At 40.8% G+C, this 59,122-nt stretch overlaps 1 protein-coding gene across 1 annotated transcript; it reads right to left on the minus strand.

Annotated features, from left to right (window-relative positions):
* Positions 1–619: 619 nt before the first annotated feature.
* Positions 620–58,396, minus strand: TNFAIP8L3 (TNF alpha induced protein 8 like 3). Its single transcript, XM_038420491.2, has 2 exons — positions 58,117–58,396; positions 620–2,708 (listed from the first exon to the last, which is right to left on the minus strand). Exons 1-2 carry the CDS (start codon positions 58,346–58,348, stop codon positions 2,146–2,148), a joined length of 795 nt encoding a protein of 264 aa, XP_038276419.1. The 5' UTR covers positions 58,349–58,396; the 3' UTR covers positions 620–2,145.
* Between the last annotated feature and the right edge of the window lie 726 nt (positions 58,397–59,122).

The raw sequence follows: 59,122 nt of genomic DNA on the forward strand, positions 1-59,122 counted from the left end.
TGGTAGCTATCCCAGCATGCAAGTGGCTGCATTGTGCTTCCCAGGTGGGGTGGAGTGTGACAGGGAGTGTGTTGTGTGTATGTGGGGGGGGGAAGAGTGCGTTTTTGGGGGGCTGATAGCATGTCAGCATGCTGTCTTGTAAGTTCAGACAGCAGCAGATTCCTCTCCCCTTGCCACCCCCTCCCCCCCACAGCAAGCAACATTCCACACTAATGGTTGCTTTGTCCTGGAGCAGATAAGCAGCCAGCTTTGAAAGGGCATATCCGCATTCCTGCAGCTGATTCCAAAACTATGACAAGAGTGGCCACTTGACTTAAGGGGATTATGGGACATTTCCGGAGGCTGATCAGAGCGCAGTAATGCAACACCTCATTCACATTGATGCTGGGGCATTTCAGCCGAGGCGCAGCACGTGTTATGCTTCTCGTGGAGGTGGATTACCAGGAGCGCTCCAGCTGTAGAGTCCAGGTGCTCTAAGTGCCTTGACAGTGTGGACGGGTCATGAGTTAGGGCGCCTGGGGCTGCTTTAATGCGCTCTAACTTGCAAGTGTATCCAAGCCCTTAGTTTCCTAATAGCAAGGCTAAACTCTTATATAGTGGGTTTTTTTTAATCCAATAATTTCAGAGCAATTTATAAAGGGGAAATTTTACGGGTTGTGATACAGAGAAGCTAAGTGACATGTCAAAGATTAGACATCAGTGGCAGAGCTTGAGTTGGTAGTTTTAAGCACTAGACCGTGCTGTTTTCTTTTGTGATCCTCTGGACTGGGGATTATAAAATTTGGATATTTGCCAGGACAGTTGTGCTGTTGCAACCACTGTAATTTTTCTGCAAGTTCTTTAGTTCATCCTTGTTCTGTAATAGGTGTTGGTATGTTTGTTCGGGTGTTTTTTTTGTTTTTTTTTTAATGTGTATCAGCTTAAGATGCAATAGGTCCTTGGTGTTGCTCATAACTTTCCCATGTTAACAAGCCCTAGTTATAGAGCTGTGGATGTTCTATACTTAGATGGCACTGTGAAAATACCAGCTTGGTCCCCCCTGTTTGCCACACTTCACTATTTGACTGTAAACACAGTTAATTACGATGGACATACGCTAAGCCAAGGCTGAAAAGTTGTTCCAAACATTGAATATTGTCTTTTGAGGGCTTTTGCTATTTTCAGATGGAAATGGTGTTTCAGTGAAGAAGGAAGAGACAGATGATGGCTTCATTGATCCAATAATATCGCTATTCCTTTCTGATATTCAGCTCTTGTATCATAGTGTTCTTCAGCAGGAAATCTATGCTCTGGCACTGAAAACAGTAATTGCAGAGGAAGTAGCATGGCCCTCTAATCTAAGCCTATTTGATGTCATGGTGTGGGACCCATGTTATTACTGAAGCCAATGTTGTACTTCATTATTTAGTTTCTTCATTATGTTTGACTTTAGAGTCACTGAGCTGTTTTTCAGAATCAAAATAAAAGTTTCTCACTTATAGTCTCAGATGCAAAGCAAAAATCTCCAGTGGGAACATGCTTCTTAAAGAAGCTTCTCTACTCGTTTCACTTCTCCCCCTTTTCTAAATTTCTGCTCTCCAGTATGGTCTTAATCACCTGCAAAATTGGAGGTGTGCTCTCGTATCGGTTCCTGACACTATTGAAAGGAGAGAACTTGTGCCCATCAGAATCGCATTTTCCATCCCTAAGCCTTGGAGATCTTTTTTAGGAATAATAAAAACATATACAAGAACAGTTTGGGGGTCAATTCCATGCAACACCCTTTCTGCCTTTTCCCTTCTATCTTTGATGCTGCCATGTGTCTTGAGTTTAGGTTCATTTTCACACAACAAGACCCCAACACAGATACTGAGGTTAGGATGTGCTGTGATCTTGTTCTGAATAATAAGCATCAGCAGCCCCATTGACTCCCCTCCTTTGAAAAGGCTGAAATCCCTGTGAACTGCGAATTACAATTTGTAGCTTTCTGGTTTTGTTTTGTTTTTTCTTCATAATAAGCCAAGTGAGCACATGCTGGTTTCTGATTAAGTCCATGTAATAGGAGGATGGTAGGAAGGAAGCTCACAAGCTTTGCCACAACTCACGAAGTATGGCCAGTTTGCTGCAGCTCTAGGAATGAGTTTTTGTTTTGTAAAAGGCAAAGTTTCAAAGGACTTTCTCATCAAGTAGTTTGTTGATTCCATCGCAGATCTTTTTGAGGTATGGTCGGCAATCCCCATCAAGGCTATATAGGGCAGTGAGGAATTCCACATCTGCAAAGTGATTGAAGACATGGTTGATACGCCCGTGGGACCTGGGCGTCAGATGTCGCTCTACCAGTTCATGCACCAGGTCTTTACATTCATTCAGAAGTTCTGAAAGAACATTTCTATCAAAGGTGTATTCTACCTCGTAAAAACTGACAATTGTCATGGCTGTCTGATTCAGCTTCTTTCTGAATTTGTCTACGATTTCCAGCTCTTCTTGGTTGAATTGATTGTTTCGGTAGAGGATCCCAATTTTTATTGCCACTTTAATCAAGTCCTTCATAATTTTGTGAGCTTCCTTCTTGTTCCTTGTATGTTCTCTAGTTACTTTATATAACTCATCAAATATTTCGCTGCTTGTGTCGTCGATGAGCATGTTAGCCATAGTTTTGGTAGCCATTTTACTTAGGAGCTTTTTCTGTGCTTGCAGTGCAAGGTTCTTTGAACTGAAACAATCGAGACCTATTGCAGAGGAGAAAAAAAAAAAGCAAAAGTTGATTGCACTTCGGAAATACTTTGCATATAGTGGCAAATTAACAACATTTAATACAGCCTGTTGTTTGTTAGCCACACTTATAAGATGCCTATGGTTGATATGTTCAGTGAATACTTCAGAGATAGGTGCATTAGATATGCAAGCATAGATCATGTCTTCAATATTGTTTTTCCATCAGTCCTCAAAGCCTCAGCAGCTTAAGTGTCAATATCCCAGTTTTTGATTCCTAAAATCTGGGGCGGGGGAGGGAGGGAGGGGGGCGGTTGTAGATGGTAGGAATTGAATATTCAAGATATACATTTACTTTATTATTTTGTCCTTTGCAAACACTAAAACTCGATGCATATTCTTGGTTTTAAAATAGACAAAGCTTTAAAATTAAAGCTTTCTCGGCTGAAAGCTTTTGTTGAGACAATGTGCACAGAAATGTAAATTACCTGTCAAAGACACTCTAAGATTAAATGAGTACTTGTGGCACCTTAGAGACTAACAAATTTATTAGAGCCTTTTCTTTTTGCGAATACAGACTAACACGGCTGCTACTCTGAAATCTAAGATTAAATGTGGTTGAGAAATATAAGGTCCATGAAGAATTACAGATCCGGTCACTGGGTGTCACTATTGCTCCATGCTTAAAATGATTAGGCAGCATCTTTAGAAGAACTGACTGCACGTATCCATAAACATACATTTATATGTCTTTAATCTATAATAATGGTGCCTTTTTGGCTTTCATTGCCAATGTGCCTAATTTGAGAAACTGACTTTTACAGAGTAATTTGTATTTGAGCTTCTGTAGGAATTTCTCCTGCAGAACAAAAATATCTGAGCAGTTTTTTACATAACAACCATCATCATCAAACCTGGGTATCTTGGATTTTACAGTAGCTTGTAGAGGCTCAATGGAGATTGGAGTCCCATTCTGCTAGGCACTGCGCCAACACATAGAAACTGTCCCCATCCCCAAGAGTGTAAATTCTAAATGAATAAGATAGGCCAAAAGTGAGGGGAGTGAAGATACAATGAACTGCTAGCCTGAAGCAGGAATAGGGGAGTAACACAGAAAACTGGACAGCTAATGTTTCTCTCTCTAGCTGCATCCCTGGAGTCCATAGGATTCTGAGACTCCAGTAGAATAGTACCTGTGGAACAGCTCCATGGCCACGGAAGAGGGATTCCTTCCACACCAGCTGGATCCTCACTTATCTGAACTTTGGATGTCGCCAAGGACAGGATTTGACTCTAAATTAACAGACTAACTTTTCACAAGTGGAATGCTATTGTCACTGGTGCAAAAACAAAGCTCTAATGTGACTCTTGGTCGCTTTGTGGAGTGGAAAGGATAAATTAGCTCCCTCTAACGAAGATGAGAAATCAAGCAAAACCTGGTAATACATTTTTTTTAAAAGGGAAACAATGGTGAAATGGGGTTTCTTTTTCATCTCTCTCACAAGTCAGTAACTCAGCAGTCAAGGTATTATTGCAACATTCATCGTGGTGTGCGGTACATTGGAAGGTGCTGCTTTGAGAGATTGGGACTAAGTACTTTGTTTCTGGTAGCACCTACCATGTGCTAAATGCTGAACAAACTCAAATGAAGGCCTAGTCCTCGCCCTGGAGAATCTACAGAGAAACAGCTTTCATTTGCTGAGACTAGTCTTGAATCTATGTACATTTGCAGCAATACCTACAAAGTGAATACCCAGACCTCTTCCCCTTGTGCCCCACCTTGGGGTCATTCACTTTCCTGCTCCAGCAAATGTAAGGCAGGTAGTGCCCCATAAACCCCAATGCACAAGCTGTAGTGTTTCCAACAAATGGTTGGTAGGGAACTTTATTGGAGCACTATCTGCCTTGAGTCAATAACAGTATCTAGCAGTTGTCACTGGATAGATTCTCAGAGGCTGCTGCCCTTTAGGGAGACTAGGCTGACCCCTGAAGACCTATTCCAGTACTGAAGAAATTCCCCTCCTTTGGGCCTAACCATAGAATTTCTCCAATAATGGGACTGAAGGCCGTTCTAAATTACATTATCTGTCAATAGTTCCCAGGGTAACTCGAGCCATAGAAGCTGGTAAAGGAGCTGCTACAAGTAGTGCCAATAAAGGAGAGCTGGCTGGTGGGGGTTGTGCTTGCTCAAAGTCCTAGAGTTCTGTGGAGCTGGGGGACTATGGCCTGACCGCTTTTGAACAGTGGCCCCAGACTAAATCAGTGTGATGGCTGCTGCTGGAATGGTCTGGAGCATTGCTCTGGCTGTGTGGTCCCAACATCACTGACATGAGACCTGGCCACCCCTTTGTATGGCTGGAAAGACAGCTCAGCCAAATTTCAGTGAGTGGGATTGTGATCTGGTGCACAGCGTTGCAACACTGCTCAAATTTGGCCTGACCACCCACCTGTCCCTATAAAAGGTCAGCTGGGTCAAATACTGCTGTGATCTGGTGCACAGGGAGTGTGGGGAGTTCTTTCAGAACTCTATTCCTGGCAGCACCTGCTCATGTGCTGTGTGGGTAAGAGAGGAGGGGGGGACTCCTTAGCTGAAAGAGCCCTGGGGTTCCTGTGAGAGGAGACAAGTGGGAATTGGAATTTGCTCCTCCCCATCTCTAAGAAGTATCTGAATTGGCACAGCTGGCTGCTACATCAGCACTACAGTGCTAGAGGCTTCCTTTTGCACTGGAATGATCCTCCTGAGAATGGCTATCCCAGTTTTGGGGTGCTCGCATGGAGTGAGTGATGTAAAGCTGCTGAATGCCGCTGAAGATTGGCACTTTCATGTCTCAGATATTTTGAGTCTCATTATTTTGGATTCTTACTAAAATACAGTGAGAACATGATTCTGAGATTACAGTGAATTAGAACAAGTTATTTTCTAGAAGAACTGTTTCACTACCCCATATATCTGATACCAAAACATATGAAATACTTTTCTGACTATTCCAAAATTGGCTGTTCAGTTACTTTTGCTCTTTTTTTACTAGTTTAAAAAATAGAAGATGTTGAAGCTTTGAATGTTCAAGCATTATATTTCTTTGCTGGTTGCCTAATAGAGCTGTGTAATTAACCAGAGCTTGGTGTATGTGTGTGCAGGGTGTGTGTTTCAAAATGCAAATTGAGTGACTAATTTTGAATTAAATGTGACATGAATTAGTGCAAACAGCTCTTAATCTGATAACTACTGAATTAAGGGTGGTATTTTAAAAAGGATTATTCCACACAGCTATTGCTAAAATTCCTAGTCTTAAACAGCCTCTTTTTACCATTTTAGAAACATTTTAGAAAGGAATAATAGGAAACAATGGTTAGCACTGGTAAAATGTACATTTGTTGTTCAGATTACTTCATCCATGATGAAGTGTTCTGATAGCCTTTCTGCACCGTATCTAAACATACAAGCCCATCATCTTAGATCTGGCCTTCATTGGGACTCAATCCAATTAGTTTTAAAGGTAACGGGAATTGGACTGGGTGGGCCCTCATGTGCAAAGAATCAGTTTTGCAATGTGGGTGCACCCCGTTTTGTGCACACAAGCGTGCGTGTGTGTGTAAATTAGGGTTTTAGGGAGTCTGCTTCATGATGGGTACATATATACACAAGCTGCACATAACGTCTGTAGCTGCAGTCAATTGCACACATTAAAACAAGCGTTCAATATTGGAGGCTAGATGAAGGCTGGCTGAAAAATTAGTTTGATATTGCATATTAATGACAAAACGGAAGTAATAAAATTAAGATTTTTATATTTCAATGTAAATATTGTTTTCTAATTAAACATTTTTCTTAAAAGAAAATGTCTTTGAAGTCTCTCTTTTATCAGGGCAGTTTTTTTCTTATACTGACTTGATAACTTTGGGAGTTTATAAAATAAGAAACAAGCCAGTAGGCTTTAAACATAACATTTTATGTCACCACTATGGCAATTTGATAAGATTTACATCTCAGAGTACAGTATTGGGTCATGAAAGTACAGTACAGCTTGCAGCGATTCCAGGGAGATTGTTTTGTCTGAACAATGTACATTTTATTGAATGTGAGCTCTTTTCACAGGGGGCCACAGTTTCCTCGCAGATGGGTCTCCGCTTTGATAGGCTACTTTGATTCTTGCTTTTGTCTCCTTTGGGCAAGAGCCAATTGTAACTCATTCTGTCTAAAGGCCATCCACAGTTATCACAAGGCTGTGACGTTTCCTGCAGGCTTGACAATGCTGGCTAAGAAGGACACAGCACCTGTCTGCTCTGTGAACTCCATTGGTTCTGTACCTCCCAACAACTTTCAAAGGCCTGCTCCTAGTCTACGAAGCTGTGAACCTAATGTGACTTGGTTACTTCAGAAATGGCCTTGTCCTCCATGACATTCCAAAGCCATGTGCTTGGATGCTAGGGGCATAGTTGCCATATAAAAATTAGGGCTGTCAAACGATTAAAAAAAAGTAATCAATTTAAAAAATTAATCCCATTGTTAAACAATAATAGAATGCAATTTATTTAAATATTTTTGATGTTGATTTCAATTACAACACAATAAATGTACAATACTCACTTTATATTTTTGATTACAAGAATTTGTACTGTAAAAAACAAAAGAAATAGCATTTTTCAATTCACCTAATACAAGCACTGTAGTGCAATCTCTTTATTATGAAAGTTGAACTTACAAATGTAGAATTATGCACAAAAATATGCATTAAAAATAAGTGTAAAATTTTTGAGCCTAGAAGTCCACTCAATCCTACTTCTTATTCAGCCAATCGCTAAGACAAATGAGTTTGTTTACATTAGCAGGAGATAATGCTGCCCACTTCTTGTTTACAGTGTCAACTGAAAGTGATAACAGGTGTTTGCATGGCACTGTTGTAGCTGGCATCGCAAGATATTTACGTGCTAGATGAGCTAAAGGTTCATATGTCCCTTCATGCTTCATCCACCATTCCAGAGGACATGAGTCCATGCTGATGATGGATTCTGCTCAATAACAATCCAATGCATGTTCATTGTCATCATTGAGTCAGATCCCATGTGCAGATGTGGATTTTATTTTCTGGTGGTTCAAGTTCCGTAGTTTTTGCATTGGAGTGTTGCTCTTTTAAGACTTCTGAAAGCGGGTTCCACACCTCATGCCTCTCAGATTTTGGAAGGTAATTCAGATTCTTAAACCTTGGGTTGGTTAGAAATCTCACACTGGTTCCTTCTTTGTGTTTTGTGAAGTCTACAGTGAAAGTGTTCTTAAAATGAACATGTGTTGGGTCATCATCCAACATGAAATATATGGCTGAATGCAGGTAAAACAGAGCAGGGGACATACAACTTTCCCCCAAGGAGTTCAGTCACAAATTTAACACATTTTTTTTAACGACTGTCGTCGGCACTCGTTGGCAGCATGTCCTCTGGAATGGTGGCCGAAGCATGAAGGAGCATACGAATGTTTATCATATGTGGCACGTAAATACCTTGCAATGCCAGCTATAAAAGTGCCATACAAATGCCTGTTCTCACTTTCTTGTGATATTGTAAATAAGAGGGCAGTATTACCTCCTGTAAATGTAAACAAACTTTTTGTCTTAGCGATTGGCTGAACAAGAAATAGGACTGAGTGGACTTGTAGGTTCTGAAGTTTTACACTGTTTTGTTTTTGAGTGCAGTTATGTGTTTAAAAAAAAAAAACCTTACATTTGTAAGTTGCACTTTCATGACAAAGATTCACACAAGTATTGTAGTGCAGGTGAATCGAAAAATACTATTTCTTTTGTTTATCATTTTTACAGTGCAAATATTTGTAGTCAAAATAATATACACTTTGATTTCAATTACAACACTGAATACAATGTATATGAAAATGTAGAGAAGCATCCAAAATATTAAATTTTTAATTGGTATTCTATTTAACTGTGCAATTAAAACTATGATTAATCGCAATTAATTTTTTGAGTTAATCACATGAGTTAACTGTGATTAATCGACAGCCCTAATATAAATTAAAATATAGATAAGGTACACTCCATAGGGCTAGCGCTGCTGGAGCGAACCAGATTTAGTCTAATTGAGTGCGAGGGCCACAATATTTGCAGTGGTAGGATCTCAGCTGTAGAACTCTTTGTCTGAAGAAATCAAGACTGAGCCTTTTTATTCAGATGAGTGTGTAAAGTCTGGTGTGGGTGGGTGGGTGGATTTTTAAAATCTTTTTAAAATATCAGGAGTGATGCTATAAGTAACATAGGCAGGGAGCAAACCCCAGACCACTAGATGTAAAAGCCTGAGCTGCTACGGGTAGAGTTAAAAGACCAAGTAGGAGGCAGTAGCAGACTCATAAACCCTGTTGAATAGCCACTACAGGAGGGACAAAGAGCCAACTTCAGATTTTTTAAAATATTTGAACATATAAACGTTTGAGAGAGAGCTGTTTGTTTTGGGTTCCTGCTTCCAAGTATTAATCAGAGCTCAGATACCAAGCCAATGATTGCCTTTCAAAGATCACAGACAGCTAGCCACACTGATTAGATTTCAGACATTAATGAGGTCTGGGGAACAAAGTTTTACTCTAGAAGTCCTATCTTGCTGCCTTAAGCTGTGCTTTCTTCAAAAATATAACTCCTTTGCTTGCCACATAGATTATTTCTATCTCCTACTTTCCCTTGAGTAACAGAACAGAGTACAAACAATTCTATAAATGCTGTTAACCTTTTAGGACCCTTAATAACTGAACCTACAGAAAACCGCTTGTAGCTGGGTAATGATTAGATTGCATTAGGAATTTTGACATTTCAGCATCTATTGAAATGCGACTACTTCTGACTTCAGATCTGCACTGCAGATCCCTAAAACTTCAGATGACTTGTATATCAGAAATATTTTGTGAGAAACCTTCATACTAAACTGTTGTTCTCTAGTAATCTGCCATCCTCCAGAAAGTGTGGCTTTCCAGATTTGCATCTCTGCAGCTGTGATAAATTAATCAAAAATACAAAGACCTGGTTTAAGCAAAGAGGGCAGAATTTAAGGCAGAACTTGCTTTATACTGATAGCAGAAGCCAGTTTATTAAGTGTAAATAACTGACTTTCACTGGAACTGTAAATGTTCTTTGGCATCCTCATATGCGCAGCCAATACAGAGCTGTCTAGCTTATATTTCTTATAGAAATCAGCTATCCAAAGCCAAAACGTCCCCCCTCTGGGACATAGAGTGGAATTGGCCCTGAAAGATTTTTGATCTACCAACCAATTAATGAATTGTATTTACCTATCTGCATTTTTCCATCTGTGACAGATACAGCCAGCTAAATTTTCTGCTCATGTAAATGCACAGAACTCAACTGCTTGCCCAGTGTATGGGTAACTTCCTTCACTTCTTGTCTCAACACCCATTGATGAAGGCAAATAATGGCATATATAAAAATATAACAATGAGACATTCAGTTGTTTGGCTATATGTATTTTGTGATCATAACAGCTAGGAGAGGATAAACTGGTTGCCAATTGCTGGCCATACAGATGTTGAACAAGGCATTTACCAACATCCATTTTGGCCATTTATCATTCTTTGTAGACACAAATGACACTGTATATCTACAGAAGATATTGACAGGAAGTCTGCTCTGCATTAGTCATCCAGAATGAGGTCCTTGATAGAATACAATTAATGATTAAAAAACTAGTCACATTTAGAAGTAGGAAATAGTCTGAAAAGGGAGGAGTGCGGCTACATCACCCAGGAACTGAAGCTGAAGTGGCTTCCTTAAGAGCTGCAACCAAAGTTTAGAGCTGAAAAATCTTCAGGTTAGGGTAGCACCAGTAAAGCTTCCTGCTCTTTCTAGGAGTGAGTGCCCACTTGGTGATGAAAAGGGCATGTAAGCACATGTATATCTACTATGGCGAATCAAACCCAAAAGATCCAAAAGCACATATTAGAGATGCTGAAAAAGTTTGGTAATTGTAGAGACAAGACTGGCTATAAAGAGTCTTTATATTTGTTTTAAGAGATTTTGAAACTAAAATAAAGACCATCTGTAATATTCTCAAAATATTTTGATTCCAGATGGCTGAATAGAGTACAAAATGTTTAGGACTAAGTGCTCAGCTATATTATTTGCATGTAAATATGCATTTACTTATTATATACACATTGTATGGATTACCAGAAATGGTGCACACTCCCAGAAACACAATTCACAGAGCAGATTCTGCATGACTATTAATGGAAACAGACTCAGACCCAGTCCACGTGAAATATAAAGCCATGTTACCAGCAATTGTGTTCAAGCATAGTTTGTTGCTGGTACAATAACTGAGAGGTCTGGATGGGTTTTTTTTTTTCTTCCCTGAGAAACTGCTAAAGAATGATAACAAGAGGTAGGGATAAGGCTAATACAATGCACAGACAAAAATCCCTCTCCGTGCTAGACAGGGAATCTGTGCTAGCCGGTCCCCTGTTTACTGTAGCGTGGACCTGGCGAGGAGTGACTCGTGTTTGGGTTTGCTATAACTGCATTGGCATCCTCCTATTATGTGAGGATGGATAAAAAAGAATTTTCTTGCTTTGCCTTACAATTGATCCAATGTGCCTGGTCAGAGCCTTTTTGCATGTCTGATACTGAGAACTGTGAAATAGGCAATTTAGGTAACTTAATCAACAATCATAGGGGCCTACACTGCTTTCTTCCCTCTAGCTCTGTGGTTCTCAACCGGGGGGCCTGGGGCCACCTGGGGACCAGAGCAGGTTTCAGGGGGGCCGCCAAGCAGGGCCAGTGTTGGATTCATTGGGGCCCATGGCGGAAAGCTGAAGCCCTGCTGTGTGGGGCTGAAGCTCTGGGCTCTGAGCCCTATTACCTGGGGCTGAAGCTAAAGCCTGAGCATCCTAGCTTTTTGGGGACCCCTGTGGTATGGGGCCTCAGGCAGTTGCGCTGCTTGCTAACCCCTAATGCTGGCCCTAGCTTTTATATGCAGGAAAAGAAGTTCTGGTGGAGCTTTTATAGCATGCTGGGGCAGGGCCTCTGAAAGAAAAAGGTTGAGAACCCCTGATCTAGCTGATCACAATGGGAGTTGTGGCTGTTAGCGCCCATCTAGGCGGTCAATCTAACCATGTTAGGAGACCCTTTTACAACAAAGATGTCTCCCAGGGTGGACACTACACATTGTGTTTCCAAACAATTCTAGACCTGTAAAAGCCCAAGGCTGAAGCAGGGGTTCTGGCCATGGTTAAAATGTAGTGTGATCTCATGCACACTGCAAGACCAATTCATGTTTTAAATGTCATGAGACTATCTGGTTGTACCCAGATCCCCCAACATGGTGCTAGTTACAAAGGGGAAGCTTGCACTGCCATGGTCTGTGTTTGTGTCTATAGCGTAATAAGCACAGGTCTTCAGCTCTCAGTTGACCTCAAGCTAAAGGTAAAAAGGGCACATGAGCGTGTAGAGGTAATTACCAAGGACCAGATTTTTAAAGGTAGTTTGGTGCCTAACTCTCATTGATTTTAATGAGAGTTATTTGCAAATACCCTTGAGGAACTGGACCATAGTGTCTCATTAAAAACCATTTCCTACCTAAATTGTTTGTTTAAAAAGATATTCATGAATATGTAAAGGCTTCAATTAAAAAAAAAACATATTTAATATATAAGGAACAGAATGGAGTTAACAATAGTGCAGCTAGTGAAAAAGTGGGCATTCCATCAAATTTCCAGCAGTAACTTATGCCTGCTAGAAGTGGATTTGATTATAATAAATGTTAGGTACATTTGTTAATTTGAATGTAATGGAAAAGAAATAGGTTACACTTTATATTAAGGGCACATTAAACCTTTGACTAAAATTATCAACATCACATTTCCAAATATACAAAGTAAATATCTTTAAATCAAACTCTAAAGCTCTCAAGCATAATTTTTCTTACGTTGCTTATCGGTAAATGTCTATTATTGATGTAAATATTTTTATTGGTTTCTCTGTGTATGAAGAACTTGATATTTACCAATAAAAATCTAATCCTTCCAAGCCTATTTATAACTGTGGCTCATCCCTATCTGTAACATCTATTCATGTTTTAACCATTTGTAAACTGTTGTACTAAATGTACTCAATATTAAGTGTGAGCAAGAAATTGTACTGAGCTGCTTGGTAGAATCATGACTGTACAACAAAAAATAGCTAGCATGGATTTAGAAAGGAGAGGCTGTGTAAATGACTTCCATGGCTTTATTTCTAGGAGTTCTAGATAAGGTAGTTAGTGGTAGTGCACTGCAAATTAATTTATTTCCATTATCAGCTCCAGTAAAGTTGTGCGTGACCTTTATCTTAGTTAAGATTAAGGTTGTAGAAATGAGCAGTAGGACACAGGATCTGGTAGAAAAAGGAGCAGTTAAAGTATTCAAAATGTGATTGTAGGACAACACTACAACCAGCCTGTTTGCTCTTAGTGTGCATGTTACTGTGGTGTAACTGCAGGATCTGCACAGCAGAAATATTCCATGTGTCTGACAACTTCAAACCAACAAATCCTATGGACCAGATGGAATTTATCAGTAATTTTTAAAGAAGGACAGTTAAACATGTGCAAGTCTATAGGGCCCCATGCTCAAACTTCTAAAGCTTTTAAATTGCTATTATGAATATGTTCCCATGAAATCAAACTGTCTTTTTACACATAGCAACCTGGGACTGACAAGACACAACTACGGTACATAACTAACCAGAGGAGAGCTTAGCAGTGTCCAAATATGGGGACACTAACGCCATTAATCTTATGTACCCACTGATTTGGTCACTTGGAAAATAGCAGCACTACTATAAGCGGGGAAATAGCAAAATTAAAAATTGGCTGCTTTCTCTTCAATCCTTTCTAATACCCACAATCACTATAAAAAAGCACTTCGTGGCCAACTAGTGAATGGGGTTAGCTAGCACAATAGATTAGTGGAATAATTTATGTCTTGAGATAGGAGTTGAAATTCAGACTTGATCTGCAAGTGGAAATGAACTGGGTTGTGTCTTCCTATATTTTGTGTATGTTACAAAACCAGCTCACCATCTGGCATCATCTCTTCAAGAGAGGCCCAGGCATGGACTAACTAAGGGTGCTGGGAGAAGAGGGTCAGGAATGAGGTAGTCTGATAAAGCCATGTGAGAGAATTTGCACAGCATCTTGCTTTAGACAGCTCTTCTCCCTCATGAGCCCATAATCAATACTTGAATAAATACGGGGAACAGAGAGTGGGAGAATAGATCTGTCCATTCTAAGTGTGCATGCAGCATAGCTGTGTCGGTCTGAGGATATTAAATAGACAAGGTTGGGGAAGTAATATCTTTTATGAATCCAACTTCTGTTGGTGAGGGAGAAAAATTTTCAGGCTGACAGACCCGAAGAAGAACTCTGTTGGTTGGAAAGCTTGGCTCTTCCACCAACAGAAGTTGGTTCAATAAAAGATGATAGCTCGCCCCACCTTGTCATGCGGCGTGTGTACATTTCAGCAGTTAAAATATTCAAGGGATCTAGATGCTATTTCATTTGAATGGGAATTGGATGTCCAAATCATTTAGATGGCTTTGAAAACGTCAGCCCTATGGTTAACTTTAAAATGATTGGTCCAGATTCATCTCTTATAGAGCTCCCTTGGTGTGAATGGAGTTCTACCAAAGATGAAACTGACCCACAGTGTGAGCTTCATAAGAATCTATTTAATTGAATCCACTTAAAAACTGACACAATTTGGCAATTATGTACCACCGTTATTTGACATTGCAGGCAAGAGTCTTATGTGCAGGACTTGAGCTAGGAAATAACTCCGACAAAGGAAGGTTTAACTGCGAGGTTTGTCATCGTACACTATTAGCCCAGCTCCATTGTACCAGAAATGGAAGTATTAAACATCAAATGCTTCATAAGTGATACAGCTGTGGTGTTTTGGATATTACGTAAATGTGGCTCAAGCAAGCAAAAGCAATGAAGTTATTTGTGAAAGTTGCAAAACCTTGTAAGGTAAGAACCTCCACGCATTAAAAACTAAAATGGTGGTTTTATGGTACACAACTAAGCGGAGGAGAGCTTAGCAGCATCCAAATATGGGCACACTAACACCATTAATCGTATGTACCCACTGATTTGGGCATTTGGAAAATAGCAACACTACCATAAGCAGGGAAATAGCAAAATTAAAAATTGGCTACTTTTCCCTTCAATCCTTTCTAATACCCACAATCACTATAAAAAAGCATTATTTAATCACAAAGTAGGAAATAGCCTCTGTGAAACCTGACTTTCAAGTGAACCCTATTTTGACTTTGTATGTGTATGACATAAGGAAAGGTATGGTGTTCCCTGTATCAGCCAAAGAAGCAAAACACCTATTGGTTAAAGTTTGGTGGTTGATAACTAAACACGTGGAAGTGTTTGTTTATACACCAAGATAAACACACACCAAAAACAAGCCATGCTTGTTTCCTTAATTGGAAAAGCCCAGTAGCTGTAAGAAGGAGTGGGTACAGCTGGCTAGTGTGGCAATAAATTCCAATCTATTGTTTACTATAAGTTTAAAAAAATGCTTCTAGATATACTGAACCCTGCACTTTATAAAAATATTTAAATACTTTCAGTGTTACTGGAAGATTATTTTGATACCAAGTGCAAACAAATGTCAAAAAGAAAAATGTCCCTAATGAGCAGAGAACACTCACTTTAACAGGAGTAAATACACAAAGAACATGAACTTGCACATCAAAGGCAAGAATTAGAACAGGGAGAAGTTTGCAATAAGTCGAGCAGTAATAGACTAAACAACACATGCTTGCCAAAGCCTAGTTTCTCTGAACTCTCCAGCTTAGTTTTCCCCCAATATGCCACAACACCAAGCCAGAAAGGGGTCACTTCATGGTATATTGTAGTTATGCTGTAGCTATAGCCAAAAAACCCACAAATCAAAACAACAGTCTACCTCCCTGGAGTAGTCAGGACAGATTAGGGTTGCTCCAGTAGAGGTTCATTGCAGGGAGCAGGAGATGTGAAAGGAAGCCATAATTCATGTGCTTTGCATTCTTTAAACAGGGAAGGAAGCCATCAGCATGGCAATGGCCAGGTTTGACCCCCTGTGATGGGGTGTCCACCCCACACAAGACTTGAAGGAGTTAAGGTAGTCAGGTAGGCCAGTTAACTCCCCAGGTTGCACCTTAGGAAGGAGCCAGAGAGCAGATATTGATTAAATGGGACAGGACAGGACAGGAACAGGAGGGGCCTGGATTACATCCAGGAGCTGAGACCAGAAAGGGGCAGCAGGGAAGTAGGCTGCAGTCTCTCACAAGGAGAAGTGAGATGTGTTTAGGGCTAGAGGAGGGCATTTAGGCTAGCAAACCCAGGGAAGGGAGAGAGCTGGAAAGGTAGGAAAGGCTCAGGAGAAAAGCAGTAAGGGATAGAATAGGGCAGACCTTTGCTGCTTATGAGGTCCCTGAGCTGGAATTCAGAGTAGAGGGCAGGCCTGGGTTCCCCTACCAGCCACTGGGGAAGTGGTGCACACCAGACAATGGAGAGTGGACTGTCTGGGGCAGTTTGCCTTGGAAAAGTTTGATATTCTGAAAGGGGAGGACCACAGTGACCTGGCTGAAGAGCCAACTCACGAAGAGGAAACTGCAGCTCCTGAAGTGAAAGAGGCTGCAGGGCGAGACAGGATGGGTGAAGAAACCATGAGAGGAGGGTGCAGCACCTGGAAAGAGCTAATCTCCTGAGGAGGAGTCACTAACACAGTGAGCACCCCATGACCTATCCCCTTTCCTTCTATGCAGGCAGACAGGGCTGTATACATGAGATTTAGCTCCCCATATTGCACGTATAGCAATACAATGTGCTTCTATCACCCAGATGGTCTCTAGGTATTGCTACACCGTGTTGTCTGAGATATTATAGCATTTCTCTGTACTTTGAGATAGGGAATGACTGTGATATCTCAGCAACATGTGGTAAATACTGACTTTTTAGGGTGACCACTGTGGTGAAATGTGTTAACTACTATAGCAAATTGTCTGATGTACATGTGTGACTCACGGACACCACTGTGTCGAACTTTTAAAGAGATAAGGTGGGTGAAGTGATAAAAGATAATATCCTGGGACCAATACAGCTACAACACTTCATAGAGGTTTTAAAACCTTAGTAGACGCCATGAATTGGGTAGGCCTCTCAATAACTGACAGTGATATTTCAGGCTATGCTCTACTATATTTACCATAGTAAATTCTGGGCGTTAAGCTGTGAATGCTTCAATTGAATCTTTTGAAAATATTTTGGTTTTTGGTTTTTTTTCTCCTCCCATCATGATATTTCTTAGACACCTGCTTTCTTTCAAGAAATACATTTATCTTGTGATGTAATGTGCACTTAGAAGTTATTGTGCTGTGTAACAGACACCTAATTATAAGGATAATTATCTTCTTTAAAGAAAAATTATACTTGTTGCTGTAATGTCCTGTTGTGAAAATTATATGACTGGACAATAACAAACTCCTAATAGTCATGACAGAAGTATTTATTCTTCAATAAAGACATGTCCTGAGTTCTGTGGAAATCTCAGGGATGTAATGAACACTAGGCCAACTGTCACGATGAAGGAAACCTCTCATGGATCTTTCTAAAAGAAGAATAGGTAATGATCTCCCCTACCTCTTCCCCCAAAGGTGGTAATTATCAAGAGTAGAAATGATCTTCCTGCCAAAGGGTAATTTGCCACTGAGAATATTAAGCAATGATAAATCCTTTACAATCTTGTGACTAATACTGCTTTTCAAATAAAACACATTATTCATTGTAGTACCTCTTCTTTCTGATAATGATAATTTTCATAAACATTAAATAAGTTACTTTGCTATTTAGTGCTAATCCTAATAGATGTTTATGACCAGACTTTCCGAAGAGCTAGACAGGCTGAGTGCTGAGCTCTCTAGAAAATTTGGCCCTTATAGTTAAGGCAGTGACCACATAGTTAACCTTCCTGGAACCAACAGACTGGAGTAACATGTATGAAAGCTGCTTTGACCTATGGTACCAAACTTTTTTCTCCTAGCTTCCATTAATGGATATTGTTGCTCCTTGCTCAAGGAATGTAACAGAAGATGTTTGTCTTTCAACGAATCACATGTTAAAGGCACACTCTCAAGGTTTATAAGCGTAAAACCCATCCCCTCAGAATAATATTCTGAACTTTACTTTACAATGTCCCATGATGATGGATTTTTAAATTCTCCCAATGTAAGAGTTAAGTGTGTGAAAATCTTTGCTCCTAAAGCAGGCTAAACCCAATGTAGGCATTGTGTGGATGTGCATGTTGCACTGTCACTCTGCTGCCCTTGCTGATTTTATTGTAATGAGCTGACAGGGGACTGAAGTTTGTGAGACTCTCCTGCCCTGAGAGGTTCACAGGGCATGAACTTGTCTCACTCTGTTTTGTTCTATCATAATTGTAGATCTCGCAGAGGACTGGAGACAACAGCAAGACTTTAGGTTATTTTATCTGATGCAAATCGTTGTAATTCACAGTAACAATTTCCAGTCCAAGTGTAAATTGAGCAGCATAAAGTGTGTGTGTGGGGAGTCACAGCTCATGGGCTTAGATAGCAAGGAGTTCACCAAGCCTCACAGAGTATCTAAGGGAGCTCTAAAGCACTGGGAAAGTGTGCAGGAGTTACTGCAGCTAGTGTAGCTTTTCAGGGGATGCCAGCTACAGGTCTACCCAAACCACACACCTCTCACCAAATGAGCAGCAACTCTCCCCCAGCCACAGAGTGTCCCCTGATTCCCTTATGATTGACTGCAGGACAGCAATTATATCATCTTTTGTAATTTTGCCTTAGTTAACCCAGATTAATTTTCCTGTATGTCCCCATGTAGACAAGTCCTTACATTCTAAAATAACTGTTTTGTTTCACTTACAACATATAGTAAATGGACCTAACATGGTTCAGGGATATTGGTCCAGGCTCTAACCTTGGGACTGGACATACTTAGGGGTGAGATTTTCATTGTCATTTAAAGCAGACAGTTGTATTTCTCTGGATTCTGATTAGCTGATGTTCCTCTAATTTATAACACAGATTGTAAATCAGATCTGAAGATCTCTGTGTAAGAATCTAGCAGCCTTGAAGATCTCTTCCCTCTTTGATCCAATGAGACTATTGATATCGGCATTGACCATTGCTAGCTTTGTGTGCTAGCTCATCACTCGCTTAAATGTAAAAATGTTTTATTCTAACAGAAATTTTGAGATCCCTTTAGATGCTTACAGCAGACAATTTCATCATAGCCTTGTCTAAACACGAGAGTTGTATGGCCTTGACTGTGCTGGTATAGCATGGATGCAGCTATAAATGGGCTTATGCAGTATACGTTATTTCTCTGTGGGAAAGGAAACAAGCTATATCAGTACACTAATACCAGTATAACTGTGTCCTTGTTAGGGGGTGTATTGGTTAAAATAAAATCACACTCCTAACTGAAATGGTCATACCAATACAAAATCTCTGTAGACTAAGTCTAAGTGTCTGCATGCTTCTGTAGTGCTCAACGAGAAATCTAAACTCAATTTGTCAGCGCTGTGTAATGCAGTGGCAATTCAAACTTCAATCAATCCTTTGTTTTCAGACTAGGAGTACTAGAATCAGAAAAGGCAGCAGGCAAGAGTGTGCAAAGAGAAGTAGTAAATACAGGGATATTGCTTTTGGGCCTGCCCACAAGACTTTTTCTAAATATCAGCAAAGGAGCAAAACACATTACTTTAAAAGGTATTAAAATGGAGTACGTACATCCATCCATCCATCCATCCATCCATACTGTTTAAACGGATGCTCTACTGGCTTTCTGAATTAAAAAAAAATAGTCAATTAGAGTGTGCAGTTGTACATAAATCTTGTTCTGACAAAGATGAGTTACAAGGGAGATAGTCAATCCAGTCAATTCCAGTCTCTTATTCCCCAAAAATGGGAAAGCTCCCAGTTTGAATAATCATCTCTGATTCTGGATGAAGGCTGCTTCTGGATTCATCATACTGTCCATGCTCAGAACAGTTAGCTCATATGATTGAGGATTCATTAGTAGAAGGAGAACCTTCTTCACCCTAGCAGATTCATGGCATACAATCCCAATTTTTCTCTAAACCACCATAGTCAATCAGATTTGGAGCCTAGTGACTGCTATAGAAAATCTCAGGGTGTAGTTCTGCCATCCTTGCTTGGACAAAGCTCCCACTGAGTTGGTTGGGAGTTCTATGTTACTGAGGGTGGGAGGATCTTCTTATTAATCATTCTCTCTTCTAACAGGGCATGGGAAAATTGTCAGCTGAGTCCAGCCCTCTGTCTCTCTGTTAGGTTTCCCCTATGGAGGGTGAGTGCCAATGTTAATTCCCAGCTCGGAGATGGGGCTTTAACCATTGCCCTGCTAGACACCTCATGGGAACTGTGCATCCTTTCACAGATGGTTTTTTGAAAATCAAGGACCAGATCAATCTGGTCTCAATTCTGCCAATCTGTTTGTTTGAGTCTCTCAACTTGCAGCTCCATCCATGTAAAATATTTATCAACGGAAATAAAACTATCATCATCAGATGCATTGTGGGCAGTGGAAAGTGGATTGTCTGAAAAGCTGAAACTAAATGTATTTGTGTTATCGTATCATCTAAGCCCCCATGCAGGGACCAGGACACTACTATGCCAGATGCTGTACAAACACTGAACTAAAAGATGGTCCTGGTCTCAAACAGTTTACAATCTAAGTAGATTCTGTTATGGTATGCTTAGAAAGGAATAAGTATACCTGTCATGAGTCAATGTTCCTCCACATTCCAGAAATAAGCTTGAGTACTTCCTGAGAATTTGCACACAACACTTGGAAAATAATGGCCTAAGGTTTAGGTAACAGATATAAAGATCAGTGCATGTGTTTTATTGCTATATAAGGTATAATCTGTTAGGGTCGTGTTTAAATAAACTCTGCCAGCTAATAAACTAGCTGAATGTTCTTAAACCTCACTAAATGATTTCATGTTTGCTAACGATCATCATTCAGTGAAGGAAACTTCCCGACACTACTTAGGCAATAACAGAAAATCTGCAGTCTGCCTACAGTGACATAGCACAACTAAAATATTTAACAAGAAAGGTTAATGAACCATATTCATGTCTGGAGAAGGAGGTCTCTGTTTATCCTTCTTTCTGGTTTTATTTATCACTAATTTGAGTAGCTAATTTTCTGCCATTGAGTCCTACACTGTATTGCATTTGAAGCTTCACTTGATGAAGAGCTGGGAAGAACTTAAACCAAGCTGACCTGATCTTAATGGAGTTATACTTGTTGCCAAATTCAAGTGCTGGCCAGCTTTATTTTCCCCCAAGTCTATTCAGATACTTTCTTTATAAGTGATCTGTTTCCCTTCCTCTGAGCCGAACACTGCAGAATGCTGAGGGCCTCCTTGGAGATGCTGCCTGTTCCGGGCTTTCATTCCTATTGGGGTGAACTTGGGGTTCCTAGAACATCCTCAGCATTTTGCAGCATAGAGTCCTTCGTGGTTGCTTGTCTGTCTCTTTCAAAATTTATTTTAGAAATAACATCTTCCCATCAGCCAGCTGCCTGTCTGTACTCCTTTTGAGTTCAAAGCCTGAAGACAATTTACTATTAACTACTTTTCAATGACCTTCCCCCACGCTTTCAATACTGTAGTGCTTGCTGTGAAAACAAATGTCCGAGCCTTCCAAGCTGCTTGATCCTTCTAGCATACTTAATAGCTATGATGCTTCCTATGTGAGAGATACTAATGCTAAAGCCATTTCTTTTCTTACAGAAAAGTCTTAGAGCAGCTTCATACTACACCTAATAAACTGCTGTGACACTGGGGCAGCTGCGCTGCAGTAGCACTTTAGTGAGGATGCTACTTCGCCAATGGGAGAGTGTCTCCAGTCAGAGTAGCTGATTCACCTCCGCATCACTCGGGTGTGGATTTTTCAACTTGGATATACCGATGTTAGTTTATAGTGTGCAGACCTGGCCGTTGGGCAGCCCACTGAAGCTAGCATAGTATTACATCAGTTGGCACTTATTTGACTATAATATACAAGCAATAACTTGTGAAGAGCCTGTGACAGAGTGCTACAGGCTAACAAGTGACCCAGCCCTCTAATTTATGTCGCTCCAAAGTGCGAAAAAGACTTGCCGTGAGTGATGCCAGTAACACCGACCTAAGCGATGTCCTCACTGGTGCTATGCCAATGGAAGGGTGCTCTCTCAATGGCATGGAGCATCTTCACCAGATACGCTACAGTGGTGCAGCTGCACCCATGTAGCGCTTCTAGAGTAGACCTGCCCTGAGATGCCAATTAGTTCCCCAGAGAAAGCTGATGGAGGTAGATAATCAATCTGGCTGGCTGAGTGGGATAAAATGTCAATGACCCCAGGTCTGATAGAGAGGTACAGTAAAGAATTGCTGGCGAGAGAGACTGGGAGGGGAACAGGGCTAGCTGAGCCCGGTCCCATGGAGGCCTCAGAGAAGGGAACCCTCTGTTCCCCTGAGGCCCCGAGGAGTGGGCCAAAAACACTGTAGATAATGTAAATAGATTGTTCCATGGGGATTGTTGTGGTAGTGGTGGAGGAACTTAAAATTAAAGGATGCTGTGAATGCACAATCAGTGGAGTCTGCACAGTTTCTGTGAAGAAGTCAGGAATGAAGGGCTGCATCACACAAGGACATGAGATCAGAGAATGGCAAAAACCTCTCTCCCTTTTCTATGTCAAGAGGATGCCTGGAAATCAGAGCAGCACTTTAGGACTTGTCGTTTTCATTTTAAAAAACTCAGAGCTTAACTAATGGCCACTGAGGTCAAAAGGATAATTAATGAGCTAGCCTTCCCAAGGCTCCATTCCAACATCCATGCCTGGAGCTGATTATGCTAAAGCCACTCTGCTGTGGCTTTCCCCCCAGCCCCGCTCCCATCTCAGGGCTCAGTAAATTATACACAGTGTCTAAATCAATTTTAAATTAATCTCTCAAGATCATCTGCTAGCTTCTTCTGTAACTGGCAACATTAATGCTAGAAACACAAAACTGTAAATAGTGATTCAGAGAGCGGAATACAGGAATTTATACTGGGCAATGCTGAACTTTCCCCCTTTTTTAATCCAGGCAGCTACAATAATTATGAATTTTGTTATACTTTAGTCAAAGATGAACTGAGAAATCTGATTACCTATGTAATGGATTTGGGCTAGGAAATACTGTTGCTCAGTGCTATATTGTGAGGACAGAATAAACCCTGGGAAGACAATATGCTACACTTTACCATTCAATATCTAGTCACCACTTCTATCAAATAAAAAAGGTATGCCTCTGACTGTGTCCTGGGAAACACTGGATAGAATTGTAACTATACTGTCCAATGCTGTTTAATCATGTGTTTATTACTTGTTTTGTTTTTACATATGAATGATCTTAGTTGTATTGCTTGCTTTTTTATCTGTGCAAAAATAAAATAATCAATGAAAATATACATTGAGAGAGAGTTCCCATCTTTGCCCTCTAAACCTCATTGTTCTAAAAAAGTCATTTTACAAGCATTTATAACAAGCTCTTATTGCAATGTCCTGGGCATTTGCTCAGAGAAACTAAAGCATTAAATGATGAAGGAAAAAGGTTTTGTCTCTGATTTTATGTATGAGGTTCATTGTATCTCCAAGCACTAGCCTTTCCTGCCAGAGAAACTGCATCTAAAGTAGTAAAGCAGTTTAATATTAAGTAGGGTCAAAGGAATTTAGGACATGATCCTACTCCAGTAAAAGGTAATGGGAGCCTTTTTTGACTTCAGTTTTTCACAGAGGGATAAATTTTTCAGTGTTAGTAAAGGCAGTAGAATCTGGCCCTATACAATTGTGATGTTATGCATGACAATAACATATGACAGAATATGCTCCCCTTGCCTCCCACTCGTCCTTTTGGTTTGATCCCAAGAGTTTCTCAAATGAGACTGAATTAACCTCTACCAGATGCTCTTCCATAATTCTTCTAGATGGATTGTTATTTAAAGGGGATTGTAATCTGAGTGTAATCTACTATACATTTTAAGAGAGACAAGTTACACTGTCATTCTTTTCTCAGACTATATGGTCATTGAGTATGATGTTTGGCCTTAATTTTCCAATTTCTCACAAGCTACTATCCTTAAGCACGCACAGTCCAGGGGACACTGACTGAAGTAATGGCTTGAATTCAGGAAGGATGTCTTTGTGGTATTCTGGCTCTAATCTTCAAGGCTAGGGACTGGATCAGCAAGTGCAAAGGGGGAATGATTCTACTAACTGTTCTTTAGATGTGCTTACATGTTACTATAGTGAATTCTCCAGCAAAGAGATCACTGAAGTCTTATTGTGTCTGCTCTTGCCTCCTTCCTCCTCCTCGTTTCCGTCATGAGATGATAATATGACTTGTTTGGAGTAATGGAATGTAAATTACTAATGTCAGAATGTGTGTATTATGACTGACTTCTTAAAGAAAGCAATATCCTTGCTTAGTTTTAAAAGTGAATGGATAGAAAGGCTAGACCAGCCGAACAGTAAATAGAAGACCAGGTTCAGGAGTAGCACAAGGTAAGGATGGAGAGATTTGGATGTACCCATGCATTAGATGCTAAAGAACCAGATAACCCTGCGATAGCATTAGCTCATTCCACTAAGGTGTGCTGTCATGGTTTATGAAGTCTTCAGAACCCATAGATTCAATGTAGTTGCTTGGCTATCATTCTTTTCAGACAGATCAGCTACTGTATGTTAAGTGCAGTTGGCTCTAGAACTGTACACTGTATTTCTCTGCATAGTGCTTCCATAAAACTGTATTTTCCCTGTCCAGAAAACGAACACAGGAAACATTTCCTTCTCTGCATCTCTCATTAGAATAGCAGGAACGTTTAAACCATTACTCTCTGACGTTCATCATTATTTAGCCAATGATGAAATTTGCCTTCATTTATTCTCCTAGGTGATTGTAGTAGTCTGACCACATAGTCACTCATTAGAACTGGAAAACCTACATCTGAAATAGGGCTGTACTGTTGGGTAGTGGGGTTAGGAAATGATCGCCAGCAGGCAGTGATTGACATGACATCTGTTGACTTGTTCTTCCTTTGCTATTTTATAGGCAGTTGGCATTCCAACAGTAGAGGTATTTCCTCTTTAAGTGCTCTGTAAAGGGAATGAACAAATTTAATAATTTCCCCCTAGCTACAAAGATGCAAGAAAACAAGGCAGAACACTCCACATATTCCCCCTCCAAAAAATAATCTTTGCAATTCTCTTCATATCTCCCATCACATGGCCATATAAGTACTTCTGCCTTCAATGTTTCAACAACTGCTGCTTCTCTTTTCCCTGTCAGGGCACTGGTAGCAGTGACGCAATGTTAAAATCTTAGTCCCATTTCTAGTGGACAATCCACATCTCTACAACTGGAACTCTTCTTGGCACCGGATTGAATGGTATATTCTCTTACTCCTAGAGACCAAGGACAAGGCCATGGCAAAGTTCGCTCTACCACTGTTCAGACTATCCCTGTTTTGTGGAAAAGCATGGGGCAATACCAAGTTTATCAATAAAGTACCTTTCATGAGCACTGAATTCACTGAAAAGAGTAGAAAAGACCTGGTCCCTTCTAATCACCCACCCCTCTGCTCCCTTCAGACAAAACACAGCAATGGCATAAATACAATTTATGGGGTCTCTGGTCCCTTCCTTCACTCTGGTGCCTCAAGAGTTAACATATTAAAATAAATGGCATATTATGCTAAGTTATCAGTACACAATGTGTACAGTGGTATACAGCAGATTTATAGATGCAACATGCACCCTGGGGATGACAAGGAAGTAAGACAAAAATACAGAACTGTTGTCACTCCCCTTCACAATCACATCTTTCCCATGTGATATACAGGCAATGCTGTGCAGTAACTATCAAGAAAGCTGTTTTGTAATCACAGGCATTCCCCAAAGGATCTATACGCACTAATCACTGTTCTGCAGGGTGGTAGTGGTTGTTTGTTTTTTTTTTATCCACAGCTTAAGTTGGTCCCTGTTGAATAGTTTAGGCTTAATGTTTAGGTTTGGTCAGGGGAGGGGAAATGCTTAGCAAAACTTTATGGTACTAGAAATGTTTGTGTGGAATCATGAGAATATTCAGTGGAAAAAGTTTGGTTTGTTTTAAACATTTCCTTGCAGAATTTGCAACATTGCAACATTGTGTTAATGCATGAAATCCAGAAAGTAAAATGAACTAGTCTGTTGTCTGACAGAGAGACGTGCCAAAAGTGAATTAAGCAGTGTGAGTGGTGAAGAGGATTAAGTATTAATGTCTCTAAAGTGCTAATAAGTGCTAGGTGTTAGTAACACAGACGACAGCACCTGCATTTAAAAAAATTTCCCCTTCAACAGCTACCATTAGGGATCTATTCTGCTCTGTCACTCCTGTCCAACCCCACTGAGTTAGAGAGAGAATGAATGAACAGCCATTTTCTTTTCCAGTGCCAGAGAATAGTTCTCTACACAGTGCTTTCAGTTGTACCCTGATTAGAATGGCTGGTGGCTCCAGAGACTCACAGTTGCCAGCTCTGGTATCTGGCTCATTTTCAGCAGCATTTCTTTATTTCCTGTTTACTTTTAGCTGCCTCTCACTCCTAATCAAAATTCACTTCTTTAATAACTAAGGGCTTCAGAGCTAAATCCTGCTTAGCTTACTCATGTGGATAGCCTTACATGATACTACTGATGTGAGTAAAATTAGCAGGATTTGGTTGGAACATGAACAAAAAGAATTCCAGGCGTTTTTCTTCCCATACATCTTCCAACGCTTGTCCTAAGTCTTTGTCTGCATTAAAGCAACTATTATTTCCATGCAAACCTACTATAAAATATTTATATTGCAATAGCAGCTAAAGGCCCAAAATGGGTCAGAGCATCATTACGCTAAGCACTATGCCAGCTTAATGAAAACATAGTCCCTGGCCCAAAAGTTGTAATTTTTCCCATCTTCTTTACCCCACAATTCTGATCCATATTAATAGACTTTAAAAAAATATCTTTGGGAACTACGGGGCCAGATCTTCATCTGATGTAAACTGGAATAAAGCTTATACCAGGAGAGGATCTGTTCCATGCTGGGAACCAATTATAACAATGCAATCTCTTTTTAAATGGACTGAAGGAGAGCAATTGACACTGCAGACATAAAAGAATTGCTTGTACTACTGAGCATATATCATGGTCATATTTTCTTGTTTTCAGATTCTATCTTGGAAGATGTATATTCATGATTTACAGCTATGGTTTGCCCCCATTTTTATGCAGATCTCCCCACTGATTTCAACTATGAGTTCTATCTAAAATTAATGGCATGATATGGCCCATAGTGACTGTTGCTTCAGGGCAGCATTAGTCTCCAAGACGTATTTTGTTAATGACTTTAGTGGAATACAAAATATTTCTAAGTCACAAAAGGATACATTACTGTCATCGTAATATGGGTTAAATCCAGCCTGCTCTGAGGAGGAAATGCTATTTGCCACCAACTCAGCAGGATTATTTTACATGATTGAGAGAAATTTCTGCTTTTGAGAAAAACTATGGATTGAACAAGACTCTTCCTAAATATATAAAGATTTGGAATGACTTCAGCTAATTATTGAAGAAGCTAGCCAAGTGATAATGTTCATTGACATTACAGGCTGGCATTACCTCTAACTTCTCTGTATGGCTGTGTTCTATATGCCTTTCATACCGTCTCTATGACTGAAGTTGATAGTTTATTAATGTTTTACAACAAAAGCCTAGCACTTTTCTTTTGTATCCTTTCATGTTATTGGAGTTAATAGGAGTCTTCATGTAGCTATTCACTATGTGAAGTGGTTCCCACTTTCTTTTTAGTTGTATTGATCTATAAAATTTAGGATTCAAAGTTGCTCACTTATGTTTTTTGTCTGTTTGATGAAAATGTACAAGAAACTTATCTTAAAGGCTACCTCAATGTTCTTGGTAAAATCTGGAATGAGACCAGCATTCCACTGGCGGTGGAGCTAAGATGATAGCTTAACCAAAACTCCATACTGTATTGCATACATTGGGTGAAATTCACACCTGTACAGAACCCCAACACAATACCTATGCACACTGCTTGTGTGATACAAAGGCCTGTGCTGGCTTTGTGCACAGAGAGGAATTTCACCCCTTCACCACAGTTATTAGCTCTGTTACCTAGGTATAACATTAGGGAAATATTGGATCTAGGTTTACAAAGTACCAGCCTTGGGGGATACGGTCACAGCATGATGGGAATGTGTAATAATGGATCTGTGCACATCTGGAGTAACACCATAGAAGTAAATGGATTTACTTTGGATAGACACTGGCATCACAGAGCAGAACTTTGCCCATTGTCTGGCTGGCTGTGGGGGAGAAGAATGAGGTTTAAAAAAAAAGTGGAAAGAAAGTGGTGAATAACTGACTAGACTGTTGGATGATGAGTTCTGTATCTCTCCAGGTATTGCCCTTCCATCATCTGGCACAGTAAATTGCTCAATGTTACTGCAGAGTTCCCTTTGTTCTCTACTTAAAGGCACATAACATTGTTGTGACAAGGAAAGGCAATTTCCCTTATACAGTGTACACAGGTTTCAGAGTAGCAGCCGTGTTACTCTGTATTCGCAAAAAGAAAAGGAGTACTTGTGGCACCTTAGAGACTAACAAATTTATTAGAGCATAAGCTTTCGTGAGCTACAGCTCACTTCATCAGATGCATCTGATGCATCTGATGAAGTGAGCTGTAGCTCACGAAAGCTTATGCTCTAATAAATTTGTTAGTCTCTAAGGTGCCACAAGTACTCCTTTTCTTTTTACAGTGTACACAAGCTCTCTATGTTGCAGGAATCAGTCGTTTTAAAGGGATTGCCACAGGACTAACCACTGCTTTCTGGCACTCCAAAGCAGACACTTAATAGGCTCATTTGGGCTTTGTCTAGATTATTTATTGGCTACATTACTGTTGTTCATCTGGTTACTGAGGAACATTTACAAGCCTTAAATAGAGGTTTCTCATGTGTCAAGGCTAGCAAACTGAAATCGGATTGTGTTACTTGGAAAAATGATTTACAAAGATGGAAATTATTCTGGTCCAAGGAGTACAGAAATAGATCAGCACAAGCGCACTCCATAGCTGCCAGCTGAAATAGGAGCCTGTCTTGTACTGTGTATGTTGCGGATTCCTTTCTTGGTTTGCTTTCTGTGAGTTCAAAAGAAAAATCTTGTTCAACTAAGTTTTCAGCTGCAGGGTTTCCTTTCATGTTGGAAGGGATACACTTTGGGTGCATAGTCCATGGTACTGTCCCTCAAGTTCCCTTTGAAAGCTAAAGTACTACAGCACTTAAAAGAGATAAGATATCTGTAGGAGAATTCCACTGGGACTGAGGGACTGCAATCCTTCTATGCTGTCTGAAGGCCTGGCCCAGCGCCCCCACCACTGCTGCCCTGGCCCATATGCTGTAATAGTGGCTGTCACTGCTCTTTCTCCATGTGAGAGTTTTGGAACTTGTAGGAAGCCTGGTAGTCAAACACATTAGTCCTGTTTCCCCATCTCCCTGAAACCTCTGTGAAACTATGTGCCCTGCTCCTCAGTACTCAAAGCATGCAATCATCCTGCATAGCTTTTTCATTCACTGGCTACTGCGTGGACTTGCATCATTGTGCTGGGTTAGGGCCTTTTCTGCAGAGTATATATTCAGGATTTGGTATTTAGAGATCAAAATACGGTGCTGGTTTTTATGAAGCTTACCTTACATAAGGTTCAGTACTGGAAGCATTCTGGGCATAATACTCCCACTGGAGTCAACAGGCTTGCAGGACCTTATGTGATTATGTAGGAAATACTGGACAGGTGGGTACTGCAGGGACTGGATTAAATTAACGACTGAGAATGATGGAGATGATAAGTGCTCAGAGTGGTAGATTACAGAACACCTCTACAATTCTCTGACACCTTGAATGCATAGATAAAAGCTGTGGCTACTCCTAGTGAGTGTGGGGAGTACAGACTACATGTCTGTAGCAGTTGACCCAAGCCATGGTATGGTAAGAGAGGTCTTCTAATAAAGAGGAGAAGGGGTGAGTGTGTCAGTGCTACAGTATAACAATCCTGGCCCCTAAATAAGACTGACAGTTAATCTAATGAAAGACATTGGTGAGCCACAGCCTATGGCTTAACTTATGTTGTTCACTAACTCCAATATCAGTCCTTGAAACCACAAACTCAAAATATACTAGAAGGAATTAAATCCTCATAGTGAAATGCTGCATCATCTTTGAAGATTAGCAGCAAGAATGCACGAGCCTCACAGAATGCTACAATGCCTCATTGCACTCCTGTGACAGATCAAAGGGCAACAGCACATTAAAACACACCTTTTTGTATTCATAAAGCATTCGTCATTAAAAAAACCAAAACTGCACAAATTGACTCAGTGCCATGCTTCCTACAACTCTCTCTTCACTGCAAGGGGCCAGGAAGGCTTCAAAGAACTCTCACTACCAACGGAGAAAAGTGGGGAATAGTCATTTAAAGCCAGAATATAAAATCTTTATGATTTAGTCAAAACTATTCATTGTGAGTGACACTCATACTGTGAGAAAGAGTCATGCAAAGCTCTTCATACTGATTACGTCCCTCATAAACCCTTACCAGTTAATTGGCGCTTTGGTTGTGCAGCAGACCCTTCCTGATCCCCTTGCTCAGGGATGGTTTTTCACCCCATAATATCTAACGTATTCATATCTTTATTCCCCAGGCATGAAATTCATCTAAATGCAGAGAGTCTGAACAAGGCATTATGCATCACTTGAATTCAGTGTAAAGCCCCACCAAAGCCCAATGAAGTCAATGGGACCTTTCCATCGGGCTCTTACTGAGAAGACGATCTTATCCATGCACCCTGCACTGGTGTGAATTTTACTTTCTTCCTTCAGCAGCATCCAATCTTGTGCTTTAACCTTCTCCAGTCCCTTGACAACCGCTGATTTGTTGGGCTTGTTTCCATAAGGGCACTGATCTGCTCCTAAACTGCAGTAACGTTTCTCTTCTGGGTGGCAGCCAATCTGGTGGCCTATCTCAAATTGTTTATTTACAATACATCTAAAAGCTTTTTGACATCCCAATCAGTAGTAAAATGATATAGTCATTGATTTCCTAGAAGATATATCAGTCTTTACATCATTATAAAGAGGAAGAAAAATAGAGAGCTGAGAGATGAGTCGTAACTTTTGAGTATCTTGTATTCTGTCAATGGAAAAAGCTATATATATACATACAGATTTCTAAGGACTCGTACTTATAAATACTCAGAAAACATTAGCAGACTTTAAAAGCTTTTAGAGTATGTTGTACAGAAAAATACTGAAGTTTTTGACTGTAGAAAATATCCAGTTTGATAAACCATCATAACCCAGAATGATGGCACTGCATAAGTTAATAACCACTGCTAGGGAAATAAGACCAGCTAACTAAGTATAGATCTAACCCAGGCAGAACTGTTTATATTGAGTTGTCAGTCATTTCCTGAACATGACTGACTTTATGCAATGCATAATGAAGGTGCTTATTAGATTAATGATATAAGGGTCACACCGTCAGTGGTGATTCCTTATTTGGAAAATAAAATGGAGCTACAGCAATGATTTCCCCCGCAGATATCAAAAATCATCTTGAACTATTAGAACAGAGTTGGGTTTCAAATAACTCTAGAAGGTAGGGTTTCTCGGCTGGTGAAGTACTTAGAAGAAGAACTACTTATCCTTTTACAGATTTTTTTTTAAACCATTGGAAATTAATGTCCTAATTAAACCTGTTCCCTTCAAGCAGTATATTTTGTCTTAACACAAATCCTACATCTGAGCTAGGTGGAGGCAAGAGTAAGCAAATCAGGATGGACTGGAAGACTGAAGGGGAACACACACACTTTACCCCCCCTCTAGCCACACATAGATGCCCAAGAAAACATGACAGCCTGGGGCTGCATCACCTTTCCTACTGTGCCTTCTCCACCATAGGAGTTCTGGGAGTTGCTGTGGCCAGAGGAGTCCTGGGAGAGTGGGCACCCTTAAAAATATGACACATGTTCATTCACATACTGATTCTTGTGCAACCAGAGCTTAACGTTCCTCCAGTCACAGCCCCTTCATCCCCTGACACAACCCACTCTTCTGATATCTTTTCTGTGAACAGTAGGTGGCGGTCATGTTCCTTGTGCATGCTGCAACTCCTACTGTTTGCTTAGGTCCCCTTGGAATCTGAGTGGTGCTGGCTGGAGCTGAGTACTCATGGGAAAAGTCAAGAGTCCCCTTCAGACGTTCTACCAAGATACATCCAAAGCCCTCATTCCAACACCTCCAGCTCTATGTGATCACCCTTGCTGTCTAAATAGCCCCTTGCTGTGTTCAGAAGTCTTGAACGCAAAGCGATATGGAAAGTCCCCAGAACACACTATAAGGGATCATTGTGAGGATGTCTTCAAGTTTGTGCAGTTTATCACAGAAAGGGAGACCTAGAAAATGGCATCCAGGATGGAAATGGGGATCTTAGTATGAAAATAAGAGAAGCCAACATCTTTTAGATGCTTATTAGATTAGTGATATAAGGGTCACACCTTATAGAAGGAATTACAAAGGACCTCGGTGTACTGTGTATGTTCGGTTATGAAGCAAAAACAAAGGATAGGAAGATACAAAGCTCTGCAAGCAAATTTACATAGACTATGGGGGCAAGAGCATACCTAAGGAAATGAAATGTGATTTGTTCATGAGTAAATGTGTGAAATTATGCAAGACCATAATAAGAGCAGATAATATTGTATGTGTGTATGTATAGATAAAAATATATATACCAGTATTTGGAAGCAAAATAATCTGAAGTTCTGTTCAGCTAGTAACTCTAAAGTAACATGCTGATGTAGGCTTCCTGGTTTATTTCTGTTGTAATTTTTCCCTCTGTTCGCACACTAGTTTGTACTTGCCTTGTTTAGTATGACATATGGAGCTCCTTCTACTGTAGCAAGGCTTGCAAATTCCATAGCAATTCAAGTGAAAGAGTGCTATCGCTGCTTACAGATGTGCCAAAACTATGACAAAATGAAGGAGAAACAGAACTTTCAAAGCTATTGATGGTGGCCAAAATCTCATGATGGAACCCATTAACTTTACCATTTATTTTTATGGGAACAGACTCAGTCACACATCAAATGATGTCTGGCTTAGCAGCAAATTAAACACTTCCAGCTTTTACCTTGTTTTAAAAAGGGGATCTGGATTTAATTCCTGGCTCTGCCATAGTTTTCCTGTGTGATCCTGGATAAATCCCTTAATTTTTCTGTGCCTCAACTTGCCATCTGTAAAGTAAGGATAATACTTCCTTTCCTTCATGCTTTGTCTAATTAGCTTTGTAAGCACTTTGAGGCAAGGACTGCCTCGCTGTTTATTTTGTATAATGCCTAGCATGGTGGGGGCCCTGATCTCAGTTGGTGCCTCTAGTTGCTACTGTAATATTTCAATGTGAGTTGTAGCTATTCCTTACCTCATAGGACCTCGTGCATGCACCATAGGAAGTTTCTGAACTTCATAGAATATTATACTGAGAAACAGAATCCAAAATCTTATTTACTGAATACCCAAAACACAACTGGTGTGCACTCTGAGGATATGTCTACATGGTGTTTTAAAACCAAAAGCTTGTCTCTTTCACCAACAGAAGTAGGTCCAATACAAGATATTACCTCATCCACCTTGTCTCTCTCATACACAGGGACCTACACTGCTACAACACTAGAAAGGCATTGACAGACCTGTTATGAGCTTCATATGGCATGCAGTTGTATTTGGAGCGGACTCAAATTTCTTTCCTAATGTAATATCAGATTGTCGTGTAATGGAAATAAAATACAAAACTCTTTCCTCTAAGCTGCACTAATTAGAGATCTTCCCAGCAAATAAGGCCAGTGATTATTTCCATAAAAACATAATATTGAACTTTGTGCAGGTAAATAAGGGATGCAGAGAAGGAGGGATAGCAAGTGACTGTTCATATACTAATATGTTAGAACCTCAGTTACAAACACCTCAGGAATGGAGGTTGTTCATAACTCTGAAATGTTTGTCACTCTGAACAAAACATTATGGTTGTTCTTTCAAAAGTTTACAACTGAACATTGACTTAATACAGCTTTGAAACTGTACTATGTAGAAGAAAAATGCTGCTTTTAACCATCTTAATTTAAATGAAACAAGCACAAACAGTTTCCTTACCATGTCAAATCTTTTCTAAACTTTCCCTTTATTTTTTTAGTAGTTTATGTTTAACACAGTACTGTACTGTATTTGCTTTTTTGGTCTCTTCTGCTGCCTGATTGTGTATTTCCAGTTCCAAATGAGGTGAGTGATTGACCGGTCAGTTCATAACTGGGAGGTTCTACTGTATATTTATATACCCAAAGCCTTTTTTATTAACAAATCAGTTTTAGTGGATTCCTTGTTTTTCTTTTTGGGGATGATTAACAAAAAAGAGCAGCAGGAACATTCTTAATTTTTTACCTTCTCTTCTTTCCTTCTGCTCCCTCCAATCTGTAATCCTCTTCCCTACTGTCTTCCCCTCTTCACAGAACTGATCCCTGATTTGTAGTCCGTCCACTCAAAGATAGACCATTCTGTTGCCAGACTGGTAACCCCATGTGCCAAACGAGATGTGAGGAAAGGGAGTCAGAAAGCAGGGCTGTTCCCCCTAAAATAATGCTCATTATTTTCTACTGATCACATTGATTTCTCTCATTGTGGCTGTTGGAATTCAGACTCAAGCTGAGAACTTTCATTAGTGTTTGCAGCAGGATGGGATGTCACAGTTAGGGGCAGAACTACTCAGCATTCTCTAAAAGAAAAGGAGTACTTGTGGCACCTTAGAGACTTTTCTTTTTGCGAATACCGACTAACACGGCTGCTACTCTGAAATCAGCATTCTCTGATTCTCTTGTAGATCCTACCCAAATATTATACAGTACATGCAAACAAAAAATGATCCTTTCAGAAAGCTCTCGTCACCAGACTGACTAGCAAAAATCCCCCGTTTTTTAAAATGTGCAATACAGGATAGTTAAACATAAACTTTATTCTGTTGCTTCTCTTATGAACCAAATTTCACACATGAGCTAATTAACTACATCTCAGAATGGACTGAAATGATTACTGTACTATAATGCTGTGGTTTCCTAGCAACCATGAGAAGTAAGTTGGAGACTGTGAAAGAGAAACCCGAATAACAGTATTTCCAGACACTGAGGGGAATCTTACTCCTAGGTTTATTTGCTGGCTAGCTAGTTAATTATTTTCAGTTTCTTTCTACTTGCCCACTTCAACGCTACATCTTAAACCTTTAGGTTGTAAGGGAGAGATTTTTCAGAGCCACAAATGGCAGTTAGGCTCTGAATTCCCACAGAATTGATTAGGCACCCAAGTGCCAATTGTGGATTTGAAAATCTCCAAAGTGTTGGAAAAACACAATCCTGCCTCCAGCTCCCAAAACAAGACAGACACATAAGGCACCCAATCCCCTGGACCAGGATTTTTTACCAGAAGGCTTGCTTGAATAAAGGCTGCAATTGTTTCAGTGTAAAGGTATACTGCTTCAGTATAAAGTATGCAAAGAACTATTGAGAATTCTTTAAATGTTATTAATAGTAGAAAGTTTAAATGTAATTTTAAAAAATCCTGTGGCTAACTTAGTGGACTATCTTTTCTTTATTGCTCTTTTGAGCTCTTGATATACTTTGTCATTTGAAGGTGCTTATAGTTAATTACAATATTTTAATACTTTAGCAGAGGTGATACTATGTCACTGGATTCCAAAAATAGTCAATTTTTCAAGGAAGTTCCCAATAACATGCTAACAACCAAAATTTCAGTGACCTCCATCAAAGCTCATAAAATCACTTTGCACCTCGCTATGCAATTGCCGTTCACATGTGACATCATGTAGCTAGAACTTTGGATTTCATTTTTATCTTGGAGCAGAGAAAGGTCTCTACCACTTTTTAAAAAACTGTTTTTGTTTAGGGGGAAGCCAAGGATGAGAGCCTTCTTAGCTATGCTGGGAACTTTTGAACCTGAAAAAAACCTAAATATCAAAGTCAAAGGCCCTTGCCTATCTCTTTTCAGTACTGAAAAAATTCCTCAATTCTTTGGCCAATTCAAAGCATTGCTCAGCTAAGGATCATATTACTCTGTATTGCCCAAACAGCTCAAAGAGCATTTTATAATACCCAGTGAGACAGGCAAGAGCGTCCTCGTAAATGTATCAGGTATGTAGAAACTGATTAAAAAGCCTGAGTGGAATATTAAATGTGATTAGATTTTTGTTTTGCTTCAGGCTTCCTACAGAGCAGAAACTGTGCTATTATCAAACTGAAATATTCCTTTCATTTAAGTCTCACCTTTAATATGGTCAGAAATTCACTAACTGGTTCAGAAAACAAACCTGAATCTACTTAAAAACAAAAGAATTTTTAAATAGCTATTGCACTTCTGAATCCTGTCAAAGTGGTGCCAAAAAGAGTAAGGGGGGGTCTGGGCAGTGAGGGACGGTTCCTCTTCCTGCAACACATTATGCAATGGCATAGCAGAGGTTAAAAGTAAACTGAATTAGTTCAGACAACAGCTCCAGCCTGCTTTTCATTTACAAGGATGGACTGAGAAATCACCAAGCAAAATGTCTGAATTTCTACAAATCTAGCTCTTGTCCCTTGTAACTGAATGCAGGGCTCTGGGAATCTTTGGCTAGAGACTTGGAAACGCCTGGACTAATCCTGCGTTTTTTTGAGCAGCCAAAACTCCCATTGAACTTAATGCTGAAATCACAGGAGGAACTCTGTTTCTAGCAAGAACACAGTGTAACGTGAAAGAAATCAAAAGAGGAAGCTAGTGGGGCTGACCGGTATAAACAAACTTACACGGCATAGAGAAGTGGAGTTAATTGGAATGAGTCTTCGTTAGTGGTGACGGTTGAATTCTTCTTGGAGATGTACTTTAAATTCATATTGCTTTCTGCTGAGATGTTCAAGGCTTTTTTTGTTTCAAGAGGTTTTATGAACACTTTAACCACTTTAACACCTACAACTGAATTTCAGCCTGGACAGACCATATCTGGCAATAGGATGTGTGAGCATCGGTGCCATTCATTTTGCGGTTTTTTTCAGGTTTAACTCCCATTTTTTCCAATGCTCTTGGTCTAACCTGTGGGCTTGATCCTACTTTCCTTGTGCAGGCTGTACTCCCATTGACTTTAAATTGGATAAAGTTAAGCCCAACTGACAACTATACCACACACTCATTAACCCTGATAAACCAAACCTTTGTGTCTCGAACTGCTAACCTCACCTGATTTGTGGGTAAATAAAAGTTACATACCCTTTGTTCTGGTCTAATCTTTCTCTAGTGGCAGCCCCCATCCCTGCTGATTGCACTCACTTGAAGAACTAGAAGTAAATATTGGGTGCTCCCCAACCTGGCCAACCATGTGCATGTTAAATGAACCTGTTCTCCTTTGAACCTATACAAGGCTGCCTGAGAGGTACAGTATCAATCATTCTCTCTCAGTGTCTGTAAATTTTCTGTCCTCTTCTACTCCTCATGGTCTCTGAGTACTAAAATCTGACATAAGTAATTGGATCTTGACCCACTAAAGCTCCTTGGATGGTCCTTCGGTATGTCTGGTTACAAGCTCAATGTCCTCTTCCCTTACCCTTTCCACAGAAGGAGGCTTTCCTTTCCTATACTCCAAGGAATTTGTCTTCTTAGAAAAATAATCCAGGGGAAAGTCATAACCCTATGAAAGGACAGTAATCTTCCTTGTAGTTTATAGGTTCCCATGTTCCTTTTCATGTTACAAGTCAGTGAGAAACAGAGAGAGACTGTTTAGTCTAGCCTGAGTCATGTTAGGAACAGTCCTACTTTTGTAAGATTTTACTTTTGCCATATATGGCATTGTTTTCATTGTTGAGGAAAATCAGTTAAACATATGTTTAAAGTAGAAATTGGTATTTTCAGGTTTGCCAAATTGTGTATCTATTGCCCATTAAATCTGCATGCTATTTCACTTTTTGTTCACACTAGAAGATGCAAAATACTGTGGAGTCAGAGGTTTATGTTTAGGAGTATACTTTTAAAGGGGCTGAAACTCACCTTCCCTTTTTGCAGATGCAGTTTGCACCCACAAATAAGTACCAGTGCAATAAGAGAACTTGCAGCCACAATTTAATTGCAGCTGCAAGAGCATGTGTTCAAGTTGAAACTGCAGAAGGAAAGCTGATCTTATGAAAACTCTCTGCCTTTAGATGCAAAAGGTGGTTCTCATGTTTCCATATATGGTATATTCTCAAAAGGCAATAAAGTCTTTGTTAATGACAGACCTCCAAGGCAGCCTTCAGTGGTTATGATTGAAAAGGTGGCTCTCTTCCCTTTGAACGTCTGTGACCCAGCCTGGTGTTAGAATCACTGTTTCCTAGAGGTGTTCTATTTCAAAAGGAGGAACTAAACACTCGTGGTCATTAAAAGATTCCATGATGGTTTTTCACCAGATCAGGAATGTTAATTTAGGGGTGAGGTTCCTATTTAAATGACTACATTCTAACTCCTAAAAATTATCTCTAGTTTCATTAGAGGAATTCTTAATCTCCTTTCCTGAAGACTGCTATTTAACGTTCCTGGTGCAGAGTGACTGCCATGTCTTACCCAGAAATGGCTACTGTCCAGTGTCTGGAGTGTGATTCTTATATACAAGAACTGTATGTAATATATGGTAACTTACTTACTTTACTATGACCTCACCTTCCCTTTCCCACACATCCTCATGTTGCATCATGTCATAAATTTGATTGAGCTCATTAGGGCAGGGGCTGTGTGGCTGCTGTTTTTGTTTTTTTTGTTTTTGTTTTTTTGCTGTGTGTCTGTACATTGCTTGGCACCACAATGCTTTGATCCATGATGGTGCCCCTCCTGCAAATGAGTGTTTAATTGCCAAATAGCCATGTGTACATTTTTCTGAGTCAACAGGCCTAAAATTATAAGAAGTAGCAGGAAACAAGTGATAGAATGGACTGAAGTAATAAAAATAATTCTTCCAAGGAAAATGTAGCTGTTCACTAATAACTTAAAAAGGATTTGTGCTCATTTCAAAAAGTTGTTTCAGAAAATTGGCTTCTTCAGATTCAACAAGATCAAATGTCACATTGACAAACTTTATTGAAGTAGTGGGCAGAACACTGAGTTTGATGTGAGCTTTTTCCGGTTTCATCACCCTTATTGAAATGTAACCCCTGTTCAGCTCCATTCTGGAGCAGTCTGTGTTGGTCTTCAGAACCCAAACTATGACAAAGAGCTGTCTGACTCTTCCATGAAAACAGTTCAGGTCTCTACCTGTCTTGTATCTTATCAAGTTCCAACCCTCTTTTCTTATCTTGTAACAGTACCTTGATGTAGCACAAAATGAGCAATTTGAAGAAATGATTGAAGCATTTCCTCCTGGACATACTCCTCACATGTTACTACTATATGCTCCATCGATTAAATTCACCTCTGTCAGAGGGCCAGCAGAAGGACTGTGTACTGCTTAAGCTCCATGTGAAGCCTCTTTGAACTTCACCCCAAGTGAAGAGAAAAAATTAAAGGCAGAACTAAAAGAATTAACACAGTCATTTAACAGAAGATGGCTAGTAACACATTAGGAATGAGCCAATAATAGCTAAATACTTCCATACTGGAGGGGAGTATGGTTACCAGATTTGGTTGAATGTATTCCTGGAGGTTTCATCACAAGACAGTCTTTAATTAAAGATTAATCTCTAATTCCTGGAGATACCAAGACAATCCTGGAGGACTGGCAAGCCTAGAGGGGAGAGGAACACATTCCTATTCAATCCTACTGATTCAATGCCAAAAAGAAAACAGGCTATACTTTATTTGTATTGTGGTACAGTCATAGATCAGAACTCGCATGTACAAACACAGAACAAAAAGACAAAGAGTTTACTAACATGCTGAAGATTTCATCCAAGAATGCAGAATAAAGTATGACAAGGATGTTTTTGCTTACACAATGAAAATACAATAGAAAAAATAGCAAGCTTTTCTCAGGTGTAATCCTCCCTTCTTATTTCTTATGGATGCTGAGCACCCTACAGTAACTCCTCACTTAGTCGTCCCAGTTAACCTTGTTTCGTTGTTACATTGCTGATCAATTAGGGAACATGCTCGTTTAAAGTTGTGCAATGCTCCCTTATAACGTTGTTTGGCAGCCGCCTGTTTTGTCCACTGCTTGCAGGAAGAGCAGCCGCTGGAGCTAGTGGTGGGGGCTTGGAACCAGGGTGGACCAACAGCCCCCCTATCAACTTCCCACCCCCTAAGTTCCCTGTGCAGCAGCTGCCCAGCAGGCTACCAATTGCTGGCAGTTCAGCTGTCCTTCCCGCCACTGCCGTGCGCTGCTCCTGCCCTCGGCCTTGGAGCTGCTACCTGGAGCCTCCTGCTTGCTGTGCGGGGAGGGGGGAAAAGAGGAACTAATGTCAGGGTGTCCCCCTTCTCCCTACTCCTGCCCCCTGCTAACCCCAATTGTAGAGCAGTGGGGAGACACAACAGGGCTCAGGAGGGAGACAGCTTCCGGGCCACAGCTGCTGTCTCAACTTCCTGATCTTGGGCAGTGTACATAGAATGTGGTGTCGCGTACTTACTTACATCTGTCTCCCCTTCCTCCGTTTGTGCTGCCTTGTAGTGTGTAAAACTACATTAACAACAACGTGTTAACCCTTGAGGGCTCAGCCGAATGCTAGTTCATCATTTAGCAGTAAGGCATCCCCTGAGAAATATCCCACCCTCGGACTCCTCCACCTCAACCAAGCTTCACAATCATCATCACTGTGTACAGTATTAAATTGTTTGTTTAAAACTTGTGTGAGTGTGTATAAAATATAGCTTTTTGTCTGGTGAAAAAAATTTCCCTGGAACCTAACCATCCCCCCATTTACATTAATTCTTATGGGGAGATTGGATTCGCTTAACATCGTTTTGCTTAAAGTCGCATTTTTCAGGAACATAACTACTATGTTAAGCGAGGAGTTACTGTATTTAAACCTTTAGTTATTTGAAAGATGCTACAACATGCTTGGCATTGCCATGTTATTCCTTTAAATATTTTGGCAATCAAGATGGAGACACTGGATCGTTTCAGACATGTTATGTAACCCTAATACCTCAATGCTTGCGGGCCTCCAAATACTCTAGTGCCAAGCTGTGCCCTAGAGGCTTGGCAGAATAAGTGAAATGTACCTTTTTAATTAAATTCATGAAAGCTAACGGTAAAAAAAAACCCTAAGTCCTTTAAACTGAATCCCCAGGCAGTGTTGCTAGCTCATATTTAAAACTCCAGTTCATGGAAACAAGTGATTATGACAGAATCTCAATTTTCATATATTTAAGCCCTCTTGAAAACATGACCCAAGTACCCTAAAGGCTCAAACCAAAAGGCAAATAGCAAGAACCCCAATCTCCTGATTTATTTTTTTTTGAATGCTTGGGGTTGGCAATAATTGTAATTGTAGTAGTCTGAGTAGTGGCTCTTCAGAATGAGAGATGTATGACCAGCATATGCACTGAAAAGGCTGTATGGCCAGGAATTCTACTCCTGTGTTGCTACAGGCCAAACGTTGTTGTTTCAGCTCTGTTAATGAAGGGTTATGTACACCCCGAGCTCTCTCTCTAATGGGGATGTGGCTCAGATGCACCTTGTGTCAGGCTCAGCCCAGTTCTCTAGGTGAAGGGAGTAAATCCTGGGATCAGCTGATGGAGGCTGGGTGACTTAGAACTAGACCTGTCTGGGTATAAAGGGCAGCCTGAGGTTTGGCTTGTGAGCACAATCCTGTAGGACAGAGGCAGGCAACCTATGGCACGCGTGCCAAAGGCAGCATGATTTTCAGTGGCACTCACACTGTCCAGATCCTGGCCACCGGTCCGGGGGGCTCTGCATTTTAATTTAATTTTAAGTGAAGCTTCTTGAACATTTTAAAAGCCTTATTTACTTTACATACAACAATAATTTAGTTATATATTATAGACTTATAGAAAGAGACCTTCTAAAAACATTAAAATGTATTACTGGCACGTGAAACCTTAAATTAGAGTGCATAAATGAAGACTCGGCACACCACTTCTGAAAGGTTGCCGACCCTGCTGTAGGATAAAAATGCAGTTGCTGGAGGAAAACCTTAACAAAAGGAGGCAGAAAGACTCTCCTTAACTTCCAGGCAGAGGGTTTTGGGGAGTGAGACCTGCAAGGAGTAGATACTCCAGCAGAAGACCCTGGGCCAGGGGATGGCACATGGTTCACAGAATTTATATTAAACTATTTTATCCATTTGGGAGAATTAAAACTCAAGCCCTGAAAAAAAGGGACTGAAATATGCATGCTGTTGGGAGTGGTTTTAGATACACTGGCTGGTGAGTTGACCTGCTGGCTTCCAGGCTGTTTAACTCAGCTATGTTAGATTCTTAAAATCTTGAGCTGCAGAGTACACAACAAACCAACAGTAGAGATGGGCCCAAACCAAAACCCTGCCTCCAATTCCAATCGCTTAATTTTGCAGAGTTCAGATCTGGACTTGATCTTTACTATTGAAGCCCATCCCTAATTTGCAGGGAGTAAACCTGGAAGATCCCACTACAGTAGAAAACATGCTAATGGTCATGAACATGCTAACAGTGGCAAACATTTTGTTCTGGTAACTTCTCCTTCAGTGAAAGGGCTTCTCTTTCTAGTTCAGTACAAGAACTGTGTGTTTAAAAAAACCTACGGTTTCAATTTGTGGATTCTATTTTTATTCCAAACATGCTTTCTGCCACATAGCTAGACAATCTGAATCAGAAGCAAACAGAAGGATGGAAATATGTTGCTGATTTCTCTTGAGCTGCTTTTTTAAAAGGGAAAATAGGAATTTCCTATCATTACTTGTAGCATTCCTTTGCTTTGGCATGGCTTGTCAAAGAATTATCTAATCATTTGTTTTAAGATGTCAAGTGTGGTTAAAATTAATTAGCTTCCATACAGCAATCTCCTTTGAGCAATTTATTGCTCTTACTTCCCTTACTCCACGCAGCACAGAAAGCATATATATCCTTGGTGTTTAAGAGCAAGTGTCAGATATGAAATTGCTTCTTGGCTTTTGGCTATTGTGAAATTTTCATGATTGATATATTATGGTAACTGTATTAATGAATTTTACAATTACTATCATTCTCCCAATGCATTGCATTAGTTTTACTTTCTATTTATTTGTATAATAACTGTGATTGGGACCCCTTGTACTAGGCACTGTAAAAACACAAAGGGAGGGGCAGTTCCTGCCCCCAAAGAGCTTAAAATCTAAATAGACAAGGCAGACAAAAGGTGGGAGGGGAAACAGAGTTTAAATGAATTGCTCAAGGTTATATAGCAGGTAAGTGGCAGTGGTGGGATTAGAACTCAGCTCTCCTGACTGTCTCATAGACTGTTAAAGTCAGAAGGGACCATTATCAGAGACACTCAATTGTGCATCATTAAGCAAACTTTTGCAAGATTTCCCTATCTCCCAGTCCCATACCAACGATTAAGTATTTATATTAACTCTGGGCTTTAAAGAGGATCTGTCTACTTTCCTAATGTACAGTTTTCCAAATGTACAGTTTGGTCAACCTACTGTTCATCCCTTTGATATTGTAACTGAGATCTGTGCACCTCTTTAATCCAATGTTTGCCTCTTGGAATATCAGAAAGTTGCCACTTCACAACGTGGCTATGTCTACATTGTAGCTGGAAGCAAGCCCTCCAGCCCAGGTAGACAGGCTTTTATAAGCTCAACTTGAGCTAGTGTCCTAAAAATAGCAGTGTGGATATTAGTGTATCAGCAGAGGCGTGTACCCACTTTACCCCCTGAGTGGCTAATCCAAACCTACAATGGTGTCACAACAGCCACACAGCTATTTTTAGCATGGGAATTCGAGCCAAGCTAGTGCAAGCCTGTCTACATGGGCTAGGCGGCTCACTTCTAGCTACAATGCAGCTGTCAACTTTTCCAGTGCTACACTGGCAGCAGGAATAGGTAAGTGGTGTACAATCTGTGGCACTGTAGAGGCAGATCATAATTTCTCTGGGTGGTCCTCCCTGAACCAGTTAGATCAGTTTTGTATCCAATGTAGCGCATGGTGTCTAACTCCCTTTTGTGCGCAGGAGAATGTTCTCACATAATGCGATTTCTTTTTATTCTGTACATTATGACATAAGCAGAAGGAGGCAGGGGAAGAAACTTTCAGACTCAGCTCTAGAATTCCTGACTTTCTGCAGGTGTGACTTCTCAGTTTTAACATTGCAAAATCTTGCTTTTTACCTTTTTGAGATCTGAATTTCAAAGTGAAAGCTGTATTAACATTAGCTTTGTTTTTTTGCATGGAACAGGTGTGTATGCATGTGTGTGTCTAAGTGAATTTCACATTAACTTATAAATACTGAAAACATGTTAGTAAAGCCAGTGGCACCTATTCTGACTCCCACCCCAGTCCATATATGCAGCTTCAAGAGCTGGAAAGGAGCTGCAAAGGGCTAGGGGGAATTCCCCTAGCACAGAAGCAGCATCGGGCTGCTATATGTAACCCATTCTGCCCCTAAGCTGCAGGGTTTCTGGGCTGTGGTGCTGTCCATAGACAGTTGTGGGGAGGCAGGCTGGAGGATTGCTCAAATTCTGGGCTGTTCTGGCCCTGACAGCAGCCCAGAATCCAGGTGGCACAAAGTTGACTTGGAGTCGCCTTTCCCTTTGTCCCACAGCTATGCCTCTCAAGAGATACAGGACAGAATCTGTCCCAGCAATTTTAGTCTTTCAGATTTGTTTGAAATGTGTAAAATGATTTAAAAGATCTGTTCTGTTGGTGTGCATACGTGTCTCCCATTAAAGGTAATGAGAAACAGCTGTTAATGGAATTACGTACAAGAACCAAAAAGCTAATAGCTTGTATTCTGTAAACTGTTGTCTCTTTGTTATGTGAACAGTTACATGGTTATATGTGCTCTTATAAAATAAACTTCTTTCCTGGAATGACTATGCTTATAGACTTTAATACCATTTTTAAAATATTCACTCTGCATTAGACTGGAAGCCTGTAACATTCAACTTCATAATCAAAGCTGCTTGTAAAGATTATAAAAAACACTTGATTAACTGGACAAAATATTGCTATAAAAGCTAGTTTAGTGTCTAAGGGTTTTATTCTCAAGCAACTTTTTAATCTCTTTTTATATAACCATATTCTCAGTATAGCAGAGAATTTGCTTGCATTGTTGCCAGGGATGATCTAAATAAGCATCTAAATTATTTTCACTAGTAAGAAGCATAACTACCTCTTCCCTCTCTTTCTCAGAAGTATGAAAAATAAACTATCCCACAATTACCAGTTTATTATAATGGAACATATCTCATATGGATTTCCATCAAATGTGGCTACAGGAAAATGTAACCATATTTATAGAAATGCTGTCTCAGGCCCCAGTGTATGCTGGAGTATAATCGATAAACCTTGTACAGTTGTGGTTGCCTCGTACGGTTATTCTGCAGGTCAAGTGATGCTTCTGTATTTCAGGGTGCAGATGGCCAAGGTATTTTTGTTGTGCCTTTCCACCACCTCACTGTTGATTTATGGTAATCGCAAGAAAATCTAACTCCATTTATTTATGATAAAATATGGAAATGGAATGATGGTATTAACAGAAATCCAGCTGCTACAAATCACTTGTACCCCTCTAGGATTGTGCTAAGGGAATTTGAGCCTAAGTGAGCTGTGCAAAGCACTCAAACTGCATTCCACATAAGAGCAACCATCATTAACTACTTACAGTATAAAGTGATGTAAATTTACATGGAACCTCAGGGAACATGTATTCTGTACATTCTGTGAATCCAAATTTATCTCATTCAGGCAAGACCAAATCACTCAAGACCGCAATGAGGAGGAGGAAGGATTTCCTGAAAAAGTGGGTTTAAGATGGTATCGGAAGTGGAGGGGAGTGAACTCTTGGATGAGAACAGAGCAAAGGTTGCTACTCACTTTTGCTCACACCTCCACCAACTCACATTCTCTTCCTTTTGGGTCCCTATGTGTCTCCTCGTAGGTGTGCATGTGCTATACCTCTGCAAGACACTTCACTGGAAGAGGCTATCCTTGTCCATGCGCTTTGGCCAGAGACCAAGTAAGGATTGGCTCCAGATATCTCTTGCCTTTGCGCCTTCTCCTCAGAGGTTGAAGAACTTTGCTCTCTTTGGGGCCAGTCTGTGTGAAATGCCACAAAACAAACTCTTTAAAAGATTCTCTAAAAATGGAAAGAGACTGTTACTCAGACTGTCTTCATAATGTAATTCATATGAATACTCTGCCAAAGCCCGGAGAGGCAGACATCCCTTAGCCTCTCTACTGAGAAAGGAACATTTACATAGCTGGACAGCAATTCCCTTCTCTGACCTCTCTTGGTCAGTCTGACAGTCTCATGATGCTGGGTCCAGAGCCAGATACATGTATCTCCCTCACCTGATCTGCTGCTGAGGTCCAAACGTTTCGTATTCATTATCATATTAAGGTTAGGTTATGCTCGTGTTTCCCCACACGACTGTTTGCTTAGGTGTGCTGTCTGTCTCATTCTCTGGCAGGTTCCCCCACCTACATGTCTGCCCATTCAGAATTTCAAAATCCCTCTTGATCTCTCTTCTTTACACACCCTTGCTAACCAAGTCCATTGCCCTTTATTATGGGGTGAGATAGTGTCAACCTGCTGAGAACACCCAATTTCTATCTCTGCTGACTACAAAGGGAATATGATTTTTTCCTCTTAACAATTTTCTACTGTCATGACATATAAACTATTGACAGACCCACTGTCTGTCTCAATAGCAGAAGGAATGATGCCAAGAATGGGAGGAGAGAAACAAAGGAGAGAGGAGAGGAGTGGGAAGAATGCAGGGATAATTAAGTATGTGTGGAAATGACACAGATGGGGGGAAAGGGGGAAATTATGCAGGGCCTGAGAAACAAAGATGAGGAGCTTGTCAATGGGGGAATTTGCAGAAGGAAGGGTGTGACAGGGACAGAACACCAGGAGAAGATGGCTTCAGTAGCAAGATATGAGCCTTGAGTGAGAGGCAGTGAGGCCAGAGAGGGGAAAAGTTAAAATAATTAAGATGAGAGATGATCCTGGTGTTAGTAATGGAGAAAGGTGGACTTTGGAAATATGAAAGGTGGAAATACAGCAAAGGAGCTTTCCAGTTGCTCCTACACAGCTGAGTAATGGAAGGAGGTAAAAATTTTGGCTACAACAATCTGAGGTCAAGGTGCAAGGGACTCAGCATCATCAGTGGCCTTAGATACCCAAGAGGAGGGGCAGAGTCATGGCCCTGGTCCTGCCCTCCCTTTTGGCATCCTCAAAGATAGGAGGAGCACATGCTATTCTTTTTTTAATGGGTGTTGACACTCCTTATATTTCCGTCTTGTAGAATTCTACCTGCCCATATTCACTGCAGGCAGAATGTCTCCAGATACTGCCATGCTATGGTATTATCTGCAGTATCGACCTTAAAGTGACACTGGTTCCTAAGGCCATAATCTGGTCTTTTACTTTCCGAGAAGTCACCCTTCTTATAATTGAACTTTAAACCACTTGCACAAACCAAAATCAGTGCAATTTTCTTTTACAGCTTGCTGAAATTAACATTTTTATATAGTTTAAAAAGAAACTTAATCTCTCCCCCAACCTCCTTGGAGAACAGCAGAAGGTACGCTGGTCTGGAGGATAACTGAATTCCAGCAGATCAACAACTGACTGCTGGAGCTGCTCTCAACCTTCAAACACCTTACTTACTCCAAAAATTAATGGCAGAAGCCTGGAATTTTGGTGGGTACCGGTATTCATCTATCTTATGAATCTGTTTTGTGCCTGGCTTTCCATCTACTCAGTGTGATCTCTATAAGATTAGTGCTCTGAAAAGGAATGTTAGTGGCAATTGCATTTGGATAAATAGACTGATCTCCTTTTAGTGGTTCAGTAAGAGAAATCTCATCCATGTCTGTCCTGATAATGCCAAATTCCTTCTTAAGAGGATGATACCCGAAATTAAGCTGTAATGACTAATATATCAATATGTTCTTAAAAACAAGTATATGTTAAGGGGAGAAAAGATGGACAAAGTGTATAATCTTACGTAGGTTAGATATACTAGCTCATGAGCATTTTTTGACAGAGATAAGGTCTAGTTATTGGGGGAGGATGGGGTGGAGTCTGAAAAACCTAATCAACAGCAGTTAGTCCAAGAACTAATGGCCATATTTTAAAAGATATTTAGGTGCCTTTAGATGCAGATAGGTGCCTAGTGGGCTTGTCAAGCACTTAACTCCCAAGGGGTTACAAATGTAAATATAAACATTCAGGGTTAAAATGAAAAATGTAACTCTGCATTACTTCCTTTAACCTTAGGCAAATGTCAAGGTTTTCTTGGCCAAATCAAAACAGAGGAAAGATAGCTATCAAATAAATAATCTTTCATAGGATTTTATTTGTGTCCTTATTTAGCAGATTATTAGGGTATAGAAGTAGAACTTCTTACTTTTGGTTTAACCTATAAAATACCCCCAATACAAAACAAATTAAATTGGTGTTTATCCAATAAGCACTGGAAACACCAGAAATGGTTACTTGGATCTAGCAGCTTGTCTACACAGAACAGCAAACTGGACAACAGGTATATGACTTCTAAAGCACTCTGAAGTGTTGTGTATTAATTGGTCTGTGTAGACCTGTTGGTGTGCATTAAAGATTGCCTAGTTCATTTTAACATAGTGCTGTTAGAAACAGTACTACATTAAAGCACACTGGGGAACATTAGAAAAAAATTACTCATTACAGTATATACTGCTGAAATGAGTAATGAATATACATAACAAATAGTATATACAAAGAAAAAGAAAAACCCATAAAACTATGAGTTTTTGGGCATCTACATAAAACTCAAATTGCTAAAACTAAACCCTGACAAATGAAATTAATAAACCCTAAAAAACAGAAGCCCTGTGAATTTCACTTCTACTGGAACTTCCAACAGAGGAGCTCCGTGTTATACACGCAAAAACTAAATCTCACATAACCCTGTGTGAAATAAACATTCACCTCTGAAGTGTCACACAATGGTGGTTGAACAGCTTGCTGCAATGCAACACATGAAGGAAGTGGAGAAGACTGTGTCCACCTGTATGGCGTTTTGTGTTATTACATGAAACACATTGAATCTTTAAGTGCAGCCGCAGGAAGGAAATGATAGAAATCAGCTCCCCGAATCTTCTTGATGCAAAGGAAGGAAGAATAGCGCACTGACTGTGCAGTGAGGAAGGACTTCATTATCAGTTATGAGAGGTAGTATTACTGATAGCACATAATCTGTGTTGCACAGCAACTGTCCATGCACAGCATGGGAGACCAAGGCAGAATGAGGCTGAAAAATCAAGATTGTGTGATAAGCCAGTTAGTAGAGCAGTGAGAGAGGTAGAGGTAAGAGAATTCACTTCTGATTTGTCAGCAGTTGCAATGAGAATGCCTGAGAATAGTACATTGTTTTCTATTGAGTGTTCATAAAATTAAGCCTTAAATTCCAAACGGAAGCAAACCATCAGTTTGAGGAACCAACACTACAGCACAGTAACAAACAGTTATGTGATGCAGCAATTGCTAAGGTAAAGTAACACCACGTTTGAGGTCTGACTGACTCTTCCATCATGGAAACCAACCAAACTCCATGACTTAACTTGGAATTCCCACTGGATAGAAAGTAGTGGCCACTTGGATGGGGGAAAGAATTGCGGCCTGCAAACACTGTAGATTCCAAGGATTAATGTGGTAAATAGATCATCATCTTGCAGATTCTAACCCATGTCCAGGAAGGGCCATCCCCTCTATGCTACTTGAAATTCTATGGCTTGTGTTATGCACAAGGATGAACTAGATTATCACCATGGCTTTAAAATCTACAAAAAGTAGGTCACCTGACTTGGAAGGGATTGCTCACATGCTTAAAATGAAGCCTTTGCAGTTTCCTGGCAGTTTTGTCCCAGGATCCAATAGCTGCATGAGAAACAGCTGCTCCCTGGCCTTCCCCCTGCTTATACTATGTCCTCAACCCTAGGTCACAGAGGGGCTTCTATAGGTTTCCAGGGAAAGGCAGGACTGTGTTGCATCAACTCCACTTTACCCCATACTTCTGTCGCTTTTCATCCAACTTTTCTAACCTCTCTGTGCCTTCCAGCTGAGGAGTGAACGGAGCCCTTTGCCATTATCCAAGTATCTGGGTACACTGTTGGTGAGTGTAGCCCTGAAGCAATGCACAGTGGCTTTTATGCAACATGTCAATTGCTTTTCCCAATGTTTATGAATACTGCTTATTTGTTGTGTAAATGTCTTGCCAGATTCTTCCTGACTAGACCCTATTACGCTTCCCAGTTTGCTGATTCAGACCTCTGTTACAGAAAGGCAAAAAAACTTGCTAAAATATAAATAAAAAACAAATCCCAGGTTTTCACCCTGATAAAGTACAGCCTTTATGTCCACATAAATTCCACAAATGATCACTGTGCCATTCCAAAAAGTAGTTGCAAACATTGCAGATACAGTTTCAATACTGCATAACCTCCATAATTCCCGACTCGAAGAACTTTGCCCCAGGATATTTTAACATTACTATTTATAACACTACTTTTCTGTTTCTAAATAAGTCTGCAAAAAGAAAAGGAGTGCTTGTGGTACCTTAGAGACTAACAAATTTATCTGAGCATAAGCTTTCGTGAGCTACAGCTCACTTCATCGGATGCATGCAGTGGAAAATACAGTGGGGAGATTTATATACACAGAGAACATGAAACAATGGGTGTTATCATACACACTGTAACAAGAGTGATCAGGTCAGGTGAGCTAATACCAGCAGGAGAGAAAAAAAACCTTTTGTAGTGATAATCAATGTGGGCCATTTCCAGCAGTTGACAAGAAGGTGTGAGGAACAGTAGGGAGGGGAAATAAACATGGGGAAATAGTTTTACTTTGTGTAATGACACATCCACTCCCAGTCTTTATTCAAGCCTAAGTTAATGGTGTCCAGTTTGCAAATTAATTCCAATTCAGCAGTCTCTCATTGGAGTCTGTTTTTGAAGTTTTTTTGTTTTTTTTTTTGCCACTTTTAGATATGTAATCGAGTGATCAGAGAGATTGAAGTGTTCTCCTACTGGTTTTTGAATGTTATAATTCTTGATGTCTGATTTGGGTCCATTTATTCTTTTATATAGAGACTGTCCAGTTTGGCCAATGTACGTGGCAGAGGGGCATTGCTGGCACATGATGGCATATATCATACTGGTAGATGTGCAGGTGAACGAGTCTCTGATAGTGTGGCTGATGTGATTAGGCCCTATGATGGTGTCCCCTGAATAGATATGTGGACACAGCTGGCAACAGGCTTTGTTGCAAGGATAGGTTCCTGGGTTAGTGTTTTGGTGGTGTGATGTGTGGTTGCTGGTGAGTATTTGATTCAGGTTGGGGGGCTGTCTGTAAGCAAGGACTGGCCTGTCTTCTAAGATCTAAAATAAGTCTGTTTACAAAAGTATTTTGGCTCCATCTAGAATGGCTTTTGACTGTACTTATCAAGATAAAATACAAAACAGACTTGTATTGCTCACACACAAATGTGTATGCAGATCATATAACATGGTAAATGATTTAAATAACATAACTGGTCAGCTCCAAATAAATAATGACTGTTTTTAGAGCCCTATTTATATTAATGAATCATTTTAAAATCTGATATTGTTTACTAAGTGCATATTTATTTCCCATGGTAGAGTTTAGATAATTTATCAATTTTTAATATGCATTAAGCTTTTTGTGCCTGAAGTGATAGGGGAAAATCCTAATTCATTGAAGTCAATAGCAGAACTCCTTCTTACTTCAACAGGGCCAGGAATTTTGTCCACAGTTTATACTTGCTTTGGCCACTGGCAGCATACAAAATCCTAAACTGTGAAGTGTTAATATTCTATAAAACCCATTCACCAGTTGAGAACTCTACATGGGGCCCTAGCTGCTGTCGTGCCTGGGCCAAATTCCCATTGATCACTGAGAGTGTTTGGTCTAAAAAGGGCTCCAGAATAGGCTTGTGATAGAATAAACTTTCATGGGGGAGAAGGGGCCTTACAGTGCCTTACAGGAGAGAGAGAGGTAATTTAGCCCTTTGTCCTCATGTGATCAGAATATAAATGCAGTACTTCTCTGTATATAAAAAAAAAATGTAGCAGTCTGTATTCTGAGCTATGAGCTTGTAATATGTTTTAAAACCAATATGGTAGAAAACTGGTGTAAATTGAGATAAAAAAAAAGTAGCAGTCTGTATTCTGAGCTAGGAGCTTGTAATACGTTTTAAAACCAATATGGTACAAGACTGGTGTAAATTGAGATAGCTAGCAGATGAGGATCTGCCCTTCTCTCTTTCTGTCACTCACTCCATGACACCAATGACATACCATGACTACTGCAGGCAACTTGAAATTCTATGGCCTGTTTTCTGCAGAAAAATGGACCAGATTATCACAGGGGCTTAGTTTTCATAGATTTTAAATTAGGCCCACTGACTTCAAGGGGACTACACACATGCCTAAAATGAAGCCTTTGCAGGATCAGGGCCTTCACTTGTAACTTGTCCTCATTTCTTCAACATCTTTTCAGTATGAAGTTAAAAAACTTGATTCTGCTTCTGAAAATGACTTTTTATAAAATAATCCCAAGATGTCTGTCACTCTTATTCTGTTACTATGTTATATTCTAAGTATTACTTGTTCAATTCTGGGGATGGGGAAAGGTTCCATAGGATGATCACATTTTATGGAGTAAGCATGGCTAGTCTGTAGTAAAAATCATGATGCTGGACAGTGTATGTGCTACTGTGAAATTTGGTATGTATTCAAAATGTGTAACTTTTCCCCCCTTAATAAACTGGGTTATACAATGTGTGTGTTGAAAAGAATGAAAACATATCTAGTACTTCTAGTGTGGGGACAAGTCTGTCCAGACACTAAAGTAAAATATCTTAGAGACTAACAAATTTATTAGAGCATAAACTTTCGTGAGCTACAGCTCACTTCATCGGATGCATTAATGCATCCGATGAAGTGAGCTGTAGCTCACGAAAGCTTATGCTCTAATAAATTTGTTAGTCTCTAAGGTGCCACCGGTACTCCTTTTCTTTTTGCGAATACAGACTAACACGGCTGCTACTCTGAAACCTGTAAAGTAAAATATATTTATCTTAAAATAGTTAGCTTGAGTACAAAGCAGGGATGGATGAGACAGAGGCTGCAATGGATGCCACGTCTCGAATGGCTGGATATTCTAGTATGGAGATGATGATTTTTCAAGTACAACTAATATTTATCCCACATTATTGCATTCAAGGAGCTTTTTGTGTACACAATACACGTGAAGTTACCACCGTGATATTCAAAAACATGGAAAAAAGTTCTGCTCCTCTTGTAGACTCAGCTGTAATTGGCTATTGAAGGAAACAAGACTCCTGGAATGTAAAGATTAGACTCCAGCTGGACCAGCGAAAGTGCATACTTTCAGTACCTGGGCAGCGGGCTGCCAGAATGCTGGGGTCTGCACTCGCCGAATGCAAGGGGTAGGAGACGTAGACTAGCACTGCTGGAGTATTTCAATCCTTAAAGGGGTGGTGGTGGTTTCTATTTATATTGCAGAAGCACCTAGGAGCCCTAGGAATAGACCAGGACCCCCTGTGCTGTACAAACACAGTAAAAAGACAGACCCTGCCCAAAGTGATTACAATCTAAGTGTCCTTGAGTGGCCAGGGCCCTGCTGCCCTATACACCAACTAGGAATGGTGCTGAAGGGAGTGCATGCTAAACATCTAAAAAGTGTATGTGCTGCTTCTGAGAGTGAAATCCTAGTCTCACTGAAGGCAATGGCAAAACTCCCATTGGCTTCAACAGAACCAGGATTTTGCCCTGAATGTGCATCTCCTGGCTATCCTGGAGGCATTCTGCCACTACGCTCTGCATGCAGAATACCTCAGGCAACTGCCACGGGGTTCCGCAGTGACTAATTCCTCCCCACCCTCCCTTTCCTCTGGTTGTGAAATAAGCGAACCCCTAGATTTCTATGCCTTTGGTAGTGACTGACAGTATGATTATCAAACACCCACATATACACATATACTGCACTGTACATATGGAATAGTAGGCGAAAAAGACCAAAAAAAAAAAAATCCAACCACACAGTGCTTTCTCAGAGCATATGTGGATCCAAACAAATAAGGAACAGCTAGTAAAACAAGTCCTTTAGGCAGAGGGTGGGGAGAGCATTGTAGTGCTTTTCTTTTGAAGAATTACATAGTACCTGTTTAATTCTGCTGCCCTGCATGACCGGGGATACCAGATTTTTTTGATTTTGTACAAGGAGGAAAGACAGCATGGATGAAAGGGAGGTTTAATATATTGCTCAGCATTAACTGCTGGAAATTAACAGGCTGTGAGAAAAAGTGTTTAGGGCAAATTCTAAACCATTTTTTTTTAAAAAAAATAAACTCTTAATCTCCACAAATTGTTGGTAGAAGCTGTCTTAAAGCAGCTTGTCTCTAATACTGACATTCCTTTGTAACTCAAAACAGTGAGTAAGATGTGATCATTGAGAAGAAATTATATATTTTAATGACAGGTTTCAGAGTAGCAGCTGTGTTAGTTTGTATTTGCAAAAAGAAAAGGAGTACTTGTGGCACCTTAGAGACTAACAAATTTATTTGAACATAAGCTTTCGTGAGCTACAGCTCACTTCATCGGATGCATTTGGTGGAAAAAACAGAGGAGAGATTTATATACACCCACAGAGAACATGAAACAATGGGTTTATCATACACACTGTAAGGAGAGTGATCACTTAAGATAAGCCATCACCAGCAGCAGGGGGGGGAAGGAGGAAAACCTTTCATGGTGACAAGCAAGGTAGGCTAATTCCAGCAGTTAACAAGAATATCAGAGGAACAGTGGGGGGGGTGGGGTGGAAAGTCAGTGTAAGGAGAGTGATCACTTAAGATGACCTATTACCAGCGGGGGGGGGGGGGGGGGGGGGGGGAGGGAGGAGAAAACCTTTAGTAGTGATAATCAAGGTGGGCCATTTCCAGCAGTTGACAAGAATGTCTGAGGAATGGTGGGGGGTAATAACATGGGGAAATAGTTTTACTTTGTGTAATGACCCATCCACTCCTAGTCTCTATTCAAGCCTAAATTAATTGTATCCAGTTTGAATTGGAATTAATTAAGTGATCACTCTCCTTACAGTGTGTATGATAACACCCATTGTTTCATGTTCTCTGTGTATATAAATCTCCCCACTGTACTTTCCACGGAATGCATCCAATGAAGTGAGCTGTAGCTCACGAAAGCTTATCCTCAGATAATTTTGTTTGTCTCTAAGGTGCCACCTGTACTCCTTTTATATTTTAATGGTATATCAGCCTGAACATAAAACACATGACAGGGCACTCCCTTAATGCAGGAGGCATGGGGAGCTGGACAGCCTGATGTTTTTCTATTACCTTATAAGCTATTAAACAAATGATAAAATATTCACCAGGACATCACTTGCAGATCTACCTCATCGTAAAACTAGGCTGACCAAAAGTAAAAAATAATCTATAGGAAACAAGCCTATACGTTTAGGAGACTTCACCCAGAGGGGACCTGTCTATCCTAGAGTTCTATACTGTCACCCATCACTGTAGTAGCTGAGTGTTTTTCATGAAAAATCAATAGCGAAGTCTCTAATGGACTTTTCCCTTTACAGGAATTGGAACTCTGCTTGGGCTAGGTTATTTTTGGAGGGGAAATGGTGATTGGGAATAAAAGGGGCATTTGGATTGTGAGTGGCACTTTCTGTAGAAAGGCATTCTCAAAGGAGAAGGCTTTGCAATGTTTCTTAATAGATCTTTTCCATCTCTGTCTACTCTAATCACAAAATAAGTCAGACAACAATAAATATGGGTATGAATCTGATCTCGCTTACATATGTTTTGCTGGTGTAACTACACTGACTCAAAGGAGCCACTCCTGATTTACACCAATGTAAGTCACATGAATCAGGCCCTTCCAGTGACTAGATTAAGAAATCATATGTCTGCTGTCATATGTAAGAAAGCCTTTCATTGTGAGACACTACAGTAGACAGCTTTGTTGATGTCAGGGTTACCAACAAGACATTGTATGAAGTTAAAACCTGAAGATATGTATAGGGGTGGGGGACCTTTCTATTGTACAACTTTTCCCTTTGGACTGAAATTGGAAAACAATGTGCTGGCACTACTACTGTACTGTAGGAACTACTGTAAAGTAATGTAAAATCCAGCATTACAGGGAACTGTCTTTATTCACTTCAATTACTGGACAAATCAATGATTACTCATTTATTTTGCTCACTACTTAGGGATGTGGGTTGGTTGGGGAGGCAGAGGAAAGTGTTTTCCATCAGCGGTTTTCAGTCTTACCTAAAAACTATGCAAGCTCCAGCCACCAGAAAGCAGCTGTTTTATGTTTTTGTGACAATTACAAGTTAAGACACTCTAAAAATAAAAGCCTACGGATTTTGCATGTCTGGGCTTGAGGGGGGAAGTCTTCCCTTCCAAATATTTGGTCAAATATTTGTAGTTCTGGATAAAAAGGAAAAAAAACTGCAGCTCCTGAATATAAAGCATAATGGACCAGATCTGTCACCAGACAAGCTCTGTTACGTTCAGTGTGTCACACCCTGGTAGAATTTAACCCCCTAAGACAAACCACACTGTTACACCAGAGGAACCAGTTTGACTTCAACTGAGTGGCTGTAACAGGGAGCAGAATTTGGCTGAATGCCTTGTATTCTAGTGTCTTAGTTCTTTAGACAAAAAGGGGAGTTATTGCTTTTGCTGTCCCTGAAGTTGCAGTGGAATGGAAAGGTCCAAGGGGCAGCTACAGTGACTTCTTTGTTTTAAAAAGGAAAAGGAGTACTTGTGGCACCTTAGAGACGAACAAATTTATTTGAGCATAAGCTTTTGTGAGCTACAGCTCACTTCATCGGATGCATTTGTCTTTGGCAGAGTTCATCACCTGTTGGATCCTGCTAACCCACTGCTGCTGCACAAGGGGAGGACTTACGGATAAAGACAAATGCAAAGTATTTCACTTAGAAAGGAAAATCAAATGTGGAACTACAAAATGGAGAATGGCTAGGTATTAGTACTGCTGAAAAGGATCCGGGGTGATAGTGAATCACAAATCAAACAGGAGTTGTCCATGTGATGTAGTTGTGAAAAGGGCTTGTATGGGTTGTATTAACAGGAGCATTGTATGTAAGGCATGGGAGGCAATTGTCTGGCTGTAGTCAGCACTCAGGCCTCAGCTGGAGTACTGTGTCCAATTCCAATGAGGCAAGATGTGGGCAAATTGGAGGGAGTCCAGAGAGGACAACAACAAAACTGATAGAAGTTTTAGAAAACTATGAGGAAAGGTTAAAAATGACGGGCATGTTTAGTCTGACAAGTCTTCAACCATGTTAAGGGTTGTTATAAAGAGGACAGTGACCAATTGTTCTCCACTGAAAGTAGGAAAAGAAGTAATCTGCTTAAGCTGCAGGAAAGGAGATTTAGGTGAGATATGGGGGGAAAACTTTCTAACTCTAAGAGTAGTTAAACTCTGTGCCTAGGCTTCCCAGGGCAACTGTGGAATTCCCATCCTTGGAGGTTTTTAAGAGCAGGTTGGACAACCATCTGCCAGGGATGATCTAAGTTCACTTGATCTTGCCTCCGTGCAGGGGGCTGGACTTGACCTCTGGAGGCTCCTTCCAGCCGGACGTGTCTATAGTTCCACCCTCCACCCGGGCTCACAGGCGGCGAGCAACTTCTTGCGCTGCAGTGGGCAGCACGGGGCAGGTGCTGGCTTAGTTCCTCAAGGGAGGAGATTGGTCCAGGACCCCTCCACCTCCCCCGGCACACACAGGGACCTCTAGGGCCCCCGCCTCCCTCTGCAAACGCCATCCCTGCGCCGAGTCCCCCGCAGCTCTGTCCTGCCCTTGAAGTGGCAGTAAAACACCCGTGTAAAGTGCCAGGAGCCCTCCCCCCCGCCCCTAGCTCGACCCTCGGGGCTGGCGCCGGGTCCAGGCAGCGCAGCGGGTCCCGCCGCCCTCCCTACCTGCAGGCGCGAGCAGCTCCCCTTCGCTCAGCTCCGCCGAGTCCGAGTCCATGGTGCAGCCGCGCGCCGCAGCTCCGAGGGGCGCCGCGTGCAGCCCTGGGCCCGCCGCCGCCGCCGCCGCCGCGCGGAGAAGAGCAGCCCGGAGCCGGGGAGAGCGGAGTGAGCGAGGGAGCGCGGGCGGCTCCGCTCCTGGGTCAGCGCCGCCACATGCAGCCGCCTCGCTCCGTGCCATTGGCTGCGAGGCAGGCGGGCCCCTCGGGGGCGCACGGGGGGCGGGAGGAGGAGGCTCGGCGCTCTCCCTAAACTTGTTACATGGGCTGATCTAATCACCGGCCGCGGCTCCGCAGCGTCCCGAGCTTGCCTGGCGCTGCAGGGAGCTTGGGCCCGGCCCCGCCTCATAACCCAGGGCCCTGGGGCCGCTCGCTTTCGGTTCTGGGGCTTCTGCTGGTTGGCCCTGGTGCGGTGCCCGGGGCTCTCCTGCCTGGCTCTTCTGGGCTTGGTCCTGGCGCTGCTGGGTATGTCTGGGGCTCCCTCCCTGCTCCCTTCCGCCCACAGCGGAGCTGCGGGCTTTGCACAAAGGGCAAATAGAGCCTCTTTAGTAGCTACCCATTCAGTTAGTACTCTGCGCCTGGGAGCCCCCCTCACGGACCGGACAATGTTCTGCTAGGTGCTGTACAAACTCAGAACAGAAACGCTATTGCTGCCCCAAAGAGCTTATCAATGATCATTGTGTATCGTCTGTTCAGGATTATTCAGTGGGGGAAATGTGCTGCTGATTCTCTACTTTTTTGTTTCTCTCCCGTCCCCAGCATCCTTTCTCCCCTTTTACCTGTATTTGTGTCTCCCCTCTGGATTTCCTGCCCTTTGTGAGCTACCAGTTCACAATCTCTACCCATTCTAGCTACTCAAAAACTAAGCAATGAAAGAGTTAATGTTGGCATGTGTAAGTACAGTGGCATCATTGGGCATATGAGCGGACATGGGAAAGCCATCGATAAGGGGGCAG

The sequence above is a fragment of the Dermochelys coriacea genome, chromosome 10, assembly GCF_009764565.3.
Source record: "Dermochelys coriacea isolate rDerCor1 chromosome 10, rDerCor1.pri.v4, whole genome shotgun sequence".
Classification (NCBI taxonomy): domain Eukaryota; kingdom Metazoa; phylum Chordata; order Testudines; family Dermochelyidae; genus Dermochelys; species Dermochelys coriacea.

Bases quoted from the DNA above. Each gene is read 5' to 3' on its own strand.
- TNFAIP8L3 (XM_038420491.2), bottom strand. From the start codon at position 58,348: ATGGCACGGAGCGAGGCGGCTGCATGTGGCGGCGCTGACCCAGGAGCG. The intron at 2,709-58,116 runs GTAGGGAGGGCG...CCTCTGCAATAG, and splicing joins GGAGCTGCTCGCGCCTGCAG to GTCTCGATTGTTTCAGTTCA.